At 45.6% G+C, this 72,089-nt stretch overlaps 1 protein-coding gene across 2 annotated transcripts; it reads left to right on the forward strand.

The window, feature by feature from the left end:
• The first annotated feature begins 7,726 nt into the window (after positions 1-7,726).
• Positions 7,727-31,059, forward strand: LOC116950740 (uncharacterized). 2 transcript variants are annotated; one of them, XM_032968764.2, is made up of 7 exons: positions 9,865-11,872; positions 18,099-18,207; positions 19,335-19,472; positions 22,806-22,962; positions 26,139-26,234; positions 28,985-29,100; positions 29,755-31,059. In XM_032968764.2, exons 1-7 carry the CDS (start codon positions 10,768-10,770, stop codon positions 29,759-29,761), a joined length of 1,728 nt encoding a protein of 575 aa, XP_032824655.2. In that variant the 5' UTR covers positions 9,865-10,767; the 3' UTR covers positions 29,762-31,059. The 2 variants fall into 2 exon arrangements, with proteins under 2 accessions (XP_032824656.2, XP_032824655.2); XM_032968765.2 differs by lacking the exon at positions 29,755-31,059 and having other exon boundaries at positions 7,727-11,872; positions 28,985-29,104.
• The last annotated feature ends 41,030 nt before the right edge of the window (positions 31,060-72,089 follow it).

Here is a 72,089-nt window from a genome sequence, read left to right on the forward strand (position 1 = left end):
GAGAACGATTTGGATTTTGAATATATTCTTGTAAAAAAATATTAATAATTTCGAAGTTCACGAGGGTACTCGATTCAAATTAAATCACATTAATACATATATTTAAAACCTTAGTAGCAAAATTGGACATTTTAGACCAACCACAAATGCTGTGAAAATAATTTGGGGAAGTATTTGTTTTCTTCCCCCTGGGACGATACATATTTGCACGTTGAGGATTTAAAGAGAACTGAACCATGATTCGATGTCGTTTAAAATTAATGCGTAGACCTCCGATTAGCAAGGCTGGCAACGTACGGTGTGAAAAAACTTCAACATACTTCAACATACAAATATCCTTTATTAATACAATGCCCCCCTTAAATTTTCACTGAAAACTTTCGTGACTGCAGGAATTCATATCCTATGGTTCTTTCGGTAAAACCGCGTAGATAGAAAGAATAATAACAATACAATAATATTTTTTATTCACTTTATTTTTATTATTTTATTGTTATCATTTTTTTTCTATCTACGTGACTTTACCGAAAGAACCATAGAATAACAATGCCCCCTTTTAGTGGGAGAGAGAGAACTGTCCTTGACGACAAGGTGCGATGGTGGCTGTTCTGCAATGCAAGAACGCTGGGCGACACTGGACATGGCCAGCCAAACAACAGTGCCAAGAGAAACAACAACAACAACAACTACTCGACTGAACACATGGCCCCATTCAGCCTAATGGTTGAATCAAATGCTATCTATGCAACTGACATTCCCCAAAGAAGGAAGCTCAGTGCAAGGGCCCTAGACAGGCTTGTTGCACCTTATCTGGGTTGCTGCAACCTTATCTTTACCTACGTGACTTTACCGAATAAAACCAAAGAGTATGAATCGCTGCACTTTATCTGGCTTGCTGCACCTTATCTGGGTTCCACCCAGAGAGTCCAGGAATTGGCATCTGTGTTCGGGTGGCAGTAATTGATTTGCTGAACGCGTAGGCTTTCCGCGACCGATATTATTCATGAATTGTGAAGCTTGAACACAATTCCGGCAAAATCGCCTGATGAAGCTGGTCGTTCCAATCGCCGGCGAAACGTCGCAGCACTCAAATTGTAAATGTTGTGGGTTTACTCCCCAACACACCGGTGTGTGCTGCACTAGTAACTAATTGGCTCGTTTTGTTTACGTGACAAACCTTACTAATTGCCTGTGTCGGGTAGTGGCGGATTAACGACACATTTACAAATGCGCGATCTAACCCAAAAACACCTTTATATGCAAAACCTGGTCGCATTGTGTTGAACTTTATGACCGTATACTGCAGAGGCTGAGTGAGAAATATGTGTCTGGCTTCATCTCTGCAAAAGGTAGCAAACCATAACCCTCCATATAATCCCGAAATAACAACGGTCTAGCCATCCACACAGCCTGCTTGAAATCAACAGTTGCTAAGCCGCGCAAATCGAATAAAAGCTAAAACTCTGCTATACTTCAGAAATGGCAAACAAAGCGACGGGCGAGTGGTGGCTTAGTAACCATTGGAAAGATGTCTTAAACCATTTCGGTTCTTTATTTATTGTATTTTACGGTGACCTTCAGACCGCAGCTCTCTCGCTGGCATTGCCTCTTAATACCTCTCAGACCACGGTTAATGGTATGGTTTATAACATGGAGTATAACAGCGCATCGTGGCTGTTTCTCTCCCCCCTCCTCCGTGCCGAGCATGGATGGACTCGTCCGTCTGAACGGGACTCGTCGCTGTCCGTGGTGCTGGCGTTGAGGGGAAGAAACCGCCACCCATTTTTTCGCCATATGGCATTGTGATATATAACGACTTATTGTTGGTGGCTCAGCTGATTGGAGAGTATATAGAGTTTATTGATAACATTGAGGTAGTTTATATTTTAGTTTTTTATTGGTTTCACTATATGGTATTCATTATATAGTGTAGTGTATACCCAGTTGCTTTGTGTTAATAGCTCAGTTTATTGAATAATATATTGAGTGCATTTATTATATTGATGCAATTTAGACTTAGTGTTTTGTCACATCGGTTTACTATATGATAGTTGGGTAGTTGCAGCCCTTTAGCGTCCATATACTAAATGCCTCTGTTGATATGTAAACTTTGACTTTAACATAGCTATTTCTGTGACCAGTCACAAGCTAATCCCTCAGCTATTTCAATGCTAAAGTCTCCTGTTTGATATGTAAATTCCTTTGTCAAGGCGCCTCACTTCTCTCACCTAGCTTAACAGACGCTACGAATCTTAGCAGTGTTCATTGAAGCGCTGTCGTCCCGACAGTTTTGTTCCTTCACCTGAAGAAGGCTACTTGTGTTGTGGCCGAAACGTCGTGAGAATTTTATTTAATTTTATTATGTTTTTATTTTTATTACTTTGTTTCTATTCTACGTGACTTTACCGAAAGAACCAAGAAGAAGATTAACGTGACCTGTTATACGCCAGTTATAGTCCGAAGAGTTCTAAATGTCCTTTCTAGCAATGGGGGGGGGGGGGGGAGCATCTGTGAAAAAAGCTTTATAGCTCATCGGATTTCTCTAGTGTAAATAAATATTCTGATTCTGAAGAGTGAAGTTTTGAAATCCAATTAATTGCATATGACAACTTCCACGCATTTCAAAGCATTCTGACTGCATGAACAACTGTTTGGTGCCCTGGTCTTATCTGTCAATATATAGATCTAGAAGGATGAGCATTAATTTTGATTTAAAGCTTTCATGACTGCAGTCATTCATATTCTTAGCTCTTTCGGTAAAGTCACGTTGAAGGGAAACAATAAAATAATAAAATATATATAAAACAATAAATATATATAAAACAATAAAAAAATTCTCACGATGTTTCGGCCATAACACAAACGGTCATGCAAACCGACACACCTGATGACGACCGTTTGTGTTATGGTCGAAATGTGAGAATTTTTTATTGTTTTATATATATTTTATTATTTTATTGTTTCCCTTCAACGTGACTTTACCGAAAGAGCTAAGAATAGGATGAGCATAGTTACTTATGTATTCATCGAATCACTGCGGTATACAGGATGCACGGAGCTCCTATTCCGTATCGCATCAGCAAAATGTCCGAGTTTATAATTTCGTTGGTGAGCTTGTCGTAAAAAAAAAACACGCAGCCAATCGGAGAATAAACGTAAGTAACAGAAAAGGGGGAGCTTACAGGAAGGTCAGTGAGGGGCCGAATGTGTAGTCAGTACTGATTGGGGAGTGGACACAGGTAAGGTGTAATATTAACCAGTTTCATCTGCGATAAAACAGCATTACTGGGGATACATTCCTCACAATCACTGAACCAGTTCTTACAAATGACAAACGGATAAAGTTCACCACTACAATGGTGGACGGAGGGAGAGGTAAAACAGGAACACATACACATGTCAAACATGACCTTGCACTATTTTTCTTTCCCCATACTTGTCTGCAAGAACAATTTCTAAATGCAGCTGGTTTCTCGCACGCTTTCTCCTCTCTCTCCACGGAGAATCAATCTACACGTGTCACACTTTTAATCTCTATATCTTAGCTTCACCAATGATTTATTGGAACTCCGGTCCGGGATCTTTATCACCCAATGGGAAAAAGGGAGACGTGGGTGGTTATTTGATTTGGATTTAAATCGAGGAGGAAAGAAAAAGATTGGTTCCTGTTGGAGAAGGAGCGATTCCAACAAACGCAGGATCACATTTAGGTATTTTTCTCATCGAACGATCAATTTCAACCGCTCCTCGTTTGTAAAAATCGACAGTTCCGTTGTGAGAATGAAAATACTGCAGGAACCCTCCGAAAAAAAAGTATCATTGGGGCTCAGTGAGACCCCCTTCTAATCTGAACGGAATTTATAGAGCACCTTGGTTAAGGCGCTTTACATAGAATTCACAACAGTGCCACGTATGAATGTAATGGTGGAGATGAGGTGAATGAAATATGATGAAGAGGGAGCAGTAACGGTGGCGGTTATAAGTCGGAGATTAAGGGGGGGGAGGGGGTTCGTGGAGTGAGCTAGGGAACAAGAAGTGAGATGTGAGTGAGGAGCGTAAGTTAGTGAGCGGAGGTGACCGCTTAACGTGGAGGGGGAAGTTTGTTCCAGTGACGGGGGTGGGCGAGAAGGAGAGATAGAGACAGCGTGGATTGAGCACGTGGGGGAGGAGGAACAGGGAGATTGCCGTTCCAGATTCTATTATGAACCCAGCAGAAAGTGGCAGACGGCAGCTAGCTGAAGAGACGGAGGGGAGTTAAAGATATCCTACAAATTGTTCGGAAGAACACATGTCCGCGGTACGTGTTTTTCAAAAGGCCAGAACGGTACACGACTTCATTTAGCAATAAAAACAACAAAAAAAACTTCCCCGGTGGCACGGTGGTCGAGTGAGCGGCTCGCAATTCGAAGATTGCGAATTCAAATCCTGGCTGGAGATTGTCTCTGCCCATCATCAATCTGGGATCAATAAAATGGGTACCACTTTGGGGGGGAGAGGAAGTAATGTCAGAATCAGGATATTTGTTTATACTGGAGGAATCCGATGAGTTATAAAGCTCTTTTTCACAGATGTCCAGTAGGGGCAGTTAAAAACGTTCTAATAACGAAGAGTGTAAAGACACGATGGGAGTGCAACATACAAGAAAGGTAAACAAACAAACAAAACTTAACCATTCCCAACCTACCAGGCAAAGCCCACTGAGGTATTAACTTATTTTTCAGAAGCGACCTGGCCACAAATGAAAGCTCAACAAATTGGCCCAACATTTGGGTTGACTCGCCCTCGCCACGGAAATGTGGAATGCCTACCGCTGGCTCCGGACTGCAAACGGGGGATGGGAGGGAATGAGTCCTAATGCCTCAGTGCTCACTTGAGCAGAAAATCACTTTGAATCTTGTCTAATTAGATGGAATGCTTTCTCGTTAACATACAAACATTTTGTTCTTAACTTGTCCAGCCACAAAAGCACCTTCGAAGAAAACCCTAGGTTTGGACAAAGACCTGCACTCCATAAGAGAGGTTTGTTTGAGTTCAATCGTGTGAAGATAAATGCGTCGATAAACAAGCCGCCACTCGACGCAGCCAATTAGCAAAGTCTGTTATGTAAACAGAACGTGCTAATCATTCACGAGTGCTCGTGTTGCGATCGAAACGTCGTGATCTATTATTTTTCTACCTACGTGACTTCACCGAGTGAACCAAATGATAAGTATGAATGTGTTGTAACCCTCCACCACCCGACACAGCCAATTAGTAAGAGGTCGTCTGGCAATTCGCCCGATGATGCTAAAGGAACCTCCACGCCAGGAAACCGTTCTGGATACACGCCTCTGCTCTAGCAGCCGAAAATAGTAAACACCCCGCCACTCGGTGGTCCGAATCATGGGCGGCTATGGACGTGGCAAAACAAAAACATCATTCACGATCCGACGGTTAAAGTACCGGGATTCTCTCTTCCACGACGACTGTGGACCACGCTGAACCGCAACTCGAGCCCAGCACGGCAGATGCGCGTGGGCGTTCCGTAAATGGAAGATCAAAGAATCGCCCAACTGTGATTGTGGAGAAGTCCAAATCATCGAGCGCATCACCGATGAGTGCTCCATCCATGCACATCCTGGTGGTATCGCTGAAATCAACACTTTGTCAAGCACATCACTGGACTGGATGAGGAACCTTTGCATTAATTTATGACGATCATTAACAAAAAGAAAAACGTGCTTTTCGCAATGCCATACGAATGAAGAATAACCAGTGAAACGTCGTACTCAAATTGTAAATGTTGCGGATTTACTCTCCAACACACGGGTGGGCTGAAGCAGTAACTAACTGGCGTTTTGTTTACGTGACAAATCCCTTACTAATTGGCTGTGTCGGGTGGTGGAGGGTTACGACGCATTTATACTTATGCAATCGGACCCAACAACCTTTATTATTAATAATATTGGTCGCGAAGGTCTACGTGTTAAACTGACACATCAATTAGTTATTAATTCAGCAGGCCGGTGTGTTGGAGAGTAAACCCGCAACATTTACAATTTGAGTACGACATTTCGCTGGTAATTACGACTAACCTCATCAGGCGATAGCCAGAATTGTGGATAATTCCTTCCTGTTTCAGTTTTCAATAGAGGGGGTAAAGTGCCATGAGCAGAGACTACCATTGTACATGGCCTTCGTCGATTTTACTAAAGCTTTCCAGTCTGTTAATCATGACGTACCACGGAGAATCCTTCTAAGATATGGCTGCCCAACAACATTTGTTAACGTCCTCCGTCTTTTGCGTGATGACGCGAAGGCCGTCATCCTCTCGGGTGGTGAAACCTCGGAACCGATCGAAGTAAGGACCGGTGTGAAGCCAAGGCTGCATTATTTAACCAACTCTATTCTCCATCTTCCTGGCGGGAATGCTTCATCTGACAGAGAAAAGGACTTCCCAGAGGCATAAATATCAAATATAGGACAGACGGGAATTAATTCAACATGAACCGTTGCAGAGCAAAGTCGAAAACATCAATCACATCCGTTGTTGAATTCCGATGTGCCGATGATGCCCAAGTCAGTATCTGCTCACAAGTTGACCCTCAGGTCATCGTCAACACATTTACAGATGCTTACAGCAGGATGGGTCTAACAATGAATACCCAGGAAAACAAAGATCCCTTTCCTACAAGCTCCGGGAGGACATCTACCATCCCCTGCAATCATTACCAACAATGAAATACAAGAAAACGTTCCCAGTTTCCCATACTTAGGCATCCATCTCTCTAGCAATGTCTTCATGGATTATGAAATCTAAAATCGGATTGCCCGAGCTAGTGCTGCCTTCGGCAAACTGAAGAGCAGGGTCTTGGAAGACCACGACATCATAACCAAGACCAAAGTGGCTGTGTATAATGCTGTGATCATTCCAACCCTCTCATGTGGTGCAGAAACCTGGATCACCTATCGCAAACACATACGATCTCTCGAAATGTTTAATCAATGCTGCCTGAGAGAGAGAGAGAGAGGCTCTAACACTCGCAATTCCACTTATCTGTCAGTAGCTGGCGCTAGCATCGTAGTGACCCAATATACGTCACTACACTTGTAACGAATTGGCATGTTTCGTTTACGTGACAAACCTTACTAATTGGCTGTGTCGGGTAGTGGCGATTTTAACGAAACATTTATATATTTACGCAATGTTGTATATATATATAAGCCTTTTTACAAAATGTATATTAATAATGATTTTGTCGATATTTTTTTTATCACTCGCGGGGTCGCTGGGAGCACAAACAAACGGAACCCCCCCCCCCCTTTTTCGAGCAGCTGTCTTGTCATCCTCGCAAAGATAATGACCCCCTCCCCTCCCACCAACGGAAAGGGTCAATCATGCAGTAAAATAAAAAAACCACACACGCCACCCCCCCCCCCCCCCCCCCGGAGGAAGGATAACAGACAGGCGTTTCGTTTTGGCTAACTTTTTCATGCTTCTGCTAACAAATGGGAAAAATTCCAAAACTTAGCGACCAAAGATGAAGCTAACATTATCGATCCTCACACTCCAATTAAAAACCAGGCCACAATCTACATCAATGAATCATTACTCATTTATTAATTCAATACTAATGTTATTTTCACCTTTAATAATTTTCTACACGACCTGACCAAAGCATCAACAATAGTTCTGGCAGTCAGGGTTATTCCTAAGCCAAAAGGAATTCTCTAACCTCGGGATATCTCTGACCTCGAGAATAAAAAGCACGGATCCCTGGATGCAGACAGGGAGCACAAGTTAATAAAACCCTTGAAATACCGGAGGTAACATCTAATGATGACAATGTTAAATCACAAATCTTGGGAAACATAAACCAAAATAATAATGATGCAGTGTTAAACCGAGGGCCAGTCAGAAGAGATGAGGCGAGGTAGGTCGATCACGTGACCAAGATAAATGTATTTCAGAGAGAAAGAGAGCCTCCCGGCCGCCTTTGTCTTCCAGCAGCACGTGATAAGAATTTGCATACGCAGGCAGAGGGCATCTCTTAAAAATAAAAATCAAACACGACGATGGAAACACTATTACAACATACCTTGAGTCACGTACGGAATCATAACTACAAGGGTACGGTATCAAACTATGAGGTAAAATAAATGGCTCGCATTAGCATAATCGCATACATTTGCATAAATTAATATGATAATATCTTAAAATAGCATAATTTATGCGCATAATTACACCAATTAACATAATTTCGTGTATTTACGTGTATTTTCAAATTTCATTAAATTTTTTTATTTTCATCAAATTTTCATACTCAGCATATACAACAGCAATCTAACCAAAAACACCTGTATTATGGAGGAAGTCAACAGTTCTACCATAGCGAGAGTAAACCCTGCCATGGCAATGTAGAATTTTCCCACCTGGTACAAGGCCAACAACAGTAATGAGCACTGGCCAATACTTTTCAGAGTCTTCTTTGGTTCTTTCGGTAAAGTCACGTAGAATGAGAATAAAATAATAAATTGATAAAATAAAATAACACAATAATATTCTCACGACGTTTCGGCCACAACACAAGCGGCCTTCATCAGGTGAAGGGACGAGACTGTCTGGTAGAAAAGCGCTGGAGTGAGAGAGCCACGTTCAGATCACGGCTTTTAAGCTGTGTGAGAGGAACAAAGCGCCTTGACAAAGGAATTAGCATATAATTTAGCATTGAAATGGCTGAATGATTAGCTTGTGACTGGTCACAGAAATAGTTATGTTAAAAGTTAAAGCATACACATCCGCAGAGGCACCCCTTGACAATGGAATTAGCATAGAATTTAGCATTGAAATAGCTAAGTTAAAGCATACACATCCGCAGAGGCACCCCTTGACAATGGAATTAGCATAGAATTTAGCATTGAAATAGCTGAGTGATTAGCTTGTAACTGCTCACAGAAATAGCTACGTTAAAGTCAGACCATACACATTCACCGAGGCACTTAGTACAAATCAAACAGGAGAATTTAGCATTGAAATAACTAGGCGAATTTAGCATTGAAATAACTGAGTGATTAGCTAGTGACTGGTCACAGAAATGACTATGTTGAAGTCAAGGCCTACACATCTGAGCTATTCACAGTACTATATAGTGAACCAATAAAAAACTAAAATATAAATTACCTTAATGTTATCAATAAACTCTATATTCTCCAATCAGCTAAGCTACCAACAATAAGTCGTTATATATCACAATGCTATATGGCGAAAAAATGGGTTGATTCTTACCCTCAACTTTAGCACCACGGATAGCTACGGGCCCCGTTCAGACGGACGAGTTCGTCCATGGTCGGAACAGAGGAGGGGGAGAGAGACAGCTGCGAGGCCCTAGTATACTCCATGTTGTAAAACCATACCATTAACCGTGGTGTGAGAGGTATTAAGAGGCAATGCTGGCGAAAGAGCTGCGGTCTGAAGGTCATCGTAAAAATACAATTAATTAAGAACAGAAATGATTTAAAACATCTTTCCAGTGGTTACTAAGCCAGAATCCATCTTCTCGGTTGAAATTGTCTCTGTGCTTGTATATGTGAATGGCCTCATGAACGAATCTCTCATGGTAGCCGGTTGGTTTGCAAAGATCCTCCGTCTTGGAGAAGTCAATGTCATGTGAGCCCACTGAATTATAACAGTGATCTGCCACGGCAGAGGAGTTCGTCCTACCGTGTTTCAAGTCTGCTTTATGTTCGCGGATGCGGTCCGAGATATGTCTTTTGGTTTCTCCAATGTAGCTACTACCACAGAGGCACTTTAGTTTGTAATCGCCCGAGTACTGTATGTCTGGAACAGCATCTTTTACAGATGGAACTAAATCACGGATTTTATGTACTGTGTTGAATCGGACCTGGATCTTGTGTTTATTCAGGATTTTGGAGATCTTTTTAGTGACCCCTGCAATGTAGGGTAAGGTGATGGTTTTGAGTGGCTCCACAAGAGGATCCTTCTTCATGACTGGAGTGATGGCTTTGCGGATTGTGTAGTCGGAGTAGCCATTAGCCCTGAGAGCCTGGTGTACGTGCTTGAGTTCACTGGTAATGTGTTCCTGGTCGGAAATGCATTGGGCTCTATGGTATAGAGTCTTGATGAGGGAGTTCTTATGGGATGGATGGTGGTGGGAATACGGTTTCAAGTAAGCATCTGTATGGGTAGCTTTCCTCCGAAACGTCGCGATTTAATTTATTTTTATTTTACCTACGTGACTTTACCGGAAAAACCAAAGACTATGAATCCTTGCAGTCACGAAAGCTTCAAATCTAGAACTTTCCAGAGTATTGGACAAAACCTATCATTGTATGCTCCATCTAGCAGCGGAGAGGCAAAGGGTTGACTTATTTTTTTATTTTAAGCTTTCGTGACTGCAGTGATTCATATTCTTGGTTCTTTCGGTAAAGTCACGTTGAAGGGAAACAATAAAATTATATATATATAAAACAATAAAATTCTCACGACGTTTCGACTGTAACGAAAACAGTCATCATCAGGTGTGAAAAACCAACGTCGTGACTTATTATTATGCTTCTGTCCAGTGTGAATGCGCTAAACACACCAAATTAAGGAAAACAAATCTGTACATGGTGCCTTTAAAAAAAATGTTGAAGTGGGGGTAGGAGTCGTGGGTTTGGGGGGAAAAATCTTCCCCCTCCACCCCAGAAATCTCACATTCTGCACCCACCCAGCCACCCGCCAGATCTCTGCGAGAGAGCACAGATGTTGGTTATAAGTGAAAGTGGATGCAGACTTTCTTCGGCAAACCTTTCCATTCGTGGCGAGCTGAATCAGACTTTGAGGCACTGAACTGCTTCACCCTAGACCAAATTAATAGCGAAAAAAAATCTACTGTTTTATCACAGCCATCTATCTTAGCTTTATACTTTAAAGAGAGTAGAAATCGTGAAATATTTTCAACGGCTTTTTTTGTTCCTCTTAAAAGAAAAAAAAGCGGGCCTTTAAAAATGAACACGTGGAACATTTTAGCTCAGGGCCTTTGGCTGCTGAGGCTAGGGCTGCTGTGCGCATTATTTCCACTCATTTGCAGCTCCGAGCGTCAGGCCACGCCGCCCAACTCCAATCGCTTCGTCCGGTGGAGCAACAACGGGCGCGTCTACAGCCTGCAGACGTCGGGCCATCAGTTCGCGGCAGCCGGTGGGACGGCACATCGTGACCCCCAGCAGCACGGCCGCGTCGCGCCCACGCCAGCGTCGTCGGCGGAGAGCTCCCGAGCGGGGGGCGACCGCGCCGCCGCCGCCGCCGCCGCCGCCGCCGCCGCGGCCACCAGGAGGGCCCCGACGAGAAGGCAGGCGTCCGCGCGGAGCGCCGCGCAGAGTTGGTGGCTCGCAGGGGAAGGTCGCCGTCGCTCGGCGACCCCGAACGCGGACAGCCGGGGAGGAAGGCGTCATGCCGCCGCAACCGCGGCCGCCTCGGGCACTCAGGCCCAGGCGGCGCAAAGTTCGTCCGGACCCAGCCCCGTGCGGGCTCGCTCCGGCGCAAGAGCATTCCGGCCGACGGTTGCGGCACCGACGAGAGGGCGGCAGCAGCGGCGGCGGTGGCAGCATCAGCCCGAGTCGGAGCCGCCCTTCTCCGCGTCCGTTCACGACGGGCAGCCGCCCGCGGATCGGCAAAATGAGAACGGGCAGAGTGGCGGGGCGGCGGCGGCGGCGGGAGCGAGGGGCAACGGGGCGGCGGGTCGTAGGGACGGCATGCAAGGAGACGAGCCCTATTACCCCGGCTACTACTACAACGAGTACGGACAGGAGGAGAACCCGTACTACATGCAGTACTACAATCCCTACTCGTACTACAATAGGCGGGTGGCTGTTGAGAGAAGTCAACAGCAAGGTGTGTATTTGGTCCATGTTGCTGATAGCTGTACGCATGTGTTTTTGTTATTATCACCGAGCACCCGGTCCAAAATGCCAAGCGGTCAGCAAAAAAAAAAACAGCACTGTTGAAGGTGTAATAAATATAAGTGTTCATGCTATTCTTGAATTGAGCACGGTTATGCAAACTTCGGAATAGAGGCGATGAGAGGGAATTTTAAAGTTGACCGGTACGACGGAGAGAGCAGAAAGATAAGTGCTGTGGTGGTTAAACACTGCGGATGAGATGAAATAGTCACTGTGCTAGACCGACTCCTCAACGCGTTGGGGTGACTTGTGTCGAGCTGTGTAGTGCTGTGGTGAAAGTACTTGATTCGCAAACAAAATGTCCTGCCGTCAAATCCCATCAGAGTCAAATCCCATCATAATTCCTCCAGGGTCCATACAATGAGGACCGAAATATGGGAAAACCACAACAGTTGTCACAATAATTTACTTGCCCCTACCTTAAGGAATGTGGAATTTCCCATTGCCACTTGAGGATCGCTAAAATGAATAAACAACCATTGTGCGTTTGAGCACGGACACAGTGACTTTTGAAAATGAATGTGGTATTCTTGCGTCTCAACACTCCCACAATTGGAAAGTGGAATTACCATCGCTGGGGCTTAGGATGTCTAACAGAGATGATCACTCTACCACACTCCCTTGATTATAGAGGCTGGATGAGTAAGAATTTGTGATTTGGGGGTAAAGATTCTTCAATTTAATTGTTAGCCAGAACCCACAATAATCGAATGGTTCACCCTCCCGCCAATTGCATTACAATGAATGATTGCGTTCCATGGTTGCGATTCAATTTGATAATTGAGTGTTTTATTAACGTTGTGCTCAGTCGTATCGGCCACTAGTGGCTGCAGGGAGTCAAACCAAATTGCACACAACATGCACAAACCAAAAAAACAAATTATTGATTCTTACTCATGCAGTTGAATGCACGTGTCCTTTAGCTTAAGAATGAATATCAATAATAGCTGCATTACATGTCAAGCCTGCTCTTTGAATACGTTTGATAATATGCATTATTGAGTGTGTATGCATCCATCTATGTATGTATGTTGGCGTGTACGTCATTTTTCCCGAGGCAGAGTTGCTAAACATATATTTTTAAAAAAAATCCACTTTCATTTCCACTCATAACATAGGGGCACTTTCGTTGAAATAAATAAACTGAGCATTTAACAATGGCTTTAGCAGCAAGTGAACCATCACGTTGGAAGCCAAATCTGAAAAATACCGACTGCTTTTTTTTTGTAAACACAATCTAATTGCATCACCCACTACTCGGCTCCACAACACTGGGAGCAAGCCACATGTTTGTTCGTTGAAGAAATCGTTTCCCATCTGGGAGTACAAGGAATGCGGTGCATCAGGGGACATTCCATTCTGCCACTGTATATGCTGTTTATTGCAATGGCAGTATTCCAGAATATACGAAGACAAAGTTCCCCCCGTTATAGCCTTAACAGACGGTTGGGGCAAGTGCTGTTAGTGAGCACCTTTTGAAGGCTGGCACAGCACACGAGGGGGTGGGTGGCCAGCACCATGCCCGGCCGCCTTTTATCTCCCAGGTAGCGATGTTTGCACTTCGCACCAGGTACTAATTTGAGGCCGAGTCGACCTAGAGGAGGCCCACGAATGGTTAAAATAATCGTCACTGCTGTTGGCCGTAAGTCGAACCCGGGTCGCCAGGTTCATAGCGCAGTGCGTTAACTACCGCTGCCCACCAGAATACACACACACACACACGAGCAGCACCCAGTACAGATGCTGCAGTGGTGTGTCTAATAAGCACACTGGACAATGCAGAGAGGTTGCTGGTTCAACCTCCGGGCATGGCAGTTGAAACAATCAGCAGTCTGATAAATGGGTAGCCACCACAGTTCGTCGATCTGAAGGTTTCAATGTGGTAAGGCAAGGGTTGTGGTAAGGCAAGGGTTGTGGTAAGGGTTGCGGTAAGGCAAGGGTTGTGGCAAGGCAAGGGTTGTGGCAAGGCAAGGGTTGTGGTAAGGCAAGGGTAGTGGTAAGGCAAGGGTTGTGGCAAGGCAAGGGTTGCGGTAAGGCAAGGGTTGTGGTAAAGCAATGGTTGTGGTAAGGCAAGGGTTGAGGTATGGCAAGGGTTGTGGTAAGGCAAGGGTTGTGGCAAGGCAAGGGTTGTGGCAAGGCAAGGGTTGTGGTAAGGCAAGAGTTGTGGCAAGGCAAGGGTTGTGGTAAGGCAAGGGTTGTAGCAAGGCAAGGGTTGTGGTAAGGCAAGGGTCGTGGTAAGGCAAGGGTTGTGGCAAGGCAAGGGTTGTGGCAAGGCAAGGGTTGTGGTAAAGCAAGGGTCGTGGTTGCTCTCGCCTCTTCCGAGATGTCTGGCCAACATTATGAGGGCCAGAAAAAGAAAAAAAGAGCCTGTAGAGGAGCTCCCTCGAGGGATGGCCCTTCCGCCAGCAGGGCACGGGAGCAAAACATTGCAGGGCCGCACCTTTGCCTTTCACGTTCACCCTCCCCTTTAACTGGCACGTGTCTTTTTTGAGCTCCGTGCCAATGGCAGAAACGCCACGTTCTTTTGGCACAGGCTCGCGTCTCCATAGGATGGCCACTGCTTACACAGTAGATGTTTAAGCAAATAACATGTTGTTTAAATTTTGTCATTACAAAAAAAGTGTACATTTTGCCTGATAGCAGATGCCAAAATAGCACGTTTTATGTTTGAAACATGCACATGTTTACTGATAAGAAGGCCCCGCGATGCATATGTCTCCATCATTACAGATTTTTTTTTCTCAGATCCATAAACATCTCATTATTTAAACAGTATTGACATATTTTTGATTGCACTAAGTCTGCTAAAATAATGATTTCACGCAACAGTGATATATTATGTAACTTGTCTCAGTGCAGAATGGTCTAGTCACTTGACGTATCGAAACATGCGTAACAAGTTACGTAACAATTATGCAACCTATAGCGTGACGCGTGCGTGCAGAACTTCTTTCGCACCGCACGTCTTCCAACAGTGTTAATCAGATGGGCAATGTAGAATTATTGAAGTTATGGTTTTGCGTCATTCTTCATATATATCGTGTTGATTTAACTCAACTCCGTTTATTTTGTGCTCTAACTGCATTGTCACGAGTCAAAGAATTACCTTGCGTTTGGGGACATTGTATGTTGTACAGCCATTTGTCAATCCACTGCTTTTTGGTTAAATGTCTCCACGACACTGTGTTAATCATGGGGGTTGTTTGGCCATACTTCACCATGCCGACTCGTGTGGGTGGGTCAAGGGGAGAGCCCAGGACCGGTTCAGATCTCACTGGCACCGATGTTAGCCTTTGACCAGGAATCAAACTCATGTGACAGGGTTCAGAACGCAACGCACCACGACTTTACAGGTGTTTAAAAAATATCTCTCAAGTCCCTTCACCTCTTTATCCACACGAGGGATACAGCACGCGCGAGGGGCCTGCAAGGGAGTATTTGCAACGTGGCAATTCAACCGACATATACGACTTAACCAAAACAAGATCTGGAATAATGATTAAAATCACGTGAAACAGGCCCGTAAAAAAAAATATCGTGCATACGCGTGGGTTACGTAATGCTTTCCAGCATGCGTTTGTCTTTGGAAGAATGTATTGATTTAGCAGCACAGAAGCTGACGGGTAGCCGTTAGGACAACATTCGTGAGCATGTATGAAGAACTTGATCAATCTTCTCTAAGGTGATTTACAAATAGCTACATAACTTTATACTAAAGTTTATACTAAAGTTGTGTTCATATTGGAGCTGTGTTCTCCCCCCCCCCACACCCCCCACTGCTTATTAACGATGGAAATAAGATTCAAAATCCGTATTTATCCGAGAGAAATCCGATGTGCTATGAAGCTCTTTTCAACAGATGTCCACTAGGTTCAGGTTGGAAAGTTACAACAACAAACAATACACAAAACACGGTCGGAGTGCAACATATAGGAAAAGTAAGCATATCACTGTGAATAAATAAATATACGAAAACTAAAATTTTAATTTTACCAGGAAAAGCCCACTGAGCTATAAAGCTATTTTTCAGAATTGATATGGCCGTAAATGATAGCTCAACTAAGTGGCTTATCACGTGGAAAAGTATCGCAGTCAAATAATCTAAGACGGACATAGTGAGCTAATAATGCATAAACGCTTTCAAACCACAGCAAGAAAATTTCAAATTTTCTTGCTGTGGGTTTCACACCTGATGATGATTGCTTGTATTGCAGTCGACACGTCGTGAGAATTTAATTGTTTTATATTTTTTTATTATTTTAATGTTTCCCTTCTATGTGACTTTACCGAAAGAACCAAGAATATGCTTTCAACATTAGTTGGAAAATGTAAAAAAAAATCAAATGTATTTTGCGAGTGTTTCTGTTTCTGTGTGCAGTCACTGGTGACTGTAATGAGACCATCAACTCTCTCCACTTGAGAAACAAATTAATCCATAATAGAGACTTTTTGGGTTATATCGCGTAAATATATAAATGTATCGTTGAAACCCGCCACCACCCGTAAGGGTTGTCACGTCAACAGAACGTGGCCAATTCGTCACTAGTACAGCATACGAGTTGGTCAGCTGGTGGAGAGTGTTGACAGACTCCCAACACACTATCTCATGGACAGGCACAAGTTTATTTTCCACCACAGGGGGGTTCCATTATCACCACAAATTCACTCAGCGCGTCCACTTGATTCTATTTCGCGGTTCCGTTGGAGAAAATTCTCTCCACCCCCCACCCTTCCCTCTCCTTCCCCTCCCCTGAAATGACTACGTTCCCAAACGTTGCCACTACGTGAGTCCGGGGGGACAGTAAGCCCAATCGCTCTCCCCCCCCCCTTTACCTCCGTGGGCACCTGGCCTCGAGCTTGTCGCCCGTGGAATGCTTGCATCCCTTTTCCCTCTATCGCTCGTGCTTTGTAATCGTTTCTTGTTCAATATCAAACAAATGCACGGTTGGCCGAACCAACCCTGGATTCTAGCGACGCAGGATTTGGACGCAATTCAATACGCCCCTGAGGCACGCAGCCACCCTGATGTGTTTAATTACCAAATGAGAGTATGACCAAAAAACGATGGAATATCACATTTTGCTATCCACGGCCACAGATGAGGGTCGTGGGACAATCCTCGTCGACACACCACGGCAGCTCGGTGGCTTAGAGGTCAGGGCGCTGAGTTGGAGCCAACGAGATCCTGGGTTCGAATCCAAGCAGCCGCCTCCCATTCAATTAGGTTAACACGTGTAGCGAATTGAAGATGTCAGTGACTGCACGGGAAACCCAACGCGTTCAATGTGGTTTAGTTCCAGCTCTGGGAATGAAATGTATCTCGCACGACCGGGCATACTTCCGAGTGGCAGGGCAGGTTAGTCGAGTGCCCCCCGCTTGTGAGAGATTATTGAGGATGCTTCGCGCTGTGATGCCGAAATCACAATCGGCAAACATTAGGGGGGAGCATACTAGTTCATTACACCATCAGTTAATGATATCAGATGACATTCGATGATTTGACATTGATGACATGAGAGGAAAGGGAAATCAAGGTGCCTCCTTGGCTCAATCGAACATCAGGGTGGCGCCAATCTCTGTGGTGGAAATTACACGGGTGGCGCCAATCTCTGTGGTGGAAATTACACGGTGCTGTGGCGCCAATCTCTGTGGTGGAAATTACACGGTGCTGTGGCGGGGACCAGTGTAGACAAACGAGTAAATAACCACAGTGCTCGTTTTATTCACCCTGTAAGGATGATGGTGATGATGATGATGATGACGACGATGTTGATGTTAGGCCGGGTTGACCTTCGAATGTAATTTAAACTCGTGACCTTTCGCTCGCAAGGGTTCGGCAAGTCCGAAGCTAGCGAGGTAAGCCACTCCGTTGTGCTATCAGTCCGTGATAGCCAGGTCGCTGCTGAAAAACGAATGAATGCCTCAGTGGGCTTTGCCTGTATTTGTGTGATTTGTTTGTTTAGCTTTCTTGTACTATGTACTTACGATCACGTGTTGGTATTGTTTGCTGTCGTAACGTTCTTACCCGCCCCCTTACCAGACATGTGTGAAAAAGGAGCTTCATAGCTCATCGGATTGCTCCAGCATGAACACACACACATTTTGATTCTGCCTCTCGCTGGTTTGACGTTTTGCTCCCGTTGTTAAATTCCCACCAGGGCTACCGGACTTGGTGCCAGATCCGTATTACGTTCAGATCGCCACGTACGTGCAGAAAGTCACAATGTACTCGGTGCGCTGTGCGGCCGAAGAGAGGTGCCTGGCAAGGTGAGTCGGGATAAGACGCGGACAACAGATCCCCCGTGCTAGCCTGTTACAGACTGTTTGGGGGGCAAGCGCTATTAAGCGAGCACATATGAAGACCGGCACGACACACCGCACCAGGTACTCATTTGAGGCTGAGTCGACCAAGGGGAGGCCCCAGGACCGCTTCAAATAATCGCTAGTGGTGTTGCTGGGCATGAGCGGGAATCGAACTCGGGTTGCCGGGTTCGTAGCGCAGCGCGCTAGCCGACACTGCCGCTCCCAAATACACACGTCACGACATTGCTGATAATTGTCGCATCAGAACAGCACTGCACATGGGGGACATTGATTGCAACGACAATGACGCCGCGTTGTTGAACATGCCGATTGAAGATTATTGACGGCGATGATGGCAATTGATTGATGACGAAAGCGGTGATGGTTACTGTTATTGATAATGCGACGACGATTGCGAGAGATCACCACAATGAGGATTTTGATCATGATAACACTTACAATTTTGCAAAGATTCATTTTCATTCATAATTGTGATCGTGACCCTATAATGATGATGATAATGGTGGCAACTTATTGGTAAATTATACCGATGATGATGATTATTATAATAATATTGCTGATTGTGACCATCATTATACCACAGCTGACAACAATGACAAGCGATCAAAGGTACTTGCGGGTGATGACCGAACACCAAACGGTGGCGACTTCGATTGACCTTGGGGCCGTCCATAAATGACGTCACGCACCTAAGGGGGCGGGGGGGGGGTCAGACATTTGTGACGATGTGTGACGAGGGTGTGGGGGGGTAGGAATGTGACGTCACATCAAATGCGCAACTTTAAATAAATAAATATAGACAACACGTTCCACTTAATTAAATAGACTTTTTAATAAATGTTTTCTCCTACAACATCAGAGTGCAGCGCCGCCACATTAAATACTCACTACAATGACAATAGTTTAAAGCGATTTGAAGCATGTTTTTTGGGGGGCGGGGGGGCAGAGCTTTGTGACGTCATATTTGAGGGGGGGGGGTCTGACTTTTTGCGACGCCGTGTGACGAAGGTGGGGGGGGGTCAAAAATCGCGTGACGTCATTAATGGACGCCCCCCTTGCGTTGTGCGCAGCTCGGCGTACCGCTACGAGGCCAACGACTACGACACGCGGATGCTGCTGAGGTTCCCACAGCGAGTCAAGAACCAGGGCTCCGCGGATTTCCTTCCGAGCCGGCCGCAGCATCAGTGGGAATGGCACAGCTGCCATCAGTGAGCCACCAGCCCCTGCACCACCCCCACAGAGTCAGAGCACCAGCCCTGCACCACCCCCACAGAGTCAGAGCACCAGCCCTGCACCACCCTCACACAGTCATAGCACCAGCCCTGCACCACCCCCACAGAGTCAGAGCACCAGCCCTGCACCACCCTCACACAGTCAGAGCACCAGCCCTGCACCACCCTCACACAGTCAGAGCACCAGCCCTGCACCACCCTCACACAGAGCACCAGCCCTGCACCACCCACACAGAGTCAGAGCACCAGCCCTGCACCACCCCCACACAGAGCACCAGCCCTGCACCACCCTCACACAGTCAGAGCACCAGCCCACACACAGTCAGAGCACCAGCCCTGCACCACCCTCACACAGAGCACCAGCCCTGCACCACCCTCACAGTCAGAGCACCAGCCCTGCACCACCCTCACACAGTCAGAGCACCAGCCCTGCACCACCCCCACAGTCAGAGCACCAGCCCTGCACCACCCCCACACAGAGCACCAGCCCTGCACCACCCTCACACAGTCAGAGCACCAGCCCTGCACCACCCTCACACAGAGCACCAGCCCTGCACCACCCTCACACAGTCAGAGCACCAGCCCTGCACCACCCTCACACAGAGCACCAGCCCTGCACCACCCTCACACAGTCAGAGCACCAGCCCTGCACCACCCTCACACAGTCAGAGCACCAGCCCTGCACCACCCTCACACAGTCAGAGCACCAGCCCTGCACCACCCTCACACAGAGCACCAGCCCTGCACCACCCTCACACAGAGCACCAGCCCTGCACCACCCCACACACAGTCAGAGCACCAGCCCTGCACCACCCTCACAGTCAGAGCACCAGCCCTGCACCACCCTCACAGTCAGAGCACCAGCCCTGCACCACCCTCACACAGTCAGAGTACCAGCCCTGCACCACCCTCACACAGAGCACCAGCCCTGCACCACCCTCACACAGTCAGAGCACCAGCCCTGCACCACCCTCACACAGAGCACCAGCCCTGCACCACCCTCACACAGTCAGAGCACCAGCCCTGCACCACCCTCACACAGAGCACCAGCCCTGCACCACCCTCACACAGAGCACCAGCCCTGCACCACCCTCACACAGTCAGAGCACCAGCCCTGCACCACCCTCACACAGAGCACCAGCCCTGCACCACCCCCACACAGTCAGAGCACCAGCCCTGCACCACCCCCACACAGTCAGAGCACCAGCCCTGCACCACCCTCACACAGAGCACCAGCCCTGCACCACCCTCACACAGTCAGAGCACTAGCCCTGCACCACCCCCACACAGTCAGAGCACCAGCCCTGCACCACCCTCACACAGTCAGAGCACCAGCCCTGCACCACCCTCACAGTCAGAGCACCAGCCCTGCACCACCCACACACAGTCAGAGCACCAGCCCTGCACCACCCCCACACAGTCAGAGCACCAGCCCTGCACCACCCTCACACAGAGCACCAGCCCTGCACCACCCTCACACAGAGCACCAGCCCTGCACCACCCCACACACAGTCAGAGCACCAGCCCTGCACCACCCTCACAGTCAGAGCACCAGCCCTGCACCACCCTCACAGTCAGAGCACCAGCCCTGCACCACCCTCACACAGTCAGAGTACCAGCCCTGCACCACCCTCACACAGAGCACCAGCCCTGCACCACCCTCACACAGTCAGAGCACCAGCCCTGCACCACCCTCACACAGAGCACCAGCCCTGCACCACCCTCACACAGTCAGAGCACCAGCCCTGCACCACCCTCACACAGTCAGAGCACCAGCCCTGCACCACCCTCACACAGTCAGAGCACCAGCCCTGCACCACCCTCACACAGAGCACCAGCCCTGCACCACCCTCACACAGTCAGAGCACCAGCCCTGCACCACCCTCACACAGAGCACCAGCCCTGCACCACCCCCACACAGAGTCAGAGCACCAGCCCTGCACCACCCTCACACAGAGCACCAGCCCTGCACCACCCCCACACAGTCAGAGCACCAGCCCTGCACCACCCCACACACAGTCAGAGCACCAGCCCTGCACCACCCTCACAGTCAGAGCACCAGCCCTGCACCACCCTCACACAGTCAGAGCACCAGCCCTGCACCACCCTCACACAGAGCACCAGCCCTGCACCACCCTCACACAGTCAGAGCACCAGCCCTGCACCACCCTCACACAGTCAGAGCACCAGCCCTGCACCACCCTCACACAGAGCACCAGCCCTGCACCACCCTCACACAGTCAGAGCACCAGCCCTGCACCACCCTCACACAGAGCACCAGCCCTGCACCACCCCCACACAGAGTCAGAGCACCAGCCCTGCACCACCCTCACACAGAGCACCAGCCCTGCACCACCCCCACACAGTCAGAGCACCAGCCCTGCACCACCCCACACACAGTCAGAGCACCAGCCCTGCACCACCCTCACAGTCAGAGCACCAGCCCTGCACCACCCTCACAGTCAGAGCACCAGCCCTGCACCACCCTCACACAGTCAGAGCACTAGCCCTGCACCACCCCCACACAGTCAGAGCACCAGCCCTGCACCACCCTCACACAGTCAGAGCACCAGCCCTGCACCACCCTCACAGTCAGAGCACCAGCCCTGCACCACCCACACACAGTCAGAGCACCAGCCCTGCACCACCCCCGCACAGTCAGAGCCAAGCGCAGGGCTTCAATCTCTCCGGGTGTCCACCGGTAGACGTACATTATCTCTCCTTCCTAAAGCTGTTTTCTGAATACATCTCTTATATTGGCTCTCTTCCCAATACATCACTGTCCTATATTTTTTTCTGTCTCCTATGCCTTTTATCAACACAAACCACTGTAAACTACTTATTTGAACCATGTAACGCCCACTGAGCTATATAGCTCTTTTTCAGAAGCGGCCTGGCACACAAATGATAACTTAACCAAGTTTCTTATCACGTGGACATTGATAGCAGCCAAATACTTCAAACGCGTGTTGATTCTGAACTTGGAGTGAAAAAAAAACCGGAGTAACCGGAAAAAAAATTCACGTGACCACGGGGAGCGAGACATGCAAACTGCAAATATAAAGGCGTTAGGGTCGGGATCGAACCCACGTATAGCAGGCGAGGGAGATAACATCTCACCACCGCAGTGCCCAAAATCGATTGTCACATCTGTGCAGGGGCTCGGCATATTATGACACCACAAGAGGTGGCAGCGGTTTGGGGAGACATTCATTCATCATCGGATTGACCACGGCTGACGATGAGGATTATCTCTTCCCACGTGACCTGTGGTGCCAACCACGCGTCGCCGTGGTTTTGTGCGTTCAGGCATTTCCACAGCATGGATTCCTTCAGCCACTACGATCTGCTGGACGCCACGACAGAGAGGCGTGTGGCGGAGGGTCACAAGGCCAGCTTTTGCCTGGAGGACACGTCCTGCGACTACGGATACTCTAAGCGATACACGTGTGCCGCTCACCAGCAGGTCCGTCCGTCTGCCTATCAGTTTGTGTGCTACTATCTATCCATCAGTCTGTCCATGTTGTCCGTCTATCTGTCCGTCCATCCAATTATCGACCTGTCCGTGTGTCCACATGTTAGTCCATTTCTCGGTCTGTCAGTCTATATGCCCATGTGCCTGTCCATATGTTCAGTTGTCTGACGTTCATTCGCTCATCTGTGCAAACGTCTGTCTGTCCATCCATCTGTCATCAGTCCTTTTGTCCATCACTTCTGTCCGTCTGTCCATTCGTGGGTCCGTTTCTCCTTGTGTCAGTCCATTCATCCATCCATCTGTTTGATTGAATGGCTGTCAAGCAGGCTATCTGTCTTGTTTATCTAGCCTAACATTCCGCTGTATTTGTTTATTTGTTAATCCTTTTTGCTTTGCTTTCCTTTTGTTTGGTTGCCTGGCCAATGTTTCTGTCCGTCTCTACATATTTCTCCGTGCTAGTCTGTCCGTAAAAAATGTCAACGTTATTCCTCCATTCATCTGTGCATCCATGTATTATTTTGTCTGTCTGACATTGCTTGACAATCTGTCTGCTCTTGCATTTATCAGCTTGTTATTTTTTCTCCTGTCGGTTTTTCTGTTTGTCTGTGTGCCTCTTCTGTTGTATGTCTGTCTGCCTTTCCATCCACCTGCCCATGAGTCGGTCTGGTTGTCCAGGTAATCTGGACAATTGCCTCGACAGTTTTAATTGTGAACACACTGGCGCAGCCAGTGGGGGTGGGTGGCACGTGCCCCCCCCCCCCTAATGATCCGATCGAAATCCCTAATTTCGATCGGATCACTGGGGTTTATTAGTAATAAATCGGAATTTTGTGACCCCCACTGCCACTGTGTACATATTATTATTATTGTGTGCCAGGGACTCTATGAGATGATAGGACAATAGTCTGAGTCCATAATTGTCAATAAGTAACGGCAAAGCGGTTATAAGTGACTCACAGAATTGTGCGCAGTTGCGTATACAGTACACAACTTCCCTGAAGGCATCAACACCTTCAGAGAGCGCGATGCCGATCACACAACGCGGTTCGAATTCGACCCTCGATCAATGGCTGCGCCATCGCCGCACACGCGTCGAATAAAAAGCAAGGGACAAGTCCTTACTTACTAACAACTCCTTACTTACTAACAACTCCTTACTTACTAACAACTCCTCACTAACAACCCTTACTTGCTAACAACTCACTAACAACTCCTTACTTACTAACAACTCCTTACTAACAACTCCTTACTTACTAACAACTCCTTACTTACTAACAACTCCTTGCTTACTAACAACTCCTTACTTACTAGCAACTCCTTACTTACTAACAACTCCTTACTAACAACTCCTTACTTACTGACAACTCCTTACTTACTGACAACTCCTTACTTACTAACCCCTTACTTACTAACCACTCCTTACATACTAGCAACTCCTTACATACTAGCAACTCTTTACTTACTAGCAACTCTTTACTTACTAACAACTCCTTACTCACTAACAACTCCTTACTTACTAACAACTCCTTATTTACTAACAACTCTTACTAACAACTCCTTACTTACTAACAACTCTTTACTTACTAACAACTCCTTACTTACTAACTCCTTACTCACTAACAACTCCTTACTCACTAACAAGTTCTTACTTACTAACAACGCCTTACTTACTAACAACTCCGTACTTACTAACAACTCCTTACTAACTAACAACTCCTTACTTACTAACAACTCCTTACTTACTAACAACTCCTTACCAACAACTCCTTACTTACTAACAACTCCTTACTTACTAACAACTCCTTACTTACTAACAAGTCCTTACTAACAACTCCTTACTTACGAACAACTCCTTACTCGCCTTCAACTCCTTACTAACAACTCCTTACTCACTAACAACTCCTTACTTACTAACAACTCCTTACTCACTAACAACGCCTTACTTACTAACAACGCCTTACTTACTAACAACTCCTTACTCACTAACAACTCCTTACTTACTAACAAGTCCTTACTAACAACTCCTTACTAACAACTCCTTACTCACTAACAACTCCTTACTTACTAACAACTCCTTACTAACAACTCCTTACTAATAAACAACTCCTTACTTACTAACAACTCCTTACTAACAACTCCTTGCTAATAAACAACTCCTTACTTACTAACAACTCCTTACTTACTAACAGCTCCTTACTAACAACTCCTTACTTACTAACAACGCTTTACCAACAACTCCTTACTTACTAACAACTCCTTACTTACTAACAACTCCTTACTAACTAACAACTCCTTACTCACTAACAACTCCTTACTTACTAACAACGCTTTACCAACAACTCCTTACTTACTAACAACTCCTTACTTACTAACAACTCCTTACTAACTAACAACTCCTGTATCATTTTTCATTGCTGGAGAGGTCCCCACCCCCACCTGAAAATCCTGGCTCTCCCATTGCGTGCACAGTCATTGATTGAATGGGTTCAGCCCATTAAAACTCTCTACAATTGAGGACCGGGGTGGCTGAAACTGGTTCTGATTGCCGGCACTCAATTGGTCTCTGCTCGAGACGTTGCGAGCTCTCCCAGCCAAACAGCCACCCAGAAACGCCTAACTTTTCAAATGAAAGACGCATTTAATAAAAGTCAATGCAGGAGTGTGACGCACAAGTAATAAAGCAATTGTCTAAGTCATGCACAGCACCAACGTTAAACTCATTGTGTTTTTTTTTGCGTGGGTAACTTGGTGAGTAAACTTTGAAGCCCCTAATGTTTAATACGTAGTAGGATTTCGCCACTAATATCCATGATAAATGTGTATTGGGTTAGATCGCGTAAACATAAATGTGTCGTTAACCCACCACTCCCCGACACAGCCAATCGGTAAGAGTTGTCACGTGAACAAAACATCCCACTCAGTTATTACTTCACCACACCGGTTGTGTTGGAGGGTAAACCCACAATAATTTACAATTTGAGTACTGTGATGTTTCGCTGGTGATTCCAACCACTAGCTTCATCAGGCGATTTTTCCAGAATTGTGAAGACGTCTTCCAGTTTAGCACTTTCATCGAGTAAAAATCTCTAAATCCTAAACAAAAATGCTTCCCTCTTTCAGACTAACACCCCTTTGCTGTTTTAATTTTTTTTTCTCATTTCTTGCAGGGATTAAGTCCTGGCTGTTACGACACTTACAACGCCGACATTGACTGCCAGTGGATCGACATCACTGACGTGGAACCCGGGCAGTACATTCTGAAGGCACGTGCCCTTTCCATTGTCGAACATTCGTCATCGTAGTCGTCGTCGTCATCATCGTCGTCGCCATCGTCGTCGTCGCCATCATCGTCGTTGTCATCGTCGTCATCATCATCGTCGTCATCATCATCGCCATCATCATTGTCATCATCATCGTCGTCATTATTGTCGTCATCATCGTCATCATCATCGTCGTCGTCGTCATCGTCGTCATCACTGTCGTCATCATCGTCGTTGTCGTCGTCATCATCGGCCCCATAAACTGTGACGGGTGGTGACGAGGTCGTGACGATGTCGTGACGATGTCGTATCCTAGGAAGGGCGACAGGAGAGGTTCAGGAGATGCGGAGTTTATTTTTTTTAATTCAGAGACGTTTGAGGGCAATGAGTGGCAGTGGGATAGTTGTTCACTAGACGGTCCATTGTTGAGACATCGTCACCCACATTCAGAATCAGAATCTGTATTTATCCTGGAGATGAAATCCGATGAGCTATGAAGCTCTTCTTCACAGATGTCCAGTAGGGCCGGGTCAGAAAATGACAACGACAAATAATAATAATAAAAACACTATATGAGTGCCAAGTATAGGAAAGGTAAACAAATCACAAAAATAAATAAATGATATTAAAAGTATGCAAGTTCAAAGTGAATAAGTACACCAATTCCCAAGGTTGGGCAAGGCACCTCCAATTATCACGCTTGGCTATGTTCGGTGCGAAAGAAGTTCAGCGTACATGCATACAAGGCAGCAGACCCCCAGCACAAACAGTCCCATGACCACACCATGACAAACAGAGTCCCTCACGTGGCATTGCACAACGACGCTGTCGGGTGTTCCTCAGCCTCCGTGTGTGCAGACAGCACAGTATACCCCCGTCATCTCCGCGATTTCGGCTATCCGCGAATCGCATCTAGAACACGACACGACTTACTGCATCGAGAGAGATAGAGTGATGCGATAAGGTCATGGTATAAAGTGATGATGCACACCATAAGTTAATTTACAAATAACTATGTAACACTTTTATTTACCTGGTGTTTAATGTAACCAGTTTTTATTTGTCTGTGTTGTGATAATGTCCATGTATTTTATGGCTTACTTACGTATTTACTTAATATAATTCATTCAAAAGATACGTTTTCATGGGCCAATAACATTATTTGTTATTCAAGAGCATCTCTGGAATGTACTGTATCTCTCATCGACAATAACTGTATCACTGGGTTTCAAATTCACTTTCGTATGTAGTGGTGGAAATGTGCCAGGACACGACAAAGACAAAGATTCCCTCTCCCACCCTATAGCCTTAACAGACTGTTGGGGCAAGTGCTGTTAGCGAGCAGCACCTATGAAGGCCGACACGGCACACGAGGGGGTGGCTGGCCAGCACGAAGCCCGACCGCCTTTGTCTCCCCGGTGGCGATGTTTACTACACACCGCACCGGGTGCTCATTTGAGACCGAGTCGACCTTGGGGAGGCCCAGGACCGGTTCAGATAGATCGTCACCGGTGTTGGCCGTGAGCGGGAATCGAACTCGGGTCGCCGGGTTCGTGGTGCTTGTCGCAACGCCAACATGCGGAGTTCGGCGCTTAGAGAGCGGTTCCCATTCCTATGCCGCGATGTTTCTGCAGAGGGGAACGGGCGAGGGAACGTGGGCTGCAGAGCGAATCGATTTCATGTCGACATGTCGACATTTCCATGTCGGCCACTGCTTTTTATCCGCATCGGTGGCCGGCCACTGGAATAAAAGTTTTTTTTATAAAAGTTTTTTTTTTTGGGGGGGGGGGGGGGGAAATCGATAGGGCAGATAAATGTTTGTTTTACCAAGCGGCGCCATTCAATGTACATCTGGGATAAGTCAAGTTGCAGTTATCTTGGTTGACACCTTTCCTGCTGGAGTCGCTTTATGAAGGTATTTGGCCTACTCTTCCATGCTGGCCACACGTCCTGGAAGAGGTGGGTGTGTGTGTGTGTGTATACTCCATTTTGTGATGAAAGTGCTATCGGTTAAATGACACCACAGTACTTTTTTTCCCGACAGCACTTGGGTCTGTCCCGTGACCTCTGACCAGCGAGCGTTCGGCACTTTACTTGTTGTCCTTCCTCCGCACCTCCGAGTGTCACAGTTTGGCTACGTACGGTGCCAAAGAAGGTCCACCCCTTCTCCCTGGCCCATCCATTCCCTCCATCCCTAGGCACCCACCTGTAATTCCGGTACCCACTAACCGCCCTTCCTATACCACATCCCCATCCACCGTACTTTTAGCTACCCTAATTGCACCACTCATAACCCCGTGTCAAACGCCTTGCATAAAAGTGCTTTATAAATGTAAGGTAGTGTAACGCGCGTACAAAAGTGCACCGAGCCTCATTCAAGCACCGTGCTGGTGTGACATTCACGCTGTGTTGTGTTTGTGGAATGCTTGTGCGTAGTTGTGCACAGGCACACATGCACGTGTGTGTGCGGAGTGGTAGTGTAGCCGTTAGTGCTCTGCGCTACGAACCCGGTGACCCGAGTTCGATTCCAGCTCATGGCCGACACCAGTGACGGTTATCTGAACGGGTTCTGGGCCGCGCCTAGGTCGACTCGGCCTCAAATGAGTACATCGTGTAGTGTACGCACACCAATGGGGAGACAAAGGCGGACGGGCGTGGTGCTGATCACCCACCCTCTCGTATACCGTGCCGGCCTTCATAGGTGCTCGCTAACAGCACTTGCCCCAAAAATGTCTGTATTTGTGTGTGTGTAGGTTCAGGTGAACCCGAATTATATCGTGCCCGAGATGGACTACTCCAACAATATTGTGCGGTGTGACGTGCGCTACACAGGAAACTATGCGTCTGCCTCCAACTGCCGCATCTCACCGTGAGTTATAACTGAATCTGTTCGGCCACGGTTCATAAGTGAGATGAGATGCAACTTGCTCGCTCACTCACCCACCCATTAATTAGCTCCCTTAATGACGCACTCACTCACTCACTGAACTACCCATTCACCCACCTACCCATTCATTCACTTCCTTACCAACACACCCACTCACTCACTCACCCATTGACACAACTATTCATTCACTTACCCATTACATCCACATACCCACCCACTCACTGACCCACCCACCCATCAATCCACTTACTCACTGACCCATCCAACCACCCAGTCACTCACCCACTCATACAGTTACTCACTCACTCATCCATCCATACACGTACTCACCGAATCATCCACCCATCCACACCCACACTCTCATGATGCCCACCCACCCACCCTCTCAGGCTGCCACTTTTGGGTAATTCCTAGAATACGTATGAAGGCTACGATAATAGGGATGATTCTCGAGTGAATACTATGATTACGCTTGGATTAATTTGAAGGCATGGATAATCTTAACATTGCTTAATATACACACAGATAAGAGGATTTGTACTTCAATACATGGAAGAATGAATGGCCAAATGCATCTAATTCAAAGGCCCTTTCTGATGTCCTACTGTATGTCTTTGTCCTTACTGTGCCTTGCAGGTACTAACGTTCAGATGAATGGGACCTCCACAGTAAATAACCACTTGCCACCCAAGTCACGGAGATGAGCTTTGACTAATCAGCACCAGCAGTGTTGTACTTGACTCGGCATAAATACCACGCGTGTGATTGCATGAAGCCGACCGGCGTTTAACATATTGTCAGTGAGCAGGTTTGCGTCTATTGGTGAATGTTACTCAAAGGAAAAAAAGTGAAGACTCAAATATATAATTGTACAATTGCAGGTGTGCTGAGTGATACAAAATAGTCTGACCCACATTCTATAGAAGTGGTGTACCACTGAAATGGCATATGGGCCACACGCATATCTTGTATAACACTTGGACAATCCAATTGCTTTATGGCTTTTGTGATGACAGATTAACTGACAGGTCCGTAGTTTAAGAGGTCATTGTAAAATTGGCTCGGTGTTAATGGACACAGAATGTTAGCTTTGATTTACTCCGTGCAATGGCTTGCTTCATAGGACTAGCTGAAGGATTTTACACGTTTTTGTTTTCTTTTAAATAACGATTACTGCATCTAAACTCTGTTGGAGTGGCAGCCGAGGAATGGGACGCATCCGATAGGGTTACGTCCACCAAAGTAATCAGTTCAAGGTGCAGGAGCCGGGAGGATCATTTTATACATCGCAGCATCGCGAGCGACGGCGCAGGGCTTGGGGAGGCCTTCATCCAGCAGCGGATTGACCATGGCTGATAATGACTGCATTAAAAACACGCTCAAGCCCCCCGTCACTCATTTTAAACACATCGGCTCTGCTGATCGCAGTTGGTTTTCTCCGTAGGGGTTGGACATTTCCACATTCCCATGGCAGGGAACTCATGCATCCATTTGGATAAATGGTGTTGACCTTCCTAAACCCAGGTGTGGTGCAGCCTCACCAAGTGGTACTCAATTTATCAGTCCAACCCTAAAGAGATGATGGCCTGATTGGATCCCTAGACTGTTTGAGCACAAAACTGCATGAGATGAGCCGTCCAAAGTAATCCATGTGTCTCCATTAGCAGGTTTAAACCGGTGATGGAAATTCAACCTTCCTATGCCAGGGGCCAGTATATCATAGGGGAAAACACAATTTTTTTCATTGAGTACAAAATGAACAATTAAAAAAATACAATAACAACCGTACACTCACAATGTACGCAAACCGTACACATATAAACCACCAACAGAGGCGGACCATGCATCATACAATTCTGTCCAACTCTCATCAAAGTGATAGCATCAGTAAAGGTGTAACGATGCATTGATTAATAGATTAAAATCGATTCTCATCATCGAGTTACGTGCGTCGAATTGTGTTTGTGCAAGTCCATTTTTTAAAAATTCATGTATCCTGTACTTGGGTGCTGCTTTTTGTAGGATCATTCTCTATTTTGAAATCTGCAAGTCTTCCCGGGACGTTAAAAGTCCCAGTTTTTGTGTCAGTTGTGCAATACTCCACCACTCAAGGCAATGCATTTACATTTACATGCACCGCTCCCTTCTTTCGGTGCTGTGAGATATCCCTTCTTGCAATCAGATTGTCCCAGTTTCTATTGTGCGTCGGAGGAGGAGACAATCCTACCTTTAAGCCAATTGGTTCATGTGACCACTGCAGCGACACGTCGCAACTACATTCACCACAGTGTTTCAACAATTTAATTATCGGATCTAATTGAATTGTGACACTTCATCATCTCTGTGTGTGTTGGGATGATTCGTTACGCCTCGATTCGTGAATCACGATTTTTGCTATCCACTCACTCATAACTGTCACCTGAATACACTTCTCACCTCATATTGCTCTTCTGAATCCGTCTATCATATTTCTATACTCTTTGGTTCTTTCGGTAAAGTCACGTGGGTAATTTTTTTTAAATCATATTTCTCTTCTTAATGCATCCCTCTCCTATCTCTTATAGATTGTTTTTTTTTTTAATATACATTTCATTCATCACCTTTATGAAACGAGTTCTTTTGTTCGACAATTAGTCAAGGGGTGACTGCCTGAAGGATGGGTTGAGGTTAAAGCTCGGGACGGGTTCGATCCGGGGTGACGGGGCGAAGGCGAGCAGCGAGCTCCACTCCTGTATTGGTGCTAATTTTGACGGCCGTCGATGGAGGCGAGGCGGTGGTTAACGAGCACGCCGTCCGCACCTTGCTCGGAAACCTCACGGCCTTCCTGTGTGACCTTCCTCACTTTGAACATTTGCTGCTGCTGCTGCTGCTGCTTTAGCAACGGTGCACATGGACAAATATTCCCCCCATGCCCCCCCCCACCCACCCACCCAAAAAACTCGCTCACATTCGTCCAAATACTTTGGCCTAAAATAAAAAAATATATATAAAGTAGGAATGGTGCCCTTATTCCTCGGCTCTTTCCTCGAACATTTCAAAGCTAACCTTGCGTACAAATCAACGCGGCTTCATTTCAAGTAACGTGACCGCAACGTGACATTGCGTGTGTTATGAGGAAGGGCAATTGCTAGAAACGTTGTCTATTATAATATTTTTGTTTAATTTTCAAGGCCGCACAGCGATATTGACGAACGAGTTGAGTTTTTTTCTCTCCCTCCCTCCCTCCCTAAACTTTGAGTCGAGCGCTCCACAATTAAACCGTGTTCCATGAAATCAGCGGCACTGTTTTTGCCAGAGCCATCACTGATATACGGCAATAGTTTGTTAATGCGTTGTCAGGTATTGTTTGTATTGCACTGTTTATATTGTTATGAATGCAACTGTTCTATATATCTATATAACATGTGTCGTATAGTTGGCCGTGACAATCAAGTGTTGTGTCGATGATAAATGCATTGCGACATTCTTTTGCCCAGTATATCATATCGAATGAGTTTATGAAATGAATAAGATTGGCTTTGAAAAGTAACTTTCAGACATTTCCAAGCTACGACTGTTTCCCCGGACATTTCAAAGCTAAACTTGTACGCAACCTCATTGAAGTAATGTTATTGCTGTTTTAAAAAAAAAAGTGGTGATGTTGGTGAAACAAACATGTGAAATGATATTCTTGGTTCTTTCAGTAAAGTCACGTAGAAGGGAAACATGTGAAATGATATTCTTGGTTCTTTCAGTAAAGTCACGTAGAAGGGAAACAATTAAATAATAAAAATATAAAACAATACAATTGTCACGACGTTTTGACTGCAACACAAACAATCATCATCAGGTGTGAAAACCACAGCAAGAAAATTTGAAAAAAGTGGCGGTTATTTTGAACGTTAGCACCACGGAGAGCGATTTGACAGTTTGTTCAGATGGACGAGTCCATCTATGTTCGGAAAAGAGGAGGGGGGAGACGAAAATAATGGATGCGGTCTGAAAGCCACCGTAAGCGTGAACAATCAAAAAATAACCGCCACTTTTTTCAAATTTTTTTGCTGTGGTTTTCACAGCTGATGATGATTGCTTGTGTTGCAGTCGAAACGTCGTGATAATTTTATTGTTTTACATTTTTATTATTTTATTGTTTCCCTTCTACGTGACTTTACCGAAAGAACCAAGAACATGAATCCCTGCAGTCACGAAAGATTTAAATCAAAAATGTGAAATTAAGTGCCGCTCTGAAAAACTGCCACTCCTGCAGATAATAAATTCCACCTTTCAATTTGTAAGCCGACGACCGCTGAGATCCTGGGTTAAAATTCAGGCGCCTGACCGTGATTCAAATTGACGTCTCAATTGTAATGAGTTGAATGTCTCAGCCCGGTCACCAATGACTGCAGCAAAAAAAAACACAACTGGTTATGCAAAACTTTAGTTCTGCACTCAATTTGACCAAGCTTCCGGCAATGAGATTTAAATGATCGTTATGACTGGATTGTGGCGAACATCACGCAGGTGATGTGGAGCGAGTGGGGGAAATGTTGCCCTCTACTGCGTGGACCACATGTCACTCGAGGGGAGCTGAGAGGCAGCTCTGTGATGCCCACTTCCGTGGGCCATTCCCTGACACAGAGAAGGGGTTGCACCGCTGTGCGAGAGATCCGAAGGGATACTGCATCTCGTGACTTGACGGCCGATAGCGCAATCGGGGAAAACATAGAAACAAAAATTATCTTTTAAAGGACTTACGAAATGTACTTCTTTAAGTATTGTTGTTCAACCATTTTATTACTTTATATCACGAATGCATTATATCGTTGTTCTTTTTTTTACGTTTACAGAAGTATATTCGCAATAACAAATTTTTATGTGTTTTGAAATCACGCTTTACATGTTACTCAGTGGCTCAGGGGGTTACATTATAAACTAATGAGCAAAAGCATTCAAGATCACGGATTTGAATTCCGGTTCATATCCTAAACTTAGTAGATGAGAATGCAAACAAATTGTAATCTGATTTTTATCTTGGAAAGCCTTCGCTGAATTTCAAGGCAAATTTTCGGAAGGATCCTGCCTTGGGATTGTTTTGTTGTTGGCCAATTTATATTTCATGGGCCAAAATGTGATGCGTGAACACGATTCAGTCCATCTCAGAGGCCAGACTTGTCATGACAACTTCGTCCTGAGCAACACGTGTAACCGCGTGAAGTCACCTTGTGCCCTTTTGCTCAAACGAGCGTGGTGGGGTTGGGGGACCACATTTCTGTTCGTTGATCTTAAAATATCAGTGGAAAATAACACGCTACCACGGTGTCTCCCACGTCTCACTTCAAGCGAATTGTTACGCGCTTTTATTTGAACATAGGAGGGATGATGTGGCTGAATTGACCTTCGACCGGGATTGGAACTTGTAACTGAACAGTGCCACGTGATCGATAGCTTACTCATAAGTAGAGCTGAGCGTGAATGAGTCAATTAAGTTAATTAATCGAATACAACATTGGCATCAACTATTTGAAGTTGAATACCGGGGGAGCTCCTTTAATACTGCAACCACACCAACATCCTGCCTAACGAAGGCAGGAAAACCCCCCTGCAATGCGGCTGATGATGCCGATGACATCAAAGTCCTGCAAACAATGTCCTGTCCAGCGGCACACGTGGCAAGAGAGGTGAGGGCCTTTTCTTTTCCTCCAAAATTTGTTTGTTTTATTTGATGAGTCAAATAATGGAATCGATAAAAAGTAAAGTAATCAATATTACTTAAATAAGCAGATAGCCCAGCTCACAATGCAAATGTTTAATTTGTAACAGTCACATTTTATATTAACTTTAAAAAATTCTGATTATTATTTTTTTATCACTGCCAAATGCTAATCATATGAGACAATTGAATGGAACGGGATACTTTAAATGTTTTATGAAGCGAGCTCGCTTCTTCCAGCAGGTCGGTCTTCGAGATAATGACTGTGTCATTATAGAGCCACACGCAAAATGAGAAAGACGAAGCATTGCACAAAACAAGATTGTGTCCCATTTACATTGCCATCAAATCATGGCTGATGCTGAGTCCTTCAGTACGTGGATTGCAAGGCATACTTTATTAAAAGGAAACGTATGTTAACTCGCAACAAATGTTATACTGTATTCATTGTACTTGACAGCATAACATGTAAATATGTTATTACCAATGGTGCTTTGAAGGTTTGAATCTGTGCCCGGTGCTTTGTCCGCTTGGTGCAAAATACGTATCTTGTTTATTCCTGTATATCCACTTGGGCGACGAGTAAACGAGTGCTAAACAATAAAGGAATATTTTTGCCGAATTCAAAATAAAATTGTGGATTTTATGAGCAGGTCACATCCCTCGCAATTGGAAACGTTTCGGAACGTTCCAGGTTGTGTCGTACAAAAGCATCGTTTTCGAGGTTCGAGGAAAAATAAAGCGTACAGCTTTATCCTAAATGCGTGTTTTTTTTTGTGTGAATTGCTCTTTGAGGCAGATTCACATACATGCGGCCAATGCATTCGACATCAAAAACAAACAGTGGGAATCACAGCGCACTGTGCACCTTCAGATGGTTTCGCAATTTTTCGAACCGTAATATATTTAGTGGGGTTTTTTTTCTCTTTTCTTTCAGAATTATGCTAGCGGTGTCATGGCCCTGCCCAAGCACCCACGCACGTTTCTTCCCGGTCAACGTGAAGCCCTTTTATCCAAACGTACGCTCTCTAATCCACGCTAGTTCCCCCGTCTCTCACCACGTGTCATTCCCAGCGTGCATCCTCTCAAATCGCTTTCTTTGCGCACTCGTTTCGTTGTTTTCATTATCCTGCATAGGTGTCCACGCGTCTGGCCCGTACGTCAGAGCAGCTTCAATGCGCTCATTCTTAAATATAATAAGAATCAATTGTTTTGAGGGCAAACGCATATTGGAGAGCGTTATGAAATACATTTCCATATGCGTGCTGTTTTTGGTTGATGTTTTGTTGCATGCCCTTTATTGAATCCCATTTGTTGGCGCTAAATACTTACACATAAGAGAATGTCCCGTGAAACAAACAGGACCACCTCACTGTATAACAGGCCGTGCAGATTCAGAAGCAATTTGACTGTGGTAGTTCCCTTTGGAAGGACCGTTGCATTTTTTTTAAGTCGTAGCGACCATTTCCAATAATATTAAAATATATAACAGGCCAGGCTGTGCCAGGGAAATGGATGGCTGTTATTGTCGAAATGTTTTGGCGTTTATAGTGTTAAGAATGCAGCGCACACACACACACGTGCACAAAAACAAAGATCTCCTGTATAGCCCACACAGACTGATGAAGCATGTGTGTATGTACGTTGAATTTCTTTCGCACCGTACATAGCTAACCATGCTAATCGGAGGTGCGGGAAAGCGCCGTTATTGAACAGCCTGTGGAGATAAACTTTGGTTCTTTCGCTCAAGTCACGCAGAAAGAAAATAAATTAAATAATAGAGTACGACGTTTCGATTGCAACACAAGCAGTCGTGATCAGGTAGAACTACATTTGAGAGAGAAACAAAACACAGACACGGAGACACACAGACAGACACACAAGCAGAGAGAGACAACACAGAGACACACAGAGTGTGTTGTGTGTCTCTCTCTGCTTGTGTGTCTGACACAGAGTGTCTATGACACAGAGTGTGTCTATGTTGTGTGTCTCTCTCTCTGTGTCTCTGTGTTGTCTCTCTCTGCTTGTGTGTCTATGACACAGTATATATGACAGAGTGTGTCTATGTTGTGTCCATCTCTGTGTGTCTCTGTGTTGTCTCTCTCTGCTTGTGTGTCTGACATAGAGTGTCTATGACACAGAGTGTGTCTATGTTGTGTGTCTCTCTCTGTGTCTCTGTGTTGTCTCTCTCTCTGCTTGTGTGTCTGACACAGTGTCTATGACACAGAGTGTGTCTATGTTGTGTGTCTCTCTCTCTGTGTCTCTGTGTTGTCTCTCTCTGCTTGTGTGTCTTTGACACAGTATCTATGACACAGAGTGTGTCTATGTTGTGTCTCTCTCTGTGTGTCTCTGTGTTGTCTCTCTCTCTCTCTGTTTGTGTGTCTGTCTGTGTGTCTATGTTGTCTCTTTCTGTGTCTCTGTGTTGTTTCTGCTTGTGTGTCTGTCTGTGCGTCTCCGTGTCTGTGTTTTGTCTCTCTCTCAAATGTAGTTCTACCTGATGACGACTGCTTGTGTTGCAATAGAAACGTCGTATTCTATGATTTTATTTATTTTCTTTCTACGTTACTTTACCGAAAGAACCAAAGAGTAATTTCCTGCAGTCACAGAAATTTCAAATCAAGTCTGTGGAGATGCCCGCACGGTGCACGAGAGGGCTGACGTGGCCAGCAACGATGCCAATGGGCCCAATCACCTTTGCCTTCCCAGTGCTGATGTTTACACACTACTCCAGATAGTCATTCACGGATTGCAAGCAGTCATCGACTTACGAACACCCGACTTACGAACCACCCGCAATTACGATGTAGCTTCCATAACACTGACTTGCAACGCGAACTCGCACTTGCAAATTAAACCTCGGAACGATGTTGTTCAACTGAGCGATCCTCCGCGGGATGTAACGAGTCAGCCTCGTGCTCGAGGTGATTGCTTGCGTGTATGTGTGGGCATTTAAATATTGCAGTGAATTACTGTGTTCCGACTTATGACCCGTTCGACTTACGAACGATCCTCGGGAACTAATGATGTTTGTAAACCGAGGACTGTCCCTAGTTTACCTTTAGGTAGAGTTACCTGGCTGACAATAAGGCTCTCGAACCACAAGAAGTTGAAGGTAATTCAAGGACGTGATGAAGATGTAATCGACCTAATGGCATTGATTACACGATCGGTTGAGATACACGGCACTGATGCTAGCCGTGGCCAGGAAGTAAACACGGGTCACCGGATTTGTAGCACGGCGAGTTGACCACGAAAACCGTGCACACACATCCACACTCACAGCATCTCCCCAACACACCTTGCTGATCTCGTCAAGCAGCACAAACTACCACGTGAATGGGGCCATCCTCAACAGCAGCGGCTTGTGGCTCGCCCGTCGAACAAAGGCGGTCGCTGCATCGCGCGCTTTCAGAAGCGCTTCTGCGGCCGTCTGGAACGCTCTTCCTTCCGATATCACGAAGCCACTGGAGCTGTGCACTTTTAAATCTGGATTGAAAACTCATTTCTTGAGAACCACTCTTTGTGTGTTGTGTTTGTTGTCCTTCCCCTGCAACTCGGATTAGCACGGTTGGCTACATACGGTGCGCGAAAGCAGTTCAACATACATACATCTCAATAAGACCAATTTTGTATGAGTACGTTCACACTAATGTTCGCTGATTAAAACATGTGCACAGCTGTTACAAGCTGCATTGAACACATTATTGTAAAAACTAAATGAAGACTGTAAACGGTAACTGTGTTATGAGGAATCACATTACATTGACATTTATTAGTAACATCTGAGACTCTGCAATGATGAAATGCTTTGCCACAATAAAATTTCCCATTAGTCATTTTTTGGCAAACGTAGAATAAATAAATTAAAAAGTGATTTATTGTATATACGCGCGTCTATTACTACAGTATACTCTTTTTTTTTTACAATGTCTGAGCATTAAAATGAACGATTAAACGTACCATTTTAAATGTGGGGACGCTTCTGTCAGGGTTTAATGGTCAGGGCATTGGACTTGTGATCCAGAGGTCGCTGCATAGATTGAATGTCCCGGCGTGGAAGTAAAACCAACGGGGCGCCAAGGTGGCGAGACATTAATTCCCTCGCCTGATATGCAGGATGTAGTAGGTTCGATCACGAGCCTGACGCCTGCTGTATATTTGGGGTTTGCATGTTCTCCCCGTGGTCGTGTGGATTTTTCTCCGGGTCCTCCCGTTTTTTTTCCCTCCACATTGAGAATCAACATCCGTTCACAGTATTCGGCTACTGTGCCCTTCCACGTGATAAGCCACTTCGTTGAGCTCTCATTTGTGATAGCCAGGTCGCTTATGAAAGAGCTACACAGCTCAGTGGGCCTTACCTGGTAAGGTTATTTGGTCGCTATAAATATCCACATGATAAGCCACTTCGTTGAGCTATAATTCGTGGCCAGGTGGCTCCTAACAAAGAGTTCTATGGCTCAGTGGGCCTTACCTTCATTCGCACGTGTTAAACTGGGCCTTACCTGGTAACATAAAAAAAATTGTTTAGTTTAGTAGAAGTAGTTTAGCAAGTTTCGTACAGGTGTTTGCCTCTGCTCACCCAGCAGTCTATCAGCAAGTCGTGTGGGATAAAGTGGGGTATTCCCACCTCTTACACAATCTCTGGCTTGTGCGGAAGAGTAGGCTAAATTCCTTCCAGACAGGCTCTCAATAGCTCCCTCTAGTGGAGGCCATTTCACCAGCAGTGGTGTGAGCAAGCAATTGCAGGGCTGCACCCGTCTCTTGATTTTTTTTTAAACAATCAAACATAGCAAGTTCTGATTCATATATTTTTTAAATGTCAGAATTGACAAACGCGCGCACACATACTCAAGCGAAGGGAATAGGCGAATTAGGAAAATATTCACACTACATATCAAGACCACGATGAGTGAACATTCACGCCAACGGAAACATAATTGAGGTGTGACTTTGGGCAGCAATGGATGCGAAGGACGCATCATGTCGGTGGAACGCAGGAGAGCAAACGTGTCATTAACGTGCAAAGCATTTTCAGACGTGCAATTCCTTGGGAAAACGAATGCGTGTTCGCATGTACTTGTAGGTGTGCACGTGTTTGTGTGCGTGCGAGCGTCGTGAAGAGCGCCAAATAGAGTGGTGAGCTCGCTCCAGATCTGGCGATCCGAGTTCGAAATCTCGGCCTCGGCTAACATCAGCGCCGAGCGATATCTGAACTTGCCCTGGGCCCTCCCCTGAATGAATTCAGCATTCAAAGAATGTCTAGTACGGTACGTAAGCGTTAGCAATGTGGAAACAAAGGCGGCCGGGCTTGGTTCCAACCACATATTGTGCCTCGTGTCGTTCTCCATAGGTGCTTGCTAACAGCATTTGCCCCAACAGTGTGTGTGTAGGATCGCGAACCTTGCTACAAAGCTGGTGACTTGAGTTTGATTCCCGACCACGGCTGACATCAGTGGTGACATCTGAACCGGTTCTGGGCCTCCCCTAGGTAACCTCAGCCTTAAAGGGGCACATGGTACAGTGGGTGAAGATCATGAATGGAGATACAAATGAGGCAAGGCTTGAGGCCGGCCACACCACCACCATCCTCACGTGACATAGACCTGTGGGAGTCTATCTACACATATATATTAACGTGTTTTGTTGCATACGAATGCATATCTATATATACAATTGTTGCGTATGCATTTACGCCTACACATATGAATAGTTAAAACCTTTATGTTGTTTTTGTTATATGCAAGCGTGCGTTTGTGTGGATGCATGTGTTAGTCTGTGGAGTGAAAGTTAAGTAAAGTGATCACGTAGCAAAAACCTTTGTTGTAAATAAATAATAACGTAATGTATTTTTTCACTCATATAATTCTGCAGAAGGTTTACGGCTGTTGTCAACTTTTTAAAATTAATTTTACGCAAATCTATTTAACATATTCTTACAAAAAAAATATATACAACTCTATGCTGCCCCGATTGAATCTACAGGTTTATCCGTGTGCAGATCCCCAGTGATTCTCAATGTCTCTTTTTGGGACTCGCCTGTTTGTGGCTGTGGACACAAATACCAAATTGTGGACCACGTAACTTTGCAGTGACCTCACCCATCCCAATCATCCACGGTCGGTGGGTGGTTAGGGTGAGTTAGTCTGCGATTCACCAACTCTCAGACAAAGCGATCGAATGGCTAAATCACTTAGAAGGGAATCCCTAGTAGTTGCTCTTTGTTGGCCATAGGAAAGGAAGAATTATCTTGGTGTCATGCAGAATGTGACTGGTTGTTAAGCGACATCTGTGAGTTGGATTGAGCCGTCGAGGGAGCGCTTGTGTGAGCCCTGCGTTCACCTGACATAACCCCAGACATAGCTCCACTGACAAAGCCCCACTGAAATTAACCCCACCGACATAACCCCACCTTGGTATAGACCTACTGACATAGCCCCTTTATGCTGAATCACCCTGTGCCCACAGGGACGGCTGCCACTGGGGGATCCCCTTTTTTTTAAATGTGATGAGACGATGGGATGCAATGAAGCGTTTTGTGATGCCCCCGTTTATATCGGGCGCTATATATAAAAAAAAATCGCAATCGTCACGACACACACACACGTTCAGGCAAGAGCACACGTGCTTTAACGAGCGATCTGTTACCGCTTCCTTCCTTCGGAATAAGGGCCACATTGACTCGGGAGCTACGTGCAAATCCGCCACAAGTTTGACCCGGCCACCGAGAGGGGAGCGCACCAGCGGAGTGGAAAACTTCACGCCCTAAGAATTTCCGCTCCATGTGCGCACAGTCTAGGCACGGGCGCTAAAATAAATTTCCTGACGTGTGGCGAGCCGGAGCCTGCAAATGCTACTTGGTGTTTCAGCAAAAGGAAAAAAGAAACCGCTTAACATGCAGTTATGGATGAAGCTGTCCCCTGGGTGGAGAATGGGGGTGAAAATCGTTCAACTCACAATCAAGAAAACGAGAACTACTTTGCAGGAAGATGACAGTGGTTGTGCTGTGGATTATAATTATTTACCCCAGTAAAGCCTCAGACTCTCAAGGCTGTTTTTCAGGATGATCTAGCTAGGTTTTAGAATATTAATTTTTTTCGAAATCGAGTAATTTGTAATAATTTTTTTTTTAAATTGGAAAATGTGCACCATGAACACTGGCACAAAGTGACCTTCTTTGTTCCTTGAATGATGTCACGTGACCTTTAACATCCACCGCGAAGAGCATGGGGAGCGATTGGGCCCTACGTTGTGACGTGGACTTGTTACCGCTCCTTTCGGGGCTGCCAATATAAGTTAGCGCTGCGCCTAAATGCTTTGAACACGTTAACACTTTGATTTGTGAATCAAAACCATCTTAAACTAGTCTCAATATTCGTTTTTCAATGTCACAATGATAATTTTACAAGTCGGGAGGGCGGGGGCGGAGTGGGGGCAGACACTGGTTGTAGATGGGAAAAAAAAACAGGGGGGGTTATAACTCGTAAAAAAAATGTTTCACACAGTCGCTGAGCACAACCCAAAAGCCAAGCACGTCAATACGGCCAGCAACAAAACAGCATCATCGCAGTTGTAATAGATTAGAGTGCAACACGTTTCTTGGATTGAGCAAGGTCATTCTAAGGGCTCGGGTAAAGATACAATGGGAAGGAATTTCAGGAGCAAGCGATGCGTTGTGACCCACAGTGTCGCGGTTGTGCGAGAGTGGTTTTGCGATTCTGCGAGTGGGCGTGTGAGCGAGTGTGTGGTCGTGAGCTGTTGTGTGGTGGTTGTACGAGTGGGTGCGTGAGTTGGCGAAGTGAGTGGGTGATTGCATGTATGCTGAACTTCTTTCGCACCGTATGTAGCCAACCGTGCACATCGGAGGTGCGGGGGTAGGACAACAAACTAAAACACAAAAAGCAATTCTGCATAGCTCCAGTGGCTTCCTAATATTGGAAGGAAGAACTTTCCAGACGGCCGCAGAAGCGCATCTGAAAGCACGCGATGTGGTGACCGTCTTTGCTCGATGGCCCAGTCAAAAGCCGCTGTTGCAAGAAAGACCGGACTCCACGTGCATGTGCAGTGTGCTGACCAATAGCGCGACAGCTCCACACCCCTAGCTGCCAATTTAACGTATCGTCTATATTTCTGCCCAAGAGATATTAATTTACAGGCATCCCTCACTCTCTGTCTGAGAACAACCTGCTGCACGGCGGAGCGTAAAGAATTTGTTTGGGTGTCCAACCAGGATTTGGGTCCCAAGTTGCGATTGTTTAGACATGGCCGTGGCAGAGTAAAGTTAGGTAAATAGTCGGCAGGTGGTCTTTATGACACGGGCATAGGTTTTTTTTATTTTATTTTCCAGACTTTTTTGATTCTGGCATAAGTAACCGCGATTGTCACTGTGCAGCCAAAGACCACCCAGGTGCTTGCACGTCCACGTCTGTCTGCCACCTCATTCTTCTCCCCCGCGAATGTTGCCGCGGTGTTCATGGGCAGAACGCCGGACGTCCAGTCCCAGAGGTCGCCGGTTACAATCTCTCGGCACGGCAACTGAAAACAATTTTTGCCAAGTTGCCTAAAAATCCCCCACGGCGTTTGTCCGCCCCCGCTCACCATTAGGCCAGTCAAGTCGATCGGGAGGCCACGCGTCGTGGTGGGGTAAAGTGTGGGTTGTGCCACCTTCTTTCAAGGCATGTGACCAGCGTGGAAGAGGAGGCCAAAATACCCCTCTAGAGGGGGCTCTCGGGAGCATAATTGTCAGTTCTGGCTACCGCCTGATGAGGCTGGCTGTAATTACAATTCTAGCTCCCGCCTGATTAGGCTGGCTGTAAATGAACATTGTGAATGTTGTGAATTTGATTTTTAACACACCGGTGCTGCTGTACTAGTGTAGTGAGCGACTTCCGAGACACGCCGAGTAGAAGGCTTCTTGTTTATTAAGAGCACACGGGGTGATACATTGCGTAACACAGCTACACACAGGCGATCCTAACGCATAGCCCATCTCCGGAAAACGCTATGCTAGCTGTCCGACTAGCGCAGCGACGGCGACGGAGAGGGTCTTGCAGAAGAACGGCCACGTGGTCGGAGACGAAGAGATGACGACGAGCAGCAACGCAGCCAGGACCCAGGACCCGCAACAGCACCGAACCTCTGGTTCGGGCCCCCCTTATATACGCCCCGGTGTGGCCAAGCCCCGCCTCTGGCCACGCCCCCTTCCAGAACCTTCGAGCAGGTTCTCGGAGCCTCTGGACTAACTCCGCCTTTCACCTTTACCCCAGACACGCCCCCCTTGTAATAAGGCATTACGTAATACTCCCATGACCGCAATTACCCCATTAGGCCAACAGATGTCACCCTGTCATTACACTAGCAACGAATTGTCATGTTTTAGACTAGATTGGAAGCTTTCGTGACTGCAGGAATTACTCTTGTCATGTTTTGTTTACGTGACAAACCTTAATGTTTGGCTGTGTAGGGTGGTGGCGGGTTAAACGACACATTTATATTCATGCAATCTAACCCAAAAAACCTGTATTATGGATAATATTGGTCTTGAAAACCTACGTGTTAAACTGACACATTTATATTAACGCGATCTAACCCCCCCCCCAAAAAAAAAACTCACAGATTGAGCGATCACTCCTATAAATCATCATAAAGTGATTACTTTTCAAAAGTAATCCTTACTAAACTGCTGAGAAGCATGTCCCATTAAACCGAAAACAAATCCAAACCAATAACAAAAAATCCCAATTGCCACCATGCTCGAATAATCATGGGACGGCGCTTGTCCTTATTGGCCGCCATGAGCCAGCGATTGGTAACTCCACATTCCCATAGCAAGAGGAACACGCGAGTCACTGCTTTTACTTTCAATTTGCGTTTCCAATGTTAAGTCTTACAGGTTAACCAGCAAATCCTCATAACAAGTTAAACGGCGCAGTCCTGCACTTCCTTACCCATGCACGCAGGCAGAAGGGCCTCACCACACCGGTTACACGCGACCTACCGATCCACTCGCTGTAGCGAACCCATCGGTACTGCTTGGCTGGTGAGTGCAAAAGGGATATTTGAGAAAACCCCAGCCACTGTTTCCACCGATGCATCGGGAGATTGAACCGAAGTGGCCAACTCCGGATTACAAATCCAGCGGGAGATCCTTTGCAGTACGGTATGCTGTTGAGGGCCGTTCAAGATGTATTTTCATCGGAAAATCAATCAATCGATAATGTTTGAGCACTGAACACTCTATACGTATGGACAGAACATCGTGTTTGAAAATTATTGTAAACAGATTAAAAACAAATTCTGCACCGCCTGCTTCACAGCAATGGTCGGTCGCACCAAACAAAGTGTTCTGCCAGGACAAAATTGGCCGGTGACGCATGACAATAAGTGAAATCATGATTTTGCTGGGGAGTTGTTTTGCCAAATGGGCAGCGTTTTAATGCTGCCGGTCCGCCAGGCTTTGAGAAAAGCTCCGTCTTTTCTCCCACTCCTGCTGCTCCCGATCCTCCACGACATGATTGATCGATATAAACTATAGGTTTAAAGCAACCGGAGAAAGAAAAACACAGCGCATCATGGGGACAACGTTTAACATTTTGCAGATGGGTGGTGCTGTCTGGGAGTGCTTGATTAATGGCTTCAACATCGCACAACGAGTGTTATTTCGTTGAAAGTCAACAGTGGTCATCCCTGGGAAGTACTGAACCCCATCCGTACGATTGTGGAATTCCTGCGCTTGGTTCAGGAATGTCAACGGAGGTGAGCTCCATAATACAGTTTTTTTGGGGGGTGTTAGATCGTGTAAAAACATAAATGCGTCGTTAAACCCGCCACCACCCGACACAGCCAATTAGTAAGGTTTGTCACGTACCAATTCGGTGGTGAGCTCGCTGGGTGTCAGGGATAGTGAAAGGAAAGTTCTCGCTCACATCAGCGTCGTCGAGGCGGTGATCATATCCCGCTTAAACCCATGAGTCAGCGGTGAAAGGTCTACATTCCTTGTGGGGGGTGTTAGATCGTGTAAAAACATAAATGCGTCGTTAAACCCGCCACCACCCGACACAGCCAATTAGTAAGGTTTGTCACGTACCAATTCGGTGGTGACCTCGCTGGGTGTCAGGGATAGTGAAAGGAAAGTTCTCGCTCACATCAGCGTCGTCGAGGCGGTGATCATATCCCGCTTAAACCCATGAGTCAGCGGTGAAAGGTCTACATTCCTTGTGGCAGGGGGAAATGGTAAGAAACGCCGAGTGCCTGGGTTTGAATCCAGGCAGTTGCTATGCGATAACAAATAATAACCCCATCACATTAAGTTTGGGTCTTCACTTAATATGGCAAAACTCCATCTCTGAGAAAATATTTGATCGACTGCCATGTGAAAAAAAGAGTTCTCCGGAGCAGAAAATGTCACCGATGGCACGATTGGAGTATGAATTGGACAAAACAAAGCACACAGATGGAGGAATTTGACAGTAAAAATGGCCTCGTCGTTTGCGAGCTGACCACAACGGAGGAATCTAAATTCAAATCATGTGAAATAATAAATGTGCTCTCTCGCCCTATCGCGGTGAAACTCAATTTCTCATAGACACAAGGAGTTCAATCACTTCTGTCAGCTCCAAGTGCGTATCATTGTCAGTGGCAAATTTGACAAACTGCCTCCGTGTTTGTCAGAATTTCGCAAAATTAGCAGAGAAATGGCAAAATGTAAACTAAAACTCTTTAAACAAAATTATTTTACCAGGTAAGGCCCACTCAGCTGTATAGCTCTTTTTTCAGAAGCGACCTGGCCACAAATGATAGCTCAACGAAGTGACTTATGATGTGCAAATGTATAGCCGGCAAATCCTTTAAACGCGTTTGTACATGTGGAGGAACAACCGGAGGACCCGGATAAAAATCCACGCGACCACAGAGAAAACACGCAAACTTTAAATATACAGCAGGCGTCAAGGTTGTAATTAAACCCACGACCTTCTGCATATCAGGCGAGGTAGTGAACATCTTGCCATTGTGTCGCCCCTACAACGTATGGGATGCATCAATTGTCCCACACGCTACAGATGTGCGTCTGTGCCAGACCACATTTAACGCACTTAGAAAACAGATGGGAGTACCATTTGCGGACGTACATTGGATTTGCACAATCTCAGCCCTTTATTGTAATCTATTATTGTATTTTGCGCTCATCATGTCACGAAACGAACAATCTGTTCATCATAAATCTCGCTGAGCAGCGTCACCGCAAAACAACTTTGGAAGACATTCTTTGGGTCATCAGGATGGCGACCGCTTGTGTTGCAATCGAAACGTAGTTTTTTGTTCATACTCTTTGGTTCTATTCGGTAAAGTCACGTAGGTAAAAAAATTAAACAACAAAAATCACGACGTTTCGGCCACAACACAAGTAGCCTTCTTCAGGTGAAGGAAGAGAACTGTCGGGACGACAGAGCTTCAATGAACGCTGCTAAGATTCGTAGCGTCTTTTAAGCTGGGTGAGAGAAGTGAGGCACCTTGACAAAGGAGTTTGATATGTAAACTCCGACAGTTCTGTTCCTTCACCTGAAGAAGGCTACTTGTGTTGTGGCCGAAACGTCGTGATTTTTGTTGTTTTATTTTTTACATACGTGACTTTACCGAATAGAACCAAAGAGTATGGATCCTTGCAGTCACGAAAACTTCAAATCTAGTTTTTTGTTCTTTTGTTATCTTATTTGAACCTATCAACGTGACTTTACCGAAAGACCCAAAGAATATGAATTCCTGCAGTCGCGAAAGCTTAAGTCAAGATTTAGCTGTGGAAGATTTTATTTGTTTAAGGATGTCTCTGGGAAAAAAAATATCCTTCAAGTTTCCATATTAATCCTAAACACAGTCGGGGGTCTCACTTTCACATGCACTCTTCTACGAGATTTCCACATCACAGTCAAACTCGTAACTTTTTATATCTCAGAGACATAATTTTAGCCTAATGACGTGGAAAACAAATTTGGGATTACCATTTTTTTGGTAGAGGTATTGCTTACTGGGCTGAGACCAAGTTGCTCTCGTAAATGAGATTCTATCCTCGCCTCCTTATTTATCGCCTGGTTAAACAAATAAACTTGACTTGACCATGAGCTCGCTACACTTGAGAGCCCGGTTTAACCATGACTCCTGACCGAAACGGAATTCGAACTCAGGATCACAGGATCGCTAGCTCAGTGCGATGACCTCTGCACCAGTTGGCCATATCATATACAACCATAAAATGAATCATAACTTTGACAGGTGGAATAATAATACGTGTGTTTTCTCATCAGTGAACTAATCATCCCAACTCTGAAACCACCCCTCTCTTTGCTGCACCCCTGTGAATTTTTCTTTTGCAGTGGTGAAATAGCACGACAGTGATCGCACAGCGGTTGGTCCAACTGTGCTTCGAACCCCTGGAAGATAAGTTCGAACCCCAGCCAAGGCTCACAACAGCGGTGAGTGAAGTCTAAACGGGGCCTGGAGCCACTCCTCACTTCACCAACCCGCATTGACCAGCGTCGTGAAGTACGGACAAACCCTGCTCACCCAGATCCCCCACGACCCACGTAGTGTAGAAGTCTTCATCCATCTGTGCACTTACAAAGGGCCAGACATTATAATTCGTTACGCTCGCGAAATAAGTCAAAGTAGCAACGGGAATTTGTGAAACTACAAAGGTCACAAACTAAGGATGAACGAGCATAGCTGACGGCACATTGTTATGGAAATAAACTAATGCCAGTTCTGATATTTTTTACGCAGTGACTTTACGGCTTCTGGAAAAAAAAAGGTTTTTGCAATGGAAAGCCAAAAAATGTAGGATGTTAAATAATACAATTCGTTGTTTTCCTTTCAACATTCGCCCCCCCCCCTCCCCCCCGACAGCCCTTTAAAATAATCGCAGTCGGTGTTTTTAACGCATTAATATTCTGGCTTCATGAAGTAAAATTAATGGCACAACAAAATAAATGGTGGCATATCCAGCCGTAGTTTAATTAAAATTTTTATATCTCAAAATAAATTGTGTTATTCTATTGCAAACCGTCCTTGTTGGGTGACTGCACACGTACTACGAGATTCGGAGGCCCTCTTTTTAACATGATTACTTACTTAAAACACATCGTAATTTCAGAGTAAATAACATAGATTGTCTCTATGTAGTGGCTAAACTGTTGTCATAACTGGTTCCCTGAACTGTTGAAGGAAATGCTGCCGCGGTGTTGGAACGGTTAGCAGCGCGCCAGACATGTAGTCCAGAGGTCGCCGGTTCAATCTTCCCGCATGCTAATTAAACAAAGGTTCAAGTTTCTTAAATCCTCCCACCCCCCCAATCCCCAGCCTCTATACATCCAGCGGTATTATTGGGTTCACCACTGCGAGTCGATGGTCGGCAGGCAAGTCACGTGCGGTGGGATAAAGTGGGGGATACTCCTGCACGTTCAAAACACATTTGGTCAGCATGGAAGATTTGGCCAAAAGTACCCTCTAGAGAGCTCCCCCTTACTAGATCACTCCCTCCAGTGGGGGACCATTCTGACAGCAGTGACGTGAGCAAGGCATTTTCAGGGCTGCACATTTACCCGCACGTTTAAAGTATTTCCGTACATCTTCACTCTAACGGTGTCCTCGTGACAGTACGGTCCCCTTCACCTGATGAAGGCCACTTGTGTTGTGGCCGAAACGTTGTGATTTTTGTTGTTTTTAATTTTTTGCCCACGTGACTTTACCGAATAGAACCAAAGAGTACGAATTTGTTCATTTTATTTCACTCATCGCATGTTTTTTTCTTTTTCTTGCTGCGTTGAATTCAGGTGTCTACGAGCGCTTCCTTCGCCGAGCAATCCATCCGAGTGGAAGAAGAAAGCGACGCGACGCAGGGCGGACATCAAGCTGTCAACGCACACATCAGCAACGTCCCGCCGGTGGCTTGCCCCCAGCGCATCTCTCTCCCCCATCGTTGGGTGATCCACCAGCCCGACACATTCAAGGCGTCAAAGGTTATGCAACCGCACGTCACCGCCACCGCTGCCGCCGCCGCCGCCGTGTGGAGGAGGGAGCCTGTGAGAAGAATACAGAGCCATGGGTGTTCCTTCGCAAACAAAGCCACCTCTTTTCTGCTGGCGAGTGCTTGATAGATGTCTGGCAAAGATTTTTTTTCCCATTAGCGCCATCTGCTTCCAATACGCGCGTGCCACGGTTAGACTTAGCACATTGGCGTCTGGCTAGGTCGCGAGGAACCACAGCATCCCGCTTAGACTTTGCCCTCTGCTTCTTTGCTACGCCTTTCACCGGAGAAGAGTGGCCCGTTACCCGATGCAGGAAAGTGAGCGCGATTGTCAAGGACCCGCCACTGCCAGAAGGAATCATGGCCGGCGGTCAATAACAATGACAGCGAAGGAATGTAAGGCCACGAAACCAGAGCCAGTGTGCAGGTGTGTGTATGTATGCACATTGTTACATTACAGAGCCAGTGTGCAGGTGTGTGTATGTATGCAGATTGTTACATTACAGAGCCAGTGTGCAGGTGTGTGTATGTATGCACATTGTTACATTACAGAGCCGGAGTAGATGGATGGACCGTGGGTGATTACAACGATGATGATTTTAAAGAAGGAACGTTAGCTCATAAATATAATTGCAAATAGAGCACGCGTTTTACACATTTGGCCCTCGGAGAATGATGGCCCCAGAGGTAGACTGGTGTCACGCATCGAGCAGAGGGAGCCTCAGGTTCTTCGTGACTGTAAGTCTCGTGGCTACAACACTCTGACGATCCTCATCACGAGTGAACCAAAGCCACTGGCCTGCTGTGGAGTTTGACTCTCAAGCCAGTAAGAAAGCCGGCGACGCTCCCCAACGGTAGCAAACGTCGAATGAAAGCAAGCGACATATTGCGTCCTTAAAACGAGTGTCTCTCTGTTCAATTGCGGAATAATGAGCTAGCAGCGTTGGGACATCTATTTTAATATTCTGAGGGCCAGTTTCCCCTCAGGATGACCACTGTTGCCTTTGCAAAAGATGGGACTCTGACCGGGGTCACCGACCTGGACAGACCCGACCGAAAATGAATCTCTTGCGGGTATTTAATTACCAATTTACGACACCTAACCCACGCCATTTGTTACAGTCCGCATTCAAGCTCAAAGACTTCGTCCGTGCCGGGCTGCATCAGAGTAAATCTGACACGTGTTAGCCATTAGCCACTTGCCGCGTTCAACAACAAGCATTCTGGGGGAGCCCCTCAAAGTGGCACTGGTGAACAAATGACTCCTCAGTGCTGTCACTTAAACACCGCCGTGTAAAACGGGGGCTCTGCACATTACACGTTCGCTCTATTTGTGGGGGGGGGGGGGAGATAATAAAAAAACTTAGCTCACTTGTTGCGTTGAGCACGTGTGCAAATACACAACCAAAAAAAACGAACGCTGGTCGCAAGTAATGCAAATAATGCCTCTTTATTTGTTGATCCCGGAATGCCTCGCCGTGCCTCGAGGCTCTCCCACCAATGGAATGTTGGGTCAGGGGTGCGTCAATCCGGGTTAATGGGGCAGCCGCCTCGAAATTCCCACAAAGTAGTTAGTCTCAATAAGTTGGTGTCCATGTTGTTGATTGAGGTGGAAAGACGATGACAAGGAGGATAACTGTACCAAGCAAAATAATAATGTCCTCGATTCATAAAGGAAAGCCTCACTGAGACCTTTTCTCTCAATAAGGTATTGCAATTTGGGATGTTTCGCCGATTCTGTTAATGTGTTTGACATCATTTAGGAGAAAACTGGAGTACCCACAGAAAGCCTATGCATATAGGAGATACAAATCAAATCTCCGCACGGATGAATTGAATACACTCTCTGTAATTATTTATTCTGGCACATTCTCAGCTCAGCAGGTCAAAACGTTTCCATTGGGGCCCTCAGCTGGTTGTGCAGATTCCACGTTCTCACGACGGGGACTAGCGTTGACTTTCGACATCCATTTTACCGACCCCGGACGAATGATAGGCCGCGGCTTCAACTGCCGAGTATGAGAGAGTGAGCGAGTGACCTCTGTGCTTGTGGGTCCACTGTGCAAACCGCGAACATCACGGCAGCATCCAAGAGCCAATTACATGCAGTAAAATAAATACATATTTTACACATTTGGGGAAAAAATTCCACATGTAGCCAAATGCGCTCACTCAGCATGTATGGGAGTGAAGGGGGGGGGGAATGTGTTCCTGGATAGCAGCCAGGAGCTGTATTCAAAGGACCGCACGACACTTGGCCCCATAAGTAACCGTGGCCATCTCAATTGCCGACACAAAAGTGGCGTACGGTAACAAAGCATCTCTTGTCGCGATACCACCGAGCGCCGACGACACGACAGAGTCGTCAGTGGCACCGCGTCGCACCACGTGGCTGATCCAACGCCCCGTGCGTATTACCGCCTGCGTGTGGCAACAGCGGAGCGTGAGAGTCGCCACTGCCGAGATCTCCCCGGGGGTCAAATCGCAGCAGCCTCCGGCGGCGGCATCTGCGCGGCCGGTTTTGGAGGGGTGATCTCAATGGGCTTTACCAATTAGTCCATGGGCCGGAGCAGAAATCGTGAACCACCTAAGGTAGTGACAACTTTACTCATCGCATATTTTTTTCAATGTTATTTTATTGTTTTATATTTTAATTATTTCATTGTTTCCCTTCTACGCGACTTTACCGAAAGAACCAAGAATATGAATCCCTGCAGTCACGAAAGCTTTAAATCAAAACTTTACTTAGCCTTTTCGATGTACTTACAGCGGCTTTATATTCCACTTTAATTCAATGGTTATCACACAATGCACTGTTCGTGGACACATTGAAGAATTGTAACAACTAAGGTCATGCCACCTCAGGTGGTACCGACTCGAGAAAGATCTTGTCTGGGCTCATGAACTCACTGGACTGTATTGTGCAATCTGGTGAGTGGTGAGGGTGAGCTGAGACGACTGGTGAGCGGTCAGGTGAGTGTCAGTACAAAAACAACGGTGGCAGATAACCATCATGCTTCCAATGACTCCGGAAAACATTTAACAAAGCATTCATTTAATGGGTAATATATACATACTGTATGTATGTGGCTATAATTTTAATGTTCACACTTTCATGCAATTTATTAAATGCATTGCCATAATTATAATCACTGTGATATTTAGCAAAACGGACGTCATGATAGTTATCGTTGCTCATTACATGACAAAGCATTTAATAAATGAGATGACAGTGTGATCATTAAAATTTTAATTATAATCACGGTTTGATATTTAGCAAAACGGACGGTATGATATTTGGGATCGTATGGCGCGTGATACATATAATCGAATCTTTCTTTATCTTAATTTCAGAATCGTCATTTAGACTGGAGAAATCCGATGAGCTACGAAGCTTTTTCTTTCTCTCACAGATGTCCAGAATCGCCACACTGTGGCAACCCTATAAGTGATGAATCACTTCGCAGACGCGTGTTGGCTTTTCGTTTATATCGCACTTCGTTTATAATTGAGTGCAGAGCCTTTGTGGCTGCAGCCATTGTATATGAAAGTAATTACATTTTTGCTCTCATAAGCAATCTCATTAGACGCTAGGTTTTAATTGACTTTGAAGCATGTTGTATTTGCCTTTTGTCTAATTAAATAGTCAAGGTATCTCCGTCGCTCAAACAAGCAGGGATTCAGTGGGTGGCTCCGTAGTTCGGTTGACATGGGGTTCCTTGTCAATAGAATTAAATCGGCCCCCTCCCCACCCCCAGTTCTTCTCACCCCCACCCCCTCCCCCTTCGTAACCCAGTGCCTGGGCTCCTCTAACGCGTGGGCCCCCGATTGCAGTTGCAGCGCCTACACACCCGACAGCTAAGCCGTTTGCATTGCACGTTGAACTTCTTTCGCACCGTACGTAGCCAACCGTGCTCCTCGTAGGTGCGGGGGACGGACAAAAACAAGTACACACAAAAAGCAGATCTTGAAAAATTTGTATTTACTCGAGATTATGTAAAAGTGCATAGATCCAGTGGCTTCCTAATGCCGGAAGGAAGGGCGTTTCAGACGGCCGCAGAAGCGCATCTGAAAGCGCGCCCATGTGGTGATCACCTTCGTTCGACGCTTCGGCAAAAGCCACCGCTGCTGCATGGGTGACCGGTGGAGTTTGCGTGACGGTGGCATGTGCCCCTGAGCCACTTTGCGCGAATTTCAATGTTCGCAACGCAGGGGCTGAGTAGTTCTCATGGGATGACCCATCGCTGACTCCCAACAAAGTGGTGCTCACATTTTTTCCACCTCGAAGGGAATCACTGATTGGGATGTGGACTCCACATATCAACCGCCGTTGAGTGTTCATAGAGTGGTACTTTAATGACGCTGGAGGAACGATGTGATGAATCGATTTCTATTCGAGATTTGAACTCGTGTTCTTCTGGATTTAAGTTGAGCACTCAAACCACCACGCGGCCACATGGCCAAATATCGAAAACATATGAACGCACATATTACACAGGACCCTGTCGCAAAACATCTTAAACACCCAGTGAGGCTTTTGTGGTAAACTAATTGGTATTTGTAACAAAAAAGGTATTACGTCAATGTTGAAATGTTCTAATGTGGAAAAGGTCAAGATTAAAATCTCACTGGGCCAGAATAGTGAATATTTTCCAAACAATATTACATAAGTGCTCTTCGAAAAAAAGCAGCCACACGTAGATTTTGGCACATGGAAGAACGGCACTCTAACTTATAACGTGCCGTTATGATTCGTCGAGCTGCAGGCATCGCAAATAAATACATAATCCCACCCACCTCATCGATATATTTCATATACGCACCCATTTTTTGCATTCCTTAGCCGTTCGTTTTTTTAACATCCTGCGAAAACCCACATGTTCTACGACACCGCAGCGCACCATAAAATGCACACACCACATGGGCAGATGCAAAGGATTCTTCGGTCGAAGCGATGGGATCTGTTTACGATCTTTGAGTTCAGCTCACGGCATGCACCCCCCGGGTGTGCGAGAGCGCTCGGAGTGAACGTCGCTTCACCGTGACTTGGCGGTTTTGATCCCGAGCTCTTTTCATTTTGAAATGAAAAAAATAAAGACCTTTGGTTTGGCTTTTTGCACCGATCGTGGGTGCTTAGTTGGTTTCGACAAGGGGAAATCAGATGGTTAAAATGTTCGGCCTGAGCAAGGGGATGTGCTGTGGGTACGGATGGCCGTGCAGCATGTAAATTGGTTGAAAAATATTTTTTCGAAAAATTTTCAGTCTAAAAAGACGCGATAATGTGCATAACATTAGTGCTAAGAGTTTATGGACTTTTTGTAAAATACGTGACATTTTATAGTAAAAGAGTGTCAACACAAATACGAATGTCCTTAGTGATTGTCGACTCTAGATTTGAAGCTTTCGTGACTGCAAGGATCCATACTCTTTGGTTTTATTCGGTAAAGTCACGTAGGTAAAAAAATAAAACAACAAAAATCACGACGTTTCGGCCACAACACAAGTGGCCTTCATCAGGTGAAGGGACTGGACTGTCCAGAGGACAGCGTTGGAGTGAAAACAGCCAAGCCCAGGTCGCGTCCTTTAAGCTGTGTGGGAGGAAACAAAAAACTCCTTGACAAAGGAATTAGCGTAAAAATGAGCATGATGTACTTAGGGTGCACATGTTGGACCGGCGAGGGGGGGGGGGGGGGAGTTTACATAATGTTGGTGTGAAGAAAAAATAAGCAGCTGTGAAAGTTTGGGATACCACTACTTGAAAAAATATACTGTACCATTGAAAATTAGTTTAATGTTTGGTTTGATTTAGAACATATTTCCAGTGATTTCTTAATTTGAAACCATCCTCTCGGTTGAAATTGTGTCTGTGTTTGTAAATCTGAATTGCCTCGTGGACAATTCTCTAATAAAAACCGGTAGGTTTGCAGAGAACCTTGGTATCGGATAAAACTATATCGTGATCACCCACAGCATTGAAACAGTGATCAGCTACGGCAGAAGAATTCATTCTGCCGTGTTTCAAATCTGATTTGTGGTCGCGAATTCGGTCAAAGATATGTCGTTTCGTCTCCCCGATATAGCACTCACCACAGGTGCAGCTCAATTTGTAAATCCCGGGGTACTGTAAGTCAGGAATGACATCCTTTGCGGATGGGATCAGGTCACGGATTTTGTGTACTATCTTGAACCGGACAAAGATCTTGTGTTTGTTTAGAATTTTGGAGATCTTTTTAGTAACGCCTGCTATATATGGTAGTGTGATGGTTTTGATCGGAGTATCAAGTGGTTGTTTCTATATGGTATGGAGGGAGAAACAGCTTGGCGGATGGTACGGTCAGAGTATCCGTTCCTCTTGAGGGCCAGATGTACATGTTTTAATTCACTGGCCAGGTGGTGTTGGTCCGAAATGCAATGAGCCCTGTGGTATAACGTTTTTATGAGAATTATTTTGAGTCGGGTGGTGGTGGGAATCAGGTTTCAAGTAGGAATCTGTGTGGGTGGGTTTCCTGTAGATAGAATGTCCAAATGAGCCATCATTGGGACATTCTGTGAGCCATCATTGGGAATGTCCCTGTGGCTGTTGGGGGCCGCCTGCAAGCTGTGGTTGTCCAGGGCTGCCGCAGGCTGTGGTTGTGCGGGGGGTGCCACACGCTGTGATTGTTTGGGGGTGCCGCACGCTGTGGTTGAGCGGGGGGTGCCACACGCTGTGATTGTTTGGGGGTGCCGCATGCTGTGGTTGTCCAGGGCCGCCTGCAAGCTGTGGCTGTTCGGGGCCGCCGCAGGCTGTGGTTGAGCGGGGGCGCCGTAGGCGCCATAGGCGCCCCCCAACAACCTAGTGCTACCATACGTTGCTATTGCTTCCTTATGATAGATAATAAAAAAAAACACTTTCTGGAATGCACATTTCACGAAATGTGCATATTTCATTAGATCTTGCAATCTTGGCACAGCTGACACCTCCAAGGACACCTCTCAGAGTCTCATCATCTTTGCCATTTGCCTTTACAGTGAGGGAAAAAAAGTATTTGATCCCCTGCTGATTTTGTACGTTTGTCCACTGACAAAGAAATGATCAGTCTATAATTTAAATGGTAGGTTTAATTGAACAGTGAGAGACAGAATAACAACAAAAAATCCAGAAAAACGCATGTCAAAAATGTTATAAATTGATTTGCATTTTAATAAGGGAAATAAGCATTTGACCCCCTCTCAATCAGAAAGATTTCTGGCTCCCAGGTGTCTTTTATACAGGTAACTAGCTGAGTTTTGGAGCACACTCTTAAAGAGAGTGCTCCTAATCTCAGCTTGTTACTTGTATAAAAGACACCTGTCCACAGAAGCAATCAATCAGATTCCAAACTCTCCACCATGGCTAAGACCAAAGAGCTCTCCAAGGATGTCAGGGACAAGATTGTAGACCTACACAAGGCTGAAATGGGCTACAAGACCATTGCCAAGCAGCTCGGTGAGAAAGTGACAACAGTTGGTGTGATTATTCGCAAATGGAAGAAACACAAAATAACTGTCAATCTTCCTCGGCCTGGGGCTCCATGCAAGATCTCACCTCGTGGAGTTGCATTGATCATGAGAGCGGTGAGGAATCAGCCCAGAACTACACGGGAGGATCTTGTCAATAATCTCGAGGCAGCTGGGACCATAGTCACCAAGAAAACAATTGGTAACACACTACGTTGTGAAGGACTGAAATCCTGCAGTGCCCGCAAGGTTCCCCTGCTCAAGAAAGCACATATACACGCCCGTCTGAAGTTTGCCAATGAACATATGAATGATTCAGAGGACAACTGGGTGAAAGTTTTGTGGTCAGATGAGACTAAATGGAGCTCTTTGGCATCAACTCAACTCGCCGTGTTTGGAGGAGGAGGAATGCTGCCTATGACCCCAAGAACACCATCCCCACCATCAAACATGGAGGTGGAAACATTATGCTTTGGGGGTGTTTTTCTGCTAAGGGGACAGGACAACTTCACCGCATCAAAGGGACGATGGACGGGGCCATGTACCGTTACATCTTGGGTGAGAACCTCCTTCCCTCAGCCAGGGCATTCAAAATGGGTCGTGGATGGGTATTCCAGAATGACAATGACCCAAAACACACGGCCAAGGCAACAAAGGAGTGGCTCAAGAAGAAGCACATTTAGGTCCTGGAGTGGCCTAGCCAGTCTCCAGACCTTAATCCCATAGAAAATCTGTGGAGGGAGCTGAAGGTTCGAGTTGCCAAACGTCAGCCTTGAAACCGTAATGACTTGGAGAAGATCTGCAAAGAGGAGTGGGACAAAATCCCTCCTGAGATGTGTGCAAACTTGGTGGCCAACTACAAGAAACGTCTGACCTCTGTGATTGCCAACAGGGGTTTTGCCACCAAGTACTAAGTCATGTTTTGCAGAAGAGTCAAATGCTTATTTCCCTCATTAAAATGCAATTCAATTTATAACATTTTTGACATGCGTTTTTCTGGATTTTGTTGTTGTTATTCTGTCTCTCACTGTTCAAATAAACCTACCATTAAAATTATAAACTGATCATTTCTTCGTCAGTGGGCAAACGTACAAAATCAGCAGAGGATCAAATACTTTTTTCCCTCACTGTAGGTCTTCCCCTTGCTACCCAGTTGACACATCACCCTCACCCTAACTGACCTCTGGGTGCCACTCCAATGCGTGTTTCAGTAACCCATAGCCTTGAATGTATGCACCGCTCAGCACACATTTTCTTCCAGATTCACATGTCAATTTTTACTTCTGAACTGCTGAGTTTCTTAGCCGATTTAATAAGTTAATATTTACTGATCAGTAAACCACCCCCTTACTTTACTCTTACATTAATTTCAATATTTTATATGTGAAGAGATGGATATATGAAGGAGACTTATTCATGTCTGCCTGTTTGTTTTGTTATTTATATTCTCCTCAACGACACTAAAGATAATTTTGAGTTGTGTACAACAATCATCATCATTGTTAGCATCGACCTGCAAGTTGGTGTCTAAATGTGAGTGATTCGATCGACCAATCCAACCTCCAGATTGTGTAGATCACGTGCACATTTCACGCTGACGAAACCCTGCTATAATTTCAGTTATGAGCTATTGGTGGCACTTCCAAATCGGCAGATAAAACCAACGTTACAAAACGGCGGTCAGATAATATATACCAGATGGTTTGATGTGTCTCAAAATGCTAAAATACACCACGGTATTTATTCCTGCGTGACAGAAGACATTTGTTTTTCTTTAATATATATCAGACTTGTGCTGCTTGTTGTCATGCTGTGTAGACAAAGACAAGTCCGCTCAAAGCAAATCAGGGAGTGAGCGGTGCATCACATTGTGCCAGCAAAACCGCCTCGGAAGATTACATCACTTCGGAAGTCTATTCAACAGGGTTACGAAACAACGGTGGCTCTTTTTCTTTTTCGATTTAAAGCTTTCGTGACTGCAAGGATTCATCTTCTTTGGTTCTTTCGGTAAAGTCGCGTAGAATGAGAATACAATAATAAATTGATAAAATAAAATAACACAATAATATTCTCACGACGTTTCGGCCACAACACAAGCGGTCTTCATCAGGTGAAGGGGACGAGACTGTCTGGAGGACAGCGCTGGAGTGAGAAAGCCACGCTGAGATCACGACCTTTAAGCTGTGAGAGGAACAAAGCGCCTTGACAAAGGAATTAGCATATAATTTAGCATTGAAATGGCTGAGTGATTAGCTTGTGACTAGTCACAGAAAAGGCTATGTTAAAGTTAAAGCATACACATCCGCAAAGGCACCCCTTGACAAAGGAATTAGCATAGAATTTAGCATTGAAATAGCTAAGTTAAAGTATACACATCCGCAGAGGCACCCCTTGACAAAAGGAATTAGCATAGAATTTAGCATTGAAATAGCTGAGTGATTAGCTTGTAACTTGTCACAGAAATAGCTATGTTAAAGTCAGAGCATATACATTCACCGAGGCACCTAGTACAAATCAAACAGGAGAATTTAGCATTTAAATAACTAGGCGAATTTAGCATTGAAATAACTGAGTGATTAGCTTGTGACTGGTCACAGAAATGGCTATGTTGAAGTCAAGGCCTACACATCTGAGCTGTTCACAGTAACTGGGTATACAATACAATATATAATGAATACTATATAGTGAACCAATTAAAAAAAACTAAAATATAAATTACCTCAATGCTATCAATAAACTCTATATTCTACAATCAGCTAAGGTACCAACAATAAGTCATTATATATATCACAATGCTATATGGCGAAAAATGGGTGGATTCTTACCCTCAACTTTAGCAACACGGATATCTACGGGTCCCATTCAGACGGACGAGTTCATCCATGGTCGGAACAGAGGAGGGGGAGAGAGACAGCTGCGAGGCGCTGTTATACTCCATGTTGTAAACCATACCATTAACCGTGGTGTGAGAAGTATTAAGAGTCAATGCCAGCGAAAGAGCTGCGGTCTGAAGGTCATCATCACAAGCTAATCACTCAGCCATTTCAATGCTAAATTATATACTAATTCCTTTGTCAAGGCGCTTTGTTTCTTCTCACACAGCTTAAAGGTCGTGATCTCAGCGTGGCTTTCTCACTCCAGCGCTGTCCTCCAGACAGTCTCGTCCCCTTCATCTGATGAAGGCCGCTTGTGTTGTGGCCGAAACGTCGTGAGAATATTATTGTGTTATTTTATTTTATCAATTTATTATTTTATTCTCATTCTACGTGACTTTACCGAAAGAACCAAAGAAAACGGTGACTCTCTCATGAGGCCCGCACAGAGTGTTTTCCACACGTTAGATCAAATAAAAATGTTTAACTTGCACAGCATTAATTGGTTGATATATATATTTTTGTAATTATATTGTTGCGTGCAGTAATTGAACAAAATACTCCATAAACTCACACACTCTTAAGAAACCGGTTAAGTCGTGGGTTGACTGAAACTCGGATTCAAACACGGGAAACACGCTTGTTCACTTTTAACTGCAAGATTTCCCTCCACAACCTCCGTGCCCTCTCGCATGGCATCGACTGGAACCACTCCACCTACACACAACTAAGGGTTGCCATACCGGAGGAAAGAGGAGAGAAGTGCACGCATATGCATTGTTTTGTGTGGTGTTGTATATGCCGGGTCTTGAAAATTGAATGAAAATAATCAAATTTAAATGAAATTTGGAAAAAACACGTAATGATCCAAAATTATGTTAATTGATGTAGTTATGCGCATAAATTATGTTATTTAGAGATACAATCGTATTAATTTATGCGAATGTATGCGAATAGGCTAGTTCAAGCCGTTATGATAATTAGACTATGCCTCGCTGACAAGGGTAGTGTCATCAATCGGGATAAGACAACGAATTGTATGAAGTTATGCAGGTGTGCTGTAAGTACGCCAGATTAAGCTCAGCTTCGTTGTCTAGGTTCGTATTATCGATCGGTATAATACAATTATTCTCGCTTTAACATTTACTGATTATGTATTAGCGTGTTATGTCAGGTCTCCAAATTCAAATCTCACCGCAGGATACAGTTCTTATAATTAAGATCATTAAGCATGAACTTAGGAAAGAAACACTCAAACACTTCTGTGTTAAGCAATTTTAATTTCTAAACAAAACCTTGACACTCTAATATGCGAATTCTTATGCTTGAAATTGTCAACACAGTACTCCTGGAGATGTTCCCCTCATTGATCCATACAATTAACCCTCAATGATCACGTTTGTTAACTGGGTAACAGAACAATTGATTACTTCCTCAGAGTAACACGAGCATATACGGTGATAGGAACCAAAAGTCCTTAAAAATTCATGCAACGATATTCATACGAAGGCAATAAAGAAGCATGTCCTGAAGGCAAAGTATACGGTAATTAATTCATGAGCAAGATTACGTAATTGCGAAATGTCTTGGAACAAGGGTGTGTGGCAGTATGCCTGCTTCAGCAAATACTCATCAATTGGCTAAGGCTTCATGGATTCATACATTTAACCCTCAATGATCACGTTTGTTAATTGGGTAACAGAACAAACGATTACTTCATCAGAGTAACGCGAGCATATACGGCAAATAGGGATAAGTCCTTAAAAGTTCATGCAACGATATTCATACGAAGGCAATAAAGAAACATGTCCCGAAGGCGAAACCTATACGGCAATGAATCCATGGGAAAGATTACGTAATTTAACGAAATGTTGAAACCATCGTGTGCAGCAGTATGCCTGCTTCAGCAAATACTCATTAATTGGCTGAGGTTTCAATAAATTCACGGGCAGATTCTGTGATCGAAAGAAGATTTCAACGCAATATTCTCCCTGTGAGTGTGTGGATTCGTAACTTGGGTATTTAAACGTTTAGTTTTCATCGACGAATTCGTTGATAATATTTATGCAAATCAAAAAGAAACATAACTACCAAAATACTTCTAAACGACCGTTTCCCCGTAACCCAATGGCAACCGTGTTCTTCGTTATCAGTTGATACTTGACGCACGTTATCATGAGTCTTCTTATTAATGATTCGTGTATGTGTTGAGTGGGGATGATGTGGGTTGAGTGGGGATGTGTTCTTGATCAATTCTTTGCGTCAAGCAGACGCTAGGTGATGCGTTGTAATGTGTGGCAGTGTGCGTATCATACGGATAGCTGGGTTCTCCTTCTTTCACATGGGCGGCCGGAGTTCGGTCCACAGCTGGTTGTAAGAGTTTGCACGACGCTCGCCATCGGTGCGCGATGATCCCGTCGTCAGGTAACACCCACAGCTCGTCCACCGGCAGCTGGCACCCTTGCTTGCTGGCGCTGCTGCACGCTCACTCTTGTTCCGGCTCTCTGGCGATGAACGATGCTTTCGTTCGTTGATGGCAGGCTTGGTCGACGTTTGGCCCTCTCTGCCCTTTCTCGGGGTTGATTGCTTGACGCTGAGAATAATTTCCAGCGATATTCTGTCGGTCCATGCCGAACTCAGCACAGAGCATCACCTGGCCCCTCTTCTCTGCGATGCACCACACGCATTGTCGATCTCGAGGCCATGCCCTGGAGCTGGCTTGCTGTCCTCTTCTGAGCTGCTGTGTCTTCTTGTCGAGCTGATGGTCGCCGTCTTCTGCCGTTGGTAGCTGCGATGCAATGCTGGCTTGTGTCTCTCCTTTTATGCCAAAATTTATTTCTCTGCTCGCCTTCTCACAAGGGACCGGAACTTCCTTTGATCTCGCTCTGTGTTGTGTGGGGGGGGGTTGTATGTGTGTCCCTGTGTGTGTGTGTCATTTATTAAGCCATCTGTGTCTCTCCCCAAGCCATCTTTTCATCCGTGGAACACGGATGCCCCCCTGCAATAAAAGAGTAATTTCCCTCGCTCTGGGCATTACATTCTTTGCTATCACGTGCTGCGGGAAGACAAAGACGGTTGGGAGGCTCTTTTCCCATGGGATACAGTTTAACTTGGTTGTGTAAGTTTGACCTATTTCGCCTCATCTCTTCTGGGTACCCTCGGTTTAATACTGCATAATTATTATTTGGTTTATGTTTCCCAAGATTTGTAATTTAACATTGTCATCACCACGTATTTCTTAGGGTTTATTAATTTCGAGCCCCGTCTGTATCCGGGGATCCGTGCTGTTATACTAGAGTAATTTTTCTTGGTGTCCTGAGTTTTAGAGGTATAACTAAGTTTCGGTTAATCTTCTTGACTGCTGGAATTCATTTCTTGGGCTTTTGTAAAGTCCCGTAAATGGCAAGATGTAATAGAATTTAAGGTGAATAACATTAGTATTAATATGACATGTATGAGAAGTGATAACCCACTAGGAAGATTATAGTCTGGTGTTTTTTTATCGTAATGAGTGTGTGGACAGTCTATGATGTCGACTCATTTGTCACTAAGTTCTGAACTTTAACCGTTATTTTAGAATTCGTATGTGCTCGTGGCGCCTGGTTGTCTGTGCTCTCAAACAGGGGGCCTTTGAAGTCCTAGAGAGTTCCCCTCGAGTCTCATTAGTAATTTCCCCCCCTTTTCCTCTTTGTTTTGGGTTTTATTACTTTTTATGGCTTATCTCCGGTGGCCTGTTGTCTGTGAGAATGGCGGCTGCTTTGAGGGGGTTGTTCACCTCACCCCCTCTGGCCTCCAAGCGACACCACGAAAAAATTATTGGTAAACCCATTCTTAATAAATAAAAAATGGAAAAAGGCTTATATATACAACAGTGGTGTATCATCATTATTACCCATATGACCACAAAACAACGGGGGACTTAAAATATCCGAGTAAGATTTTCAGATTTTCCAGGACAGCAGCTGCATCAAGGAGAGTAACGATCTTGGGGGAAACAGGACAAGTGGCTCCTCAGTTTTTTGTGCGACTTTCATCGCTATAGATTTTCCACGTGATCTGCTGTGGGTTCAAATACGTCTTCAAGAGAGTGCCCTGCAAACATGCAAGGCAGAACGGTGGCGGTGGAGTCAATCTTCCAAAAGCTAAAATAAGCAATGTTTGAGGGGCAGGGGGGAAAGAACACATTTTTGCGAGTGAGTGTTCTCAACGAGCAGCTTTGTGTAACGATGTTGCGCAACTTCTTACGCAGTTGTGTAACTCGCAGATGGCTGGATGGTTATTATTGTCTGGACACTGCCAGTGGTGAGACGTTGCCACAATCATGGACAGTTCAGACAACAAGTGAAACGTCAAGGTTGAGTGTCGGCCTGCTTGGATGGAGGAGGGGGAGACATTAATCGCCACTCGTCTTAAGCCACTGGGGGCAATTCCATATTCCTTTGATGTATGTAGAACATCTTTCGCATCCTGCGGAGCCAACAGTGCTAATCGGGGTTGCGGGGGAAGGGCAACAAACTAAACACAAAAAGAAGTCCGAAAGAAATTAATTTTCAATTTAGATTTAAAAGTGCATAGCTCCAGTGGCTTCCTAATATCGATAGAGCATTACAGTGCGCGCTGCGGTGACCGTCTTTGTTTGATGGTTAGCCAAAAGTCACTTCCGCTGCAAGGATGACCCGGGTTTGCATGACGATTTATGGACCTTGACGAGATCATCAAAGTACTGCACATGAATGTGTTCCATGTATATTATCATTGGAAGCACCTCTAAATCTATATATATGTAGAGGTTGACTTCACGCGGACAACTTTATTGTTTTCTCTGACACCACTTTTTATTACAACTCTTCACATGACGTCTGTGACTTCGTCATTCCGCTTAGCCGCAGCTCGCTCGCCGCGCTCCGCCCGTCTCGCTCACTCCGCTTCCTCCCCTATCCCTCACTGTCCCTCTGCGTCGTCCCTGTCTCTCTTAGTCACTCGCTGTCTCTGTCTCTCTCCGTCGCTCGCTGTCTCTGTCTCTCTCCGTCGCTCGCTGTCTCTGTCTCTCTCCGTCGCTCGATGTCTCCGTCTCTCTCCGTCGCTCGCTGTCTCCGTCTCTCTCCGTCGCTCGCTGTCTCTCTCCATAGCTCGCTGTCTCTGTCTCTCTCCATAGCTCGCTGTCTCTGTCTCTCGCTCGGTCCCTGTCTCACTCTGTCTCACTCTGTCTCTGTCTCTGCTTGTCTCTGCTTGTCTCTGCTCCACTGCTAGCCTGTTCCGTCTATGTCTTCTCTCCGTCTCTCCCCGACCTGCTTCGTTCCAGTCCCAGCGACAACTCCCTTCGCTCTCCCCGTCCCCCGAATACATCCCCGTTCTCATCAACAACCAATTAATTAGGCCGCCTGCCCACGACGCCCCGCGTCCCCCGCACCTATCCTCGCGCCCCTCCATCTCCAGACATTCCGGCGCCCCTTTGCCACTGACAACAACCCCGGCCAATCACAGCCATATATCACGTACCAACTTAATTGGACCGTTTCTATTCCACGGTTCCCCTCTGCCGCACCTGGCCGGCCCGACGTGACCCCACTGTCCATAACTCGCGCGTCTTTACCATCCACCCTGTATGCGCGTTTTAATCCACTACATACAAGGGGAATTTGTGAATATGTGTGTCTGTTCGAAATGTTTAGCATACTTCCCAACATGCAACAAACTTGAAATTTGGCAATGTGGGTAGCTTCCAGACTGGACACAATGCAAAAAGTATAAAAATAGACTTTTGTATTTGGGGGGGGGGGGGGGCGCAATAATGGATATATTTTGCACGGCAAGTGAGCGATGACGTCACATCTGTGATGTCACCCGCATGCGGCAGCGTCACGCGGTGTGCCTGCTGACGTCACTCATCCCCCCCTCACTCTCTGCGTAGGCCGTGTATTAATCCAAGACAAGAATCCAAGTCTCGGGCGAAGCCGGGTAGTAAAGCTAGTTAGGTTATAAAACAGTGTGAATTCATATTAAACAGTTAGTGTGAACCATGGTGGAGTAGGGTTGAGACAAGATGGCGGATAGGGCTTCCTTTCACCTGGGGTTACCACCTGTCCAAGTTTGACCCGCACAGTTCGGGCATTAGTTTCTGTGTGTTCAGGTGGCAGGAACTCATATGTACCGATATCTGATGCAAGCATTGTGTTGAATGTCATTACCCTGTGCTGCACAGTCTTTTTGAAATACTTAGTGCTGGCAAGAAATATGCCCGTGTTTTGTCTATGGAGAAAGGTGGCAACTCCACACCTACCAGGCAGTTCGGGACAGTGGAGGGAATTCCCCACAACAAATAAACGAAACAAAAGCGAAACAACTGCACATTAACTTAGGGAGGCGTGAGCATAAACCATGCATGATGATGATGATGAAAATAAAGTATAATTTATAAAAGATGATGTATTAAAGTGGAAACAATCAGCAGCCCCGCGAGGAGATGCAGCTCACAGAGTAATGCGAATCGTTTGATGACAATCATGATGCCAATTATGGTGGAAATCATGACATCAATCATGACATAAATCATGGCATCAATCATGACAATTGTTTGAAGGCAATCAATTGATAATCAATTGGTGACAACCGTTTATGACAATCATCACTCAGAGACAGAGGACAATCATTTGAAGTCAAAACCGCCACTTAATATTTTTGATTGCATCAGATGAGAGATCATGCACTCAGTTGACCCCAGAAAGCAGGATACGAACCCACGCCCAATGAGGACAGCATTCCTCGGTGGCAAGATGTTAACTACCTCGCCTGGTATATGGGAGGTCGTGGGTGCGATCTCGACCCTAGCGCCTGCTGCTGTATATTTGGAGTTTGCGTGTTCTCCCAGTGATCGTGTGAAATTTTCTCCGGGTTTTACCCCCACATTTAGAATCATCGTGAGTTCATAGTATTAGGCTGCTGCTATACGTTTCGGCATTACAAGCCGCTTTATTGAGCTCTCATTTCTGGTAGCCAGGTCGCTTCTGAAAATGAGCTATATAGCTCAGTGGGCCTTACCTGGTAAAATAAAAATAGTTTAGTTTAAAAAAAAATATTGTGTGATCAGCATCCTGCACTCCTCCTGGCCACCTTTGTCTGCCCGGTGTATCATTGTTGGGCAAACCATACCCAGCTGCTAATTTTTATGCTGACTTGACATGGTGGAGACCCAGGGCAGGCTCGTATATCAATTCGGAGTGCTGTTCATCATGTTTAAGAATGAATGGCAGCACAGAGAGGTAAACACTGCTCTGGTATACACACGAGACAATGCATAGCTATTCCTTCTTTAGCCTTACCAGATACAATATTAGGAAGCCGCTGGAGCAATGCACTTTTAAATGTAGTTTGAAAACGAATTTCTTTAGAACTGCATTTCTGTATTACTTTGTTGTCCTTCCCTGCCCCTCCGAGGGGCCACTTTAGCCAGCACCTGTGACAGAAGGTCATAGAAGGCATCTGACTCATCGGATTTGCCTGCATCCCACCACGGATGTTCGTCTTCGGTGGGGGCATAAGTAACCACGACCACCACTCCTCGCCTCCGGTTGATGCGAAGGCGAGCCCAAAGTAGCCTGGGGCTTACAGCTTCCCACACCTCACCGCCACGCTCCCACGCCCCCTTCATTATTTTGTTCAAAAGAAAAGCCACACCCTGTTGTTTGTCAGTCTGCTGCCCGGAGTAGAGGACTGTCCACCCCTCATGGTGGCAGGAGCCATAACCGGTCCACCGGACCTCCTGAATGCCACCGAGATCCAGGCGGTACCGGTCCAGCTCCCGACAGAGGAGTGGCAGCCTCTCCTCCGCAGTGAGCGTTCGAACATTCCACGTGGCCACACGAAGTGGCTTTTTGTTGTTTCTGGAGGAGCCCCGAGGGTAGAGATTTAATCTCCTGGCTCTGACAATTGGGGTTTGGCCAGGAGACATAGACGCCTGTCCCCCCAGGGCCTCCAGCACAAGCTTATTAGTTAAATTTTTTATTCGTGGTAAAAATGTTGAAGGTGGAGGGGTTACCAGCCCCTCGCACCTGTTCAGAACCCCCGTTAAGCCACTGTGGTGGTCACAGACGCCATGAGAGGAGGGGCCAATCGGAATTGGCCCTCCCCCCACAGCACTGTCCACGACAGAGTTGCCCATCCGGCACCGCAAGGAGGTTGGGGGTTGTTTTGCCGGACTACCAACTATCACACACGCATAGACACACACCAACTATCACACACGCACAGACACACACCAGCTATTCACACCAACTATCACACACGCACAGACACACACCAACTATTCACACCAATTATCACACACGCACAGACACACTAAACTATCACACACGCACAGACACACACCAACTATCACACACGCACAGACACACACCAGCTATTCACACACGCACAGACACACACCAGCTATTCACACACGCACAGACACACACCAACTATCACACACGCACAGACACACACCAACTCAGAGGAGGGTTAGGCCCGAGTCTGAAAGACATGACGTATAAAGAAAGATCTAGCTCTGTGATTTAAACTCGCACCTGTACAAAATGCAATGGACCCCTGTGGGCTCATGCACATGCTTGCAATTAACTTTGGAATGTACTACTTTTTTAAAGTGGGGGGGGGGGGGGTAGGAGTTCAACTCAAAACTCCAACCTCTTCGTACTTCAGATTGACACCACCCCCCCCCCCCACAGAAATGTAGTGATGAAAACAATGCAGTCTTACACACTTGTAGGCAATTCATGAAACTAAAGTGGCACATTGGAACTTGAATGAAGGTTCAAATGAATGAAAGAATGAACGTGATACAATGGCTATTTTACGGGGAATGTGCTCTTTTTTTCTTTTGCACAAGTGCTGGAAATTGTTAAAATAAATTCTTCGTCTCCTCTGTATTCGGAAAATTATGCGTCCACAAGAGAGTGGAATTTATCCTGGGGCCAGGTTTAGAGTGCGTGTGCGTGAGTATGCTCGCGCGTGTTTGTGTGTGTATACGAATAGGTCGACTCAGCCTCAAATGAGTACCTGGTGCGGTAATTATCGTCACTAGGGAGACAAAGGCGGCCGAGCGTGGTGCTGGCCACCCACCCCTCGTGCGCTGTGCCGGCCTAAATAGGTGCTTGCTAACAGCACTTGCCCCTACAGTCTGTTAATGTTGTACGGGTGACCTTTGTCTTTGTTAAGTGCACAAAGCCTTGTGGGGCATACTGGCAAAGTGGTTTGCATACTGCACTATGATCGTGGCAACTTTAGTTGTTCGACTCCCAGGCCACTACGAATATCTAATCTGGTTCTGGGCCTCTCTTAGGTCAACTCAGCCCGAAATGAATATCTGGTGCGTTTGGTGAAAATCATCGGAATGGCACACCACCGCTTCTGTGCCATTCCAACCCTCATAGGTGCTCGCTTACAGCCCTTGCCACAACAGCCTATAAGGGCTCAACGAATGATGGCTGTTTTTGCGACTGTATGTGATGAATGTGTTTTATTTAGACATTATACATATATATTAAAGCATTAGCCATACCAATCATGATAACTTTCATGGAGAAAGTAATGTTTTCATGCGCTGGTTGCGTTATGGAATAAATATGCTCACTTGTGAGAAAAGGGTTTCCCTTTTTGTCTGGCAACAAAACAGGCGTTAAGATGTTTAAACACCAAACTGAAACCTTTTACAAGGAATCATGTCTGCATTAACCACAATACTTGGGACTAGGTTCAAAAGAAAGCTGTCTCTGGTGTGGACCAATCAGTTTCAAAGACAATGCATATATTATCAGAGTACGTTTTTTTGCATTCTGACCACAAGTATTGTGGTTAATGCAGACATGATCCCTTGTAAAAGGTTTCAGTTTGGTGTTTTAACATCTTAACACAGCTGTTTTGTTGCCAGAAAAAAAGGGAAAACCTATTCTTATATTTTGGTACTGGCAAAGGAGGTCACATGAAATATGCTCACTTGTAGAGCAACTGAGTGGTGGTGAGATGTTAACTACCTCCGTCTGGTATACATGAGGTCATGGGTTCGATCCCGACCTTGCCACCTGTATATTTGGAGTTAGCATGTCTCTCTCCTCATGGTCTTGTAAAAAAAAAAAATTCGGGTCTTCCAGTTTTTCAATATGCATTTAGATAATTTTTGCTGCTATATTAATAATAATTCGAATTTATAATGCGCGTTCTACCCTAGGATCCCAACGCAAAATGCATGAAAATCAGGAAACTAAAACATAACCAGGGGCAACTGACCAAGCTAAAGAGGGAAGGCCACCTTTAAAGAGATGGGTGTTCAAAACAGACTGCAATATATCCCTGATTTCAAGTGGCAAGGCGTTCCATAGCCTGGGTACCACGCTAACAAAATCCCGATCACCAACCAAGACCTGGGAGTGCTGGGCAGTTGGAGATCAGAAGATCTTCAGGGCCTCGATGGAAAATGTAAATGTATTATTTCCTGCAAGTAATGTGTGGTGAGCGCTTTTAAAGCCTCATTAAGGTTAATAGCAGTATCTTAAAATCCACTCGGAATTTGACCGGTAGCCAATGAAGAGAATAGAGGACTGGTGGAATGTGTTCACGTAATGGTGTACGTGGTGTAAGCGGTTAAAAAGCTTCATTCTGAACAAGCTGGTGTCTGCCAAGTACTTAGTACTCCAACGAGTAGGGCGTTGCAGCAGTATGACTTGGGATAACACAAAAGCATGGACCAGTCTATCCAAGTCAGCAGGTGACAGGAAGAGATGCATTCTGGCAATGTTTATGAGGTGGAATAAGGACATTTAAACCACGTGAAATATATGTGCCCTGAAGGATAATGACCGGTAAAGTTGAACATCAAGGTTTGTGACCTCCCGTGTGTGACTGACATCGTGACCATCGATCAACAACATTGCCATATGATACTGTAAGCCACTTCGTTGAGCTATCATTTCTGGTCAAGTCACTTCTGAAAGAGCTATGTAGCTCAGTGGGTCTTATCTGGCAAAAAACCCCTTTAGTTTTAGGTATTTAATCAGCGAAACTTTGTGTTATATTTTCACAAGCACACTGAGAATTGGCCAAAATATCCCAAAGCAGGACCCAAATAAAAAGAGTCCTATGCCTCGAGCACACTTTTCCGGATAAATGGAGAGCATTGTCACTATGAATATAATTCCTTCAACAGGCTGTAAGCCAATTAATATTCATTTAATGAAACGTTGTATATTTAATCATATATTGACATTAATAAAAAAAATACATATAACCTTGTTGCTTTGTTGGTAATCTGACCAGGTGGTGCAGTTATTAAAGCACATGGTCGACTCAGCCCTTCATCTCTCTGTGGTCAGTCAATACATTGACGACCACTTTGTGCGAAATCAACCTTAGTCATCTTGTGGCTACAGCATACTGGCTCCCACCAAGGGAATATGGAATTTCCACTCCTTTAATCACAATTGCATGTCTATCCTGTAAATAAAATGTAAAAAAAGAAATCTAAGTCATTAAATAATTCACCCCACCCCGCTATTCATCCGAGAGATTTAAATAATTTTCCTGCTTCAGTCACAACCTGATGCTGCAGGATGACATCTGTGAAACTACTGGACATGTGGGAAAAAAGAGCTTCACGTAGCTCATGAGATTCCTCCTGGAAAAATCAAGATTCTGATTCAACCTAGGGGTCACGTGACCTGGTCACATCTAAATGTAACAAGATTCAAACGTGCAGGCATGTTACATGTCTTCCACCTGCATCCGAGCAACGCTCATCTCCGTGTGGTGCTCCCGAGCCTGTGGTCATAATCCCCCTCCTGAGCCTGTGGTCATAATCCCCCAATATTCACAGTGACATCCAGGATCAGAGAGAAAGAGAGAGAGGGAGGGAGGCAATGATTCTCACAGAGGCATT

The sequence above is a fragment of the Petromyzon marinus genome, chromosome 40 (genome assembly GCF_048934315.1).
Source record: "Petromyzon marinus isolate PM22_M1 ecotype Great Lakes invasive population chromosome 40, UKy_Petmar_22M1.pri1.0, whole genome shotgun sequence".
Lineage (NCBI taxonomy): Eukaryota > Metazoa > Chordata > Hyperoartia > Petromyzontiformes > Petromyzontidae > Petromyzon > Petromyzon marinus.

What these genes read in the sequence shown, in the direction of transcription:
- LOC116950740 (XM_032968764.2), top strand. Translation starts at nt 10,768, where the DNA reads ATGCAGACTTTCTTCGGCAAACCTTTCCATTCGTGGCGAGCTGAATCA. An exon ending in TGAGAGAAGTCAACAGCAAG is followed by an intron (nt 11,873 to 18,098) that starts GTGTGTATTTGG and finishes AATTCCCACCAG; the next exon opens with GGCTACCGGACTTGGTGCCA. An exon ending in CCGGGCAGTACATTCTGAAG is followed by an intron (nt 26,235 to 28,984) that starts GCACGTGCCCTT and finishes GTGTGTGTGTAG; the next exon opens with GTTCAGGTGAACCCGAATTA.